Here is a 65,236-nt window from a genome sequence, read left to right on the forward strand (position 1 = left end):
ACACGAGAGCTCAGGGATTAGGCGGCCTCCTTGAAATTTCGAACATTTTGCGCCACTTTTGTGAGGCTTCTCAATCAGATGCTGCTCATCGAGCTCATCGTTTTCGTGTCAATTGGGATTTGCCAACTTCCATTTCACTTGCAACAACATTCAAACTCACGCGATTTGACTTAAAGTCTCGCTAAATGATATTTCAAATTTCTACCCAACATTTTGTGGCCGAGCTCTGGCCAAAAATTTGCATATTCAAACAAAAGTCCAGCTTTTTGTGCCAACTATACGGCAAAGCCTTCCGGCAGTCATTGAAATACATCGCAATTTCAATTTGCCATCATCATTTCAAAGTATTTTTTGAAGAGCTTTCGGTAATTTATGGGAAATTTAAGCAGTTTTTCTCATGAGAAAAATTATACTACACACCACTAAATATGGCATGGCAAATGGTGTATTTGCTTTGAATTATATCTCGTCAAGAGCTTGTGATATCATATTTCTCAGACTCTGTAAAGCACTGGATGAATCTCATGTTTCTCAAGTATATTATTTCACAATTCTCTATTTCTAGTAAATACAGTAGAAAATTTCATTGAGATTTCCTATTCTTTCACTCCAGCTTCTAAGGTCATGTTTTCTCTGCGAATTCGCCCACAATACAAGAAATCAAGCGAAATACATGAACACTTGTTGACAATTAGCGTGGTAATATTGACTTTTCACCGCAAGTGTGTGAACAAGGCAATAATGAGTGCTTCTGCTCAGCGAAATTTCCTGAAAATTGACCCACAATGGTGGGAGTTGAGAGGCAACTCAAGTGGGAACACGAGGAAGCACCGCGAAGCTGTCTTCCCACACTCATTAAGAGAATATCCATGAAGATTTCTCGCAGAATACTCACCATCCCTGAACTAATAGGATACTTTCGTGTCTGATGGTCTTTCCTAGTTGGGTGTGTGTGGGCAGAGTACAAAATTATCCCCAACACTAATTCTCCTGAGCTCCATGTGAAATTTCAAATGAATTGTGAAGAACATTATGAACGAATCGATGGATCTGCTGCGACAACAGAGTGCCTGGCCAGGGATTTTCAAAGTGCCGGCAGAATCGTTTGAATATTTTCCATGATGGGGAGATGAAGGCCTCTGAGTCCGGTGGAAGGGGACAGATAATGTGAAGAGTTTGTGTATCGTTTGAGGAGGAAAATTGCTCATAGACTCGGTCACAATCCACCCTGGGTATTGATGTTAATCACGTGTGTTTTCCACTCGATTAACTTCCATTCGGTGTCTTGTCCTGGGGACTCTCTCACACATTTCATCACCCATTCGATGCCGGTAATAGGCCGGTTGAGAGTTTATTAATAAACTCGAGAACAGCAAGCTTGGTTCTCTCATTAGTTCCGGCAACTCGAGCGCCGTCCGGGGTCGCGCAATTCTGCTGACCAGCAGCTCCCTTTCCCGCGAAATCCTCTTTAATGGCTCCTGTTGTGGGCGCATCGCCACCCCATGAAAATTGTCACCAGCAGCCAAATTGGCACACACTCTGTGGATTTTAGCCTCCGGTCAGCACACGCACGCCCGCCTAATTACTCACTGAAGCAGTTCATTGAGCTTCAATCACTCCTCCTGCCGACCCATCAAAAGGTCTCATGTATTTTCCCACTTCCGCCCGGAACTGTTTTCAAGTGTCTGACTAATTTAAACTCCACGCGACTGACACGGAGCGCCTTCTGCATTGGATTATGTCTCAATCTCATCCCGCTCACGTACCAAACTCCAAACGTCTCCAATAGATATTATTCTGGAGCAGAGAAAGACAGAGAAACTTTGGCATCAATTCCGGAATATAATTCTCAAGATGTGTGATGTGCAAATGCTTGAATTTCAATGGCAATCCTCCACTTTACACCCCCATTGGAGCACTCTCTTCTCAGTGTCACCAGCCCCACACCAGCACGACTGATTTCCAACATCCTTGTAATTCACGCAGCAATGTCACGCCATACGAATTCCTTGTCATTTGTTTTATATATGACACAATCCTTAAATACAGCGCGACATCGTCGAAGAAAGTCTAACAAGCTATAAATTAAAACAATTCACAGGGTGAGATTTTCATTGGAGGGCGAGAAAAAAGTTTTCTCTCGTCGACGCTGTGTGAAACATCACAGTTATGTAGATATTTAAGGGATGAAACACAACGCACAGTTTCTAATGTGACTTCAGTGTTAGGAAAATGCTGTGGAGGCCAAGAAATGCATATTTCAAAGTTATATATTTTATTAAATACACACGAGAATGTTTCAAAAAAAAACTCCACAACCATCCCACGCGCCCGAGGATTCCCCAAAGAAACACAATGATATGGGTTGAAAAAGTTGAAGAAAGGAAAGTAATTAATTGTGTTTAATGAAAATGAGACAAGAAAACACATCAGCGATTTGCTTTTTGGACACAACCAAAAACCTCGGGAGATAACACGCGCGCCAGAAGAATGAAGAAGGGAAAAAAACAATCACACAAATTTAAATTGAAAGCCCTATTCAACTTATCACAGCGGCGGATTTCGCGGAGAAGAATGTCCAAAAAGCGACGATGAGGAAAGTTTGACCAAAAAATACATTAAAAGTATTCGTAATTACAATGACATTTTCAATTTTTCATCCAGCCAGATTATATCAAACTTTTTGCCGGCCAACTTTTGTGCTTCGTCACAAAGTCCCTTGCGAGGTGGAATTTTTGCAGAAATGTATTGTGTATGTGTCCCACATTAAGTGGCTAAATATTTCATTATTTCCCATTCAATATTCATCACACTGGAGTTAAAACATGAGGGAGTGATAAAAGCTCGTAGTATTTGCTATCGAATCACCTTTGACATTATATTGTGAGTGAGTGCACATCACAAAAATGCGCATTATAGTCAGCGAGTAAATAGAATGATGGGAGTGATGTATTAAAATGTAGGTAGGATGGCTCTTCAGGGATTGCCGACATTGTCACCAGCACAAATACACAATTACTTGTGTGTGCGAAAATTTCAGTCCTTGTTAACTGGATAAAAACCATGTCACTCTGCCCCACGACTCTTCATAACGTAGAGAGTCAATAGCAGCTTGTGTAGCTTGATTAGCTGACATGAAGAACTTGCCAGAAACGCACTCAGAAAAAGAGAATGTAGCGCTAAATTATTGTGTATGTTCTGAAATAATGACATCGTCAGTCTCTGTGAATATTGTAATGAATTAAATAACATACAAATGTGTACAAATTGATGTTTTAATAATTGAAAATTGAAATTCTATATCTATCAACAAAACCACAATAGTGCGGTGCTAATACTAGAGCCGCAAATGCCATGATTTATATTTAATTAAATGATCTCAAAGTTTCCAGTGTTTACACTATTTGATTTTCCATTTACATATTTGCGGTTAGTTTAACACTACAAATTCATCGATTACCATTTTTTATGTCAGATAACATACAGAAAATCACCGAGGATTTTTCGCATCTTCATTTCGTTGAGTGTAGGCCAGAATTTCCATGGAAAATGATGTCAACTCACCAGAAATTCGGGAACGGGCCGTGAACAAGGCAGTCGCTGTGTTTGTCGCCACACTTTCCTGGTGACTCTCCGGAAGGATGTCGTCCGGGCCGTAGGTGGGAAAAGTGCCGGCAGGAGTGTGTTCAATTTTCTGCACTGCACTCCGCTGGCCGTGTAGTGATGTCCAGTGAATTGGAGTGCGATGGTAATTTCGAAGAGAAGCCATGGAAATGGTAAATGGGCCACCGTCGGTTTGGCCGTGTGGGTGAGAAAATGCACGCGATTCGGTTCAAAGGTAATCGGCCAGTGTGTTTCGCACTCAACACAAATGTGATACAAGAAGGTGAAGAGGTGACCGTGATTCGGTGCGGATCGTGTGAGGGCAACAAACACAGCGTCTCTCGCATCAGACACAATCCATGCCAACACTCTCGAATCAATGACCATCGAGTCCCACACCCCGCCCCGGCCGGAGCTTTCTTCGTCACACATTTCCACCCCTGAGGCGTTCACCGTGCCATTGACATCATCCGAAATCCATTGTTCAGACACATGTCCCTTCTGCGCTGTGTGCCTCAGACCACGCACCCCAGCGGATGTCGAAACACGATTCTCTGCCCACCCGGGCCCCACCTCATTAGCCATGCTCGGGTTGGGTGTGACGTAAGGAGAATCAGAGTTCGCCTCAGGTACACGGAGACACTTCCTCTCCGTGTCACTTCCACACCAATAAATCTCCTCCACCACTTCTTCGGCATCCTCCTCAATCCTCAGCTCCTCCTCCACCTCCTCCTCGACCCGCTGCTGGCGCATCAGGGGATACCGCTTGCGTGACCCCTTGGGAGACTCACAGTCGCGTCTCACGCGACACGTGCAGAAGCTCCCGGCGAGCGGGAGCTTGATCAGCGACACCACAGACTCCTGTCCCTTCCCATCCACCCCGGCGTGCACGTGATCGTGGCGCCTCGCCGGAGGATCCCTGTCGAAGGAGATGAGCTGCACTTTGCGGTGGAACTCCAGCCACACCGAAACAGTGGTGTCCCCCACGAAATCAATGACACTGCAGCACACAACACGTTGATCTTCATGTGATCTTCGGCACAGCACTTGGCGCTTGCACACAACCAAATGCGGTATTCGATGAAATTTGTAGATCTTGTGGTACGCCACATATCGCCTGCGCACTGGAACAGGTGGACACGCGATCGCCACATCGCGATCACACATTTTCACGTCGTGATCGTGAGCACCTTATCACACGAGATATGCGCGCGCGGTCAGACCGATGCGGCGGTCATCAGCCAAATATCGCCACGAGATCGCACTCAATGCCAGCGAGAGACAATAAGTTCGCGCGTGAACAGCTCAAGGTAGCCAATTTCACCTGCAGTAGCCGTCATCTCAGCCACATGAATTACAACTACTATCGATCGCGAGTGCCTGGGCCCCGCGAAGCTATCTCTTCTCTCACTCTTTCCCCAGCGTCTCAGCGGCGGCCTCCTACCTCGCGATAAACACTATGGGATGGTGTAATAAACTTGAAATACGCGATTTTCTGTCTTGTACATAATTGCACATAATGAATGTGTAACTCACTCTCGTGATGTTTTGTGTTAACAGGCGAATTAATTCATAGGGCTGATCAGAGAGTCTGTGTGCGTGTGCAGCGGGCGAAGGTGTGACAATTTTCGCGCCAAAAGTCAACACAACACACACGTGATAAAACGTGATTTTGTACATTCTTCCTACGCGCCACAGATATTATTCATGCGCCGCCACCCCACAGTCTTGATGTCCTACTGTGTCCCATGGCAGGTGGGATTTTATAGGCTCAGGTGGGTCATAATTAACGTGTACATTTTAGGATGATGTATGGAAATATTGCCGGGCAAATATTCACATTGTTTTCCGCCCTCACACCCACCGCGCAAGGTTGTGTGTGAAAGACACAGCAGAGGCAATGGTGAGACCTGCGGTGTTTGTGGAAAATTGTGATTGTTTTCAGGCTAATTTTTACGATCTTGATTATAATAAGACAGATAGAAATTATTCAACACCATATTGCTTTTCTTTAGTTAAACTTACTATTGTGACAACACAATTATTCATTCAATTCACTAAATAGTCATCGGAAAAGGTTTTCGAATGTTTACAATACTTGTGACTTCTTCAGCTGAAGCAAATGTGAAAATTCATTAACAGTTCCAATGAAATTCCTCACAGGTATTTACTCAATTTTCTGCCACAAAAAAATCAGTGTATACTCAACCCTAATGAGTTGAATAGCGAGTGAGAGAGAAAGAAAGAAAAAAGTCATTCATGCATGAATTGATTTTTTTTTCTAATTATTAAGCGATCCACTTAGCTAATTACTTATTACCAATAATTGTACACTGTGGCCAGTCGTGAAAGAGAACGGTCATAATAAAATTCGTGCCTTTCGCATTTTTTCTCACCGCAATGAAATTGCGATGAAACTGAGAGCTTCAATTAAAATTCACATCAACTTTGTGCGATTTAATTGATCGTGCGATTAAAGTTTTCTAATCTGATTGTCGGGGAGATGCATCAGCTGAATTATGTGACATCCAATGCCAAATTGTATTTTCCCACAAACTTCTTCGCTAAAAATGAAAAGAATTTCAACTGTGCGGTAAACATGAAATTGTATTTTGGCAAGTAATTAAATTACACCTCTTGAATCAATATAGAGAGATGTTGAGGAAAAAACGTGTTGATGTACTTCGGCCAGAAGGTGCTTTTTTGCCGGCATCCTATATACACCTCGCGCATGTTTGTACGATGGTTCCAATCAACAGACGATCTCATTGTTGACCTGAAGCCCAAGGCAATTGAGGTACTTTTGGCTGTGTCCACGACATGGCTATACGAAAACCTCCCCCGCCACTGCGCCTCATGTACAATCCACAGTTTATATTTGCCGACAAATTAACATTTGTATGTACACGCACCGCCTATAAACAGTCAATCAACATGTTTCTCCGCGCAGAGACACACAGTGTTAAAACAGCAAATTCACTTACTAATCTTCACCATATATCCACACGTCTTGTCAAATGTATAATGAATAGCACATTCTCCCCAGAGATCCGAGACATTCTCAAACCTCTGCCAATTATATTTTGCCAAGCAGCACAATCCTGAGCTTTGTATGTTCTCGCGAAGGAAATTTAAGAGTGACTTGCACTTTCCCACACTGCACGTCAGATCTGCAGACACGATGAGTCGCCGAGAGCGAGCAGAATACCTTGTTTATGAACTTGATGACTCAATAAGTCCTTTCCTGGGAAAAGCATAAGATGAAGTTGTATATCTGAAAGAAAATTTAATCCTATCAATTATTAGCGATTCCATTCACGTGTTTAAACACAAAGTCCCTTATTTTCCATTAATCTTAGATGTGGTTCGAAAGAATATGATACTTAAAAAAGCACTGAAAGCTCTCTATGGCATTAAATTCTTGCATATAACAACTAATTGTTTGTTCTCTTTCGAGCTCCTTTCAACGGCACTCATTCAGAAACAAGTTTTTGTCTCACGATTTCAGTGAAAATCCCAATTACCACTGCTAATGAGACTTCTTTCTAAAATGCTTCGCATAAATTGTCTTTCTCAGAAAGGTTTTCTCCAGAAGATCCTCTCTGACTTTGGTATCATCGTGAATGTTCATTTTCAGATTGAGAATCACTGATTGTGAAACTATGAAAGACTTTGTGTCTCAGAAATTTATGCAAATGAAAATAATTGTACAAAAATGGTGCACTTGTTGGTATAAATAATACATTAAACATTAAAGTGAGAGACGAAAGACATATTTCACTTCCAATTTCGTCTCCTCTATCATGTCATGTTTAGGAGACCAAAAGAGCAAATGAAAGATAAACGACATACTCTCTATGCGACTATTAAATTATAATGTGTTGTGGAATGAATAGTGTAGTTTGTAATGGATATTGTGAGTTACAAAATTGCTCTTCTAGCATATTAAGCACATATACATAGCACTTTAGCACCGCGATAAATGCGAAATATTCAAAGAATGGGCTTGTGAATGAAATTTTATTAGGCGTGCGAAGAAAAGAAGTGTGTGTATTATTTCTTCAAATATCTCTCAATCTTTCGCCCAAAAGCATGCTCCGCCACAGCTGGAAAATTCGTCAGAGAAAGCATTTTATTCCACCCAATAGGAGTTGGAAGTGGAAATCGAGAATGATGGACAGAAAAGTGTGTGAGATGGTGGGAAAGGTTTGATACTTTCTCTATTTATATTTTATACGGTTATGATCCAATTGCCGGAAAATAGAAATAAATGAAAATTCAATACGATTTCCCTTTTATTGTCAAAATAGGGATCAAACATTTTGCCACAGTTCACTCTCGTAGTGACAGCATAAGGGAAATTCACACCATTTTCGACATCCGGGGAAAGGAACCCTTTATGGATATGAAACGGAATGCTCAATGGGACTCTCGAAATAGATTCCTCGACTATTTTTTCTAGACACCCTTTCGCTCCCAATTTTATTGTGTGTTTTTCTGCTGGATTTCCTCAAAACCCACACTCTGTAATCAACTGAGAAAGTCAATTTCGCCACAAGAGACAAGAAAAGGTGAAAAGAAATCACATCGACATGGAAATATTCAACTTATCAGAGTTATCGCATTTAATTACACAAAGAGAATAACAATTTCTATTTTTGAAGAATTTTCTGTTAAATTAAGCACACAATTTGTAACGTATTTGTACTCCGTGAGACAAAAAGCTTCTCCATACTCGAAATAATGAAAGCTTCGGCACACAAAAGCGTAAAGTCAAACAATTAAGACTTTCACCGTGTTAAACTGAAAAGTGTGACAATATTCTGCTTCTGCACAATAGTAAATCAAATTGTCAGGATTTTCCACAATATAATTATTCGCTGAGCGCATTATCATTTATCATTATTTCTGTGACAAAGTGAATTGCTCTGCATTTGTATGTTTCCCAAATAGCGCACTTTCCGTACTTTTCAACCCACCCACATTCATTACGACCTCCCTGGCAGATTGTGTACTTATTTTGCTCAAACACACATGAATTGTTGTTTGTGACACGGAAAAACACACTCTCATTAGTGCTAAATTACTCGTTACATAAATTTTTCGGGTGCAAGGAAAAAGAATCGAGTGAACTTTATATGGTGGAAATATGCAAATTACTCTACAGCGCTCTTTCCCGTTGGCTTTTCAGCAATTCAGAGATGGATTGGACAAAATATTTTAATAACTAAAATACTTCAAAAAGCTCCAGTGACCAACTTTGGCTATTTCATCGTTAGTTCCTAACTTTTCCACATTTTTTATTTCTGTGGAAAATGAAACTCATCGGGCTTCAATGGGCACCTGCGCCAACTCCTACACTGCTCGTGGCATTCAACACATCATTGAGACACTATATAAAATTCACAAGTTGCAGTCATAAATGTCATTATCATTTAGGTTGCATTTCCGAGTTGGACTGCCGAATTATTACACGGCAGACGAAGGGAGAATTTATTGCGGAAAGGAGTGCAATAATTATAAATTGTTACACACGTGTGTTGCTCCGTTGTTTAACTTTAACTGAAAGTTTCATGAGACGTGAATAACCACTCACGGAATAGCTTGTGATAGTTTAATTTCACATAATTGGTGAAGTTCTCACGGGGAAGCGACAACCAATTTCTGGGTGGAGAAGTTTTCCTCCTCACTTCAGCTGCCATTTGCCAAAATAATAATTGCACAATTAGTCCTGGAATGTCAGCAGTGGGAAAATTGCATTGTCACATGTTGACGATTTTCATCATAATTCTGATGGCAAATGACATTCTTCCATTGTCACATAATTTGAACCGCATCATGAGTGACAGAGGTGAATAAATTAATGTGTGTTATTAGTATATCCAGAGTGTCGAAGAATTACGGATTTGCTTCACCTGAAGTGAACACTTCAATTGTCCTTCTTGAATCTACCACCATATCCCTAATAGCGCCATTTGCCACCCTAATTGCAGAACTCGACGGCGAGAGTCATCAGCTGAGGGCTGGTCGTTCGAAACGGTGTATCGTGGTTCAAAAGCAATCTCACCTTCCTCACCGGACCAATTCACACGATTACGATGATGAGGAGGACGACGGTGATTCATCGTTTGGTAATTAAATTGATGGTGTCGAAGGGCTCAATTGCAGATGAAGTCTCGCACTATCTCACCCATTTCTTTGTGTCACTGAATTGGCATACAAAAACTTTTCAATTTATTCCGGGAATTCAATTTTGCACTGCACTTCATTCAATCTCTGTGTGAGGCGTTTAATAAACGCGAGAGATCTCTTCACCTGCCCTACATTTGCCATCGCGACACGTTGGCAATCATTTCGCATAACTTGAGGGATTATCGCACTCATCATAGCTTTAACTTAAGTGCACAGCTTTTCAAAACAAGCACATTCTGAGAATTCTTCTCCTTTCACTCATTTTCTCCTGGGAATTCTTCTAGTTTTCAGATAAATTAATTGCGAATTCTTCGCTCTCTTCAGAAAATTATCGACGACAAATGAAGCGCCCACGGAAGATGAGTAAGAATTCTGGACAGAGGAGTAATAACACCGAAAACAAAAGATTCCACATCGAAAGACCGGAGATGCCCTAATTATTTATCCTTCATCATTTGTTGTATTTTACTACAGAGAATGTTTTAGACAAATAAAATACTTATGATATCTCACACTATAAATGTTGTAAATTTAATATTTTCCCCTGTCATTTCGATATCGTGACTTCAATTGACTATTAAAATTAAAACAAAGAATCGTGACTTATAACAAAGAAATGTCGAGTTAAATAAAATGCATGTTTTTCAAAGATTCCCAGGCAAATTAGTTTAAAAATGGATTCGAAGGTGTTAACATCATTTCTTGTGGTTTTCTTCGTTCTTGTGGATTGCAAATTGCAACGGTGTGAATATGAAGTACTTGGAAGGAAAGCAAGAATTGAAAACTTTAAATTCCTTAATATTTCAGGATCAGAATCGAGAAATCTCAAACAGTGCGAACCTACAAAGAAGTGAATGAAGTGAGCAGCAGAGCTGGTTTTGAGAATTCCACTGTGTCACTCACGAGCTTCCAAGATGTAAGAAAACCATCAAAGTATTGTCAAACAGCGCATTTAGAAAGGCTTTTCATACACTTTCAGCTGCAATATTATGGCAGAATTTCTATCGGAACTCCTCCTCAGAATTTCACTGTAGTCTTCGATACAGGATCGGCGAATCTTTGGATACCATCGATTAGATGCAACACGTCGCATCTGCCTTGCAGTAAGAATATTCATTACATCGGTTTTGTTCATAGAATTGGGAAAGAATTTCCTTCTATAAATTTGCAGTGATTCACAACAAATACGATTCGTCTAAATCATCTACTTACACGGCCAATGGAACCTCATTTTCTATTCGGTACGGCGATGGCAGTGTGGATGGCTTCCTGTCCCAGGACGATCTCACAGTGAGTTCAGGCATTTTCTCCATTTAAACTGACTCTTCAATGATTCCAAACACCTTTCAGATCGGCGATTTGGTGATCCGCGATCAAGTATTTGCCGAAGGTGTCGAAATGCCTGGTGATGCTTTCACTTTCACCAGATTCGATGGTGTTCTTGGGCTGGCCTATGAATCTCTGGCAGTGCGAGGAGTCACTCCGCCCTTCTACAATATGTACAAACAAGGACTAATCGACAATTATGTGTTCTCCTTCTACATCAATCCCAACTCAGACGCCACGGAGGCTGGTCAGGTGATATTTGGCGGATCAGATCCGGAGCTTTACAGGGGCAACTTCACCTATCTTCCCGTCATCGAGATGTTCCACTGGCAATTCCACATGGATGCTGTTCTCGTGGGCAGCCAAGCGTTCTGCGAAGGAGGCTGCGAAGCTGTTGCAGACACAGGAACCAGTCTCATTGGTGGACCATCAGCAGAAATTGCACGCATTCACACACTTCTCGGCGCCGAACTGAATCGATTTGGGGAATTTGAGGTCAATTGCAGTAGTCTTCCTAATTTGCCCAGCCTTCGCTTCATCCTCGCTGGTCAGACATTTGAAGTGCAAGCCAGGGATTACTTTGCCGAGGTCAGAATATCAGCGACATCAACCATTTGCATATCTGGTTTAATGGGAGCCGACATTCCACCGCCAACTGGGCCTATTTGGATTCTCGGTGATGTATTTATCAGACAATTTTACACAGAATTCGATCTGGGAAACAATCGTGTCGGATTTGCAGAAGCCATTTAACACATGTCTTTTACGACTCTATTGGTTTCTATGTGCTTCTCAAGTAAATGTTTAGCTCAATTTGTGGGACAATAAAGAATGCATTTCACGAACACTGAATACGAATAATGCTTTTCTTCCTATTCAAATGCCAGACCGGCCAAATTGACGATGGAGATTGTGCAAGTTTCCGCAGTGAGTCTCAGTTTCCTTGGTCAATGTCAAGATCAGGAGCACATTTACGTAACTCTCAGTGTGATAAATCTCCCACATTTGTTTGTCAGTCGACAATCTGTAAACATCAGATTGGTGAAAATAAAAATGAACTAAAATTTGGCAAATAAAATGCACAAAGTAATCATATTTGTGAAAAGTGTATTTTGTGTATTCGAAATTTTAACAAATATGTCTCAAACCACTATTAAATCCTTTCCAAGTCATCAGTGATTTTTTATGTAAAAATATATCTCAAAATTCGATTTCATTAAAAAGAATTTACACTCAGAATCTCCATTCGTTACATTTCTCTCTGCATGGCGGTTTGACAGTGAAATTTGAACTTCGCTGCCGCTCCAGTGGCGCTCATCAGAGGGCGCAGTGAGAAAAATCATCTGTGATGATTTGACAATTTGCGTTCTGAGCGGTATTGTTGTGCGTGTTTCAGATAGAATATTCGCCATAAATAAAGCAAGTACCAAGTGAATAAGTCGCAAAATGGTATCAAAGGCAGTGACTGTGCTTCTTGCACTCTGTCTCACGGCCGTGAGTGGGAAATTATTGCGGTAAGTTGCGAAAACACCCTCATACAAAATGCATCGCAAAATCCCTGCATTCCTCGCACATTTAATTGAATTACGACGCTTTTCACGCACAGCGACGCTGTACGAGGGAGAAAGACTTTCTCCCCGACCACAGAGTGTCTGTGGTGGTAAAGAATATATAAATAAACGGCCCATAAGTGGGATTAGTCATCCACAAACAGCGCAACGATAACAAAAAAAGAACATGGCGATTTGGGGGTTTTTTATCAAAGCAAATTATCATAATTTCATTCCCTCTTTCCAGGATTCCTCTGCACAAGGAGGAAACTGTGAGGAGTCACTTCACTTCAGTGGGAACTGAGGTGCGGCAAGTGACCATCAAAGCCAACACCGGAGGCCCAGCGCCTGAGCCTTTGTCGAACTATATGGATGTGAGAATTCTTCCAGAAACTCTCAATGAGGAAAGAAAGAAAATATGAATGATTTTTCATCCTTTGCAGGCTCAGTACTTCGGAGCGATTTCCCTTGGAACTCCGCCGCAGAGCTTCAAGGTTGTCTTCGACACAGGATCATCAAATCTTTGGGTGCCTTCGAAGAAGTGTCGCATTACAAACATCGCTTGCAGTGAGTGTCTTTCAATTCTCTTTATATTCGCTTCTTCTCGTGATAAGAAAGCAATGTTTTCAATATCATGTGATTGGCTCGTCGTTTGTTGACCTATAAGAGTTATTTTTCCATCCCGCCAATCAAAGAGATTTGTGGGAAATTATTTAATTAACGACCACGGTCAAGCCGAAATCCCTGCATGATTCAGAGGCTTTTCAATGTTCTTGCGGTTGAATGTTTGTCAACTCGTCACTCTTTGGCCAATTTGTGCCAATTGAATGGCAATTTGTGACTCATTCTCTGGTTAATGCATTTTTTTCGTCCACCCTAATGAGATGTTATGACCTCTGTCGCTTATCAGCTGAACAGAAACTGACTGGAGAATATCTTCTCAATTAAATAATTGCCTTTGCAGTGCTTCACAACAAGTACGACTCCACAAAGTCCTCCACTTACGCCCAAAATGGAACTGCATTTGACATCCGATATGGCTCAGGAAGCTTGTCTGGCTTCCTCTCCGAGGACACACTCAATGTGAGTGCATTGAAGTACTTCTCTGGGTGAAAGGGTCAACAATTTGTCTGATTTTTTGCAGATTGGCGGCATTGACATCCAGAAGCAGACGTTCGCCGAGGCCGTGAGCGAGCCTGGATTGGTTTTCGTGGCTGCGAAGTTTGACGGAATCCTGGGATTGGCCTACAAATCCATCTCCGTGGATGGCGTCGTGCCGCCGTTCTACAACATGTACAATCAGGGTCTGCTTGACCAGCCCATCTTCTCCTTCTACCTCAATCGCGACCCCAAAGCCGCCGAAGGCGGTGAGATCATCTTCGGTGGCTCCGATCCGAAGCACTACAAGGGCGACTTCACGTACGTGCCGCTGGACAAGAAGACCTACTGGCAGATCACAATGGACGGCCTGACGGTGAATGACAAGAAGTTCTGCCAGGGTGGATGCAAGGCCATTGCGGACACCGGCACCAGTCTCATCGCCGGCCCCACGGCCGAGATCTCTGAACTGAACAGACTGCTGGGCGCCACTCCCATCCTCAATGGCCAATACATGGTGAACTGCGAGAGCATTCCCAATCTGCCCAAGCTGCAGTTCATTCTCGGTGGCAAGGCGTTCGAGCTGGAGGGCAAAGACTACGTGCTGCGAATTGCACAGATGGGCAAGACTATTTGCCTCTCGGGTTTCATGGGCATCGACATCCCGCCGCCAAATGGTCCACTCTGGATCCTCGGGGATGTCTTCATCGGGAGATACTACACAGAGTTCGACATGGGCAACGACCGTGTTGGCTTCGCAGAGGCTGTGTAAGAACCACACAAGATCAAATAAATATAAATAGAGAGATTCTCACAGAACAAAGACACAAGTGTCGAGCGTGTGCCTAGATTGTGGTCAATAAATTGCTGAAAAACCATGCTTTATATTTACAATCAGATCTCCATTTACCAGAGAGACAAGGAATGTTAAGTAGGTACGTAAAATTTGCAGGAGAAGCCTGAAAGGCACTATTCTAGCTAGTCATGGATAAAATCTGGAATCCTCAAGAGAGTATCAGAGTGTTCGATTAGGCACTCCCGGCACCGTTGCTGCTCAGCGCCATCCGCTGCATCTGCCGGATCACCGTGGCCGCGTGGTAGGCCTGCTTCCAGCGTGACTTGGCGAAGTTCTTCTTCAGTTGCTCAGCCACAGTGTCGTGGATGTTCCTGCTGCTGGCCGTGTTGCCGGAGATCCAGGGATGCGCCAGCGCCTGCTTGCACGTGTAGCGCTTCTCCACGTCCACACACATGAGATGCCTGATGAACTCCTTCGCGCTCTCGCCAATCTCATCCCAGTACGGCGACTCGAACTCAAAGTCGCCCTTGAGGATCTGCGCGAACAGATTGGCGTCGTTCTCGTCGTAGAAGGGTGGATAGCCACATAGGAGGATGTAGCTAATCACCCCAATGCTCCACAGGTCGACCGGCTTGCCGTAGGGCTTCTGCGCCAGCACCTCGGGCGCCACGTAGCCGGGCGTCCCGCACGCGGTCACCATCACGCCGGACTCCTCCAGCTTCGACAGTCCAAAGTCACTGATCATGATTTTGCTGTCGTCAGCAGGCGAGTGGTAGAGCAAATTCTCGGGCTTCAGGTCGCGATGCACCACGCCCTGCTCGTGCATGTACTGCACCGCCTCCAGGACCTGCTTGATGAGCCCCGAGGCGTCCTTCTCCGTGTAGCTGCCCTTCTCCACGATCCTGTCGAACAACTCACCGCCCGTCACGAGCTCCATCACGAGGTAGACTTTCACCTTGTCCTCGTATGTCTCCAGCAGCTGCACGATGTTGGGATGCGTGAGCCCGCTGCCCTGATTGGCACTGAAGCGCCTCAGCACCCTGATCTCATTCTCCAGCGAGTCCTCCTTGCCCTTGAGCTCCTTCTTGTCGATGATCTTCACGGCCACCAGTCGACCCGACCCGTCGCGCGCCTCCGCCACACGCACCTCAGAGAAGGCTCCCTTGCCCAGGAGCTCCTTGAGCACGTACTTATCTTCGATGGAGGGCACCTTCTCGTTGGCATCTCGGGTGCACTTGTTGGTTTTCTTACTGAACAGCGGCATGCTGTGCTCATTCCTCACGCGACGTCCCTGGAGAGTTCACTAACGCGCACGCGATCACGCAGATCAGGGGCTTGTGATCACCGTGATAAGGACACTTTTGACCGCAGAAAGTCATTCAGCAGCCACAGCAGCACACCAGAGGGCGCTCATGAGGTGTTAGTACTAAAATTAATATTTTTTGAAAAGAAACTGCTCTGGAGTTTTCCGTTTTCCGTGTGGAAAACTCAAGCTTCAAATTCAAGCAGAAAAACACGCAGACGTAATATCTTACCTCTTATTTATTTGAATTTATACTCTCTTAATGATTTTATTCTCCTTGGTAGAAAACAAATTAGGATTTCCCGAAACCGCCCATTAGATTACTTAAGCCGCCGGCTGCGCCTTGCTGGAGCTGTCGCATCATGCTCTGCAATCTGAAAGAGACCAGCAACGCTTAGTGTCCTGTGTAATCCTTGCGCCTCGGGCGCTTCCTTACCCTGACATGCCGCCCATCTGCTGCAGCATCCGCGGATCGATCATCTTCGCCATCTGTTGATTGAGTTTGGCCATTTGCGTGGGATTTACGTTCTTTGCCATGTCGCCGCCCTTGAAGAGTCCCTTGATGCCGCCCATCTTCTTCACCACCGCCGCGAACTTCGTGTACTGCGCTATCAGCTCCTTCACCTCGCGCTCCGTCACGCCCGAGCCCTGAGCCACGCGCACCACGCGCGTGTGCTGCTTGCTGAACAGCTTGGCGCCGTCCCGATTGTCCAGCTCGCCGTCTGACATGCTGTCCATCATGGTCATGAGACGCTTTATCCTCGCCATGGACTCCTGCTCGCCACCCTTTGTCATGAAGTCCTGCGAGAAGCCCGGAATCATGCCCATGATCTGCGAAAAGGGGCCCATCTTCATGATGTTCTGGAACTGCTCGTACATGTCGCGGATCGTGAACTGGCCATGCTTGATCTTCTCCAGCAGCTCCTCATTGTCGTCCAGCTTCAACTCGTTCACCTTATCAATCAGACCCTCAATGTCGCCCATGCCGAGAAGTTTGCTGACGAAAGGCTTCGTCTTGAAGGGCTCCAGATCATCGATGTGCTCTCCTGTGCCGATAAAGATGATGGGACTGTTTGTAGCAGCGACACTGGAAGACCAAGGAAGCATTAAAGCTACTGTATGAGTTCCGAAACACGAGTTGGCAACTGAATGAAAACCATTAACTTCAATTGCCAATCACGATCTCAATGTCGCCAATACTCACGCAGAAAGCGCTCCTCCTCCTTTGGCGTGTCCATCCAACTTTGTGATGATCACGGATCCGATGTCGACTTTCTCCTTGAACGCCCTGGCTTGAGCCTCGCAAGCCTGTCCAATTGTGGCGTCCATCACGAAGATAATGTTGTCCGGTTGCTGAAAAAACACACCAAATCATCTCACTCCAGAGCCCAGGAAAGGAGACAAGGAGAAACTCACAATGGCCGTGGCGACTGCCAACATCTCCTCGAAGAGAGACTCCTCCTGCTTGTGTCGACCGCTCGTGTCCACGATGATCATCTCGAAGCCCTCCTTCTTGAACATCTCCACGCCGTCCTGCGCAATCACCACGGGATCCACTTCGGTGTAGCTGCCGTAGAAGGGGATGCGCGCCTTCGTGGCGTTCTGCTTGATCTGATCGTAGGCACCAGCACGGAAGGTATCGGCGCACACGAGGCAGGACTTCCAGTTCTTCTTCTGGTAGTGATAGGCCAGCTTCGTGCAGGTTGTGGTCTTCCCCGAGCCCTGCAAGCCCACAAACATGATGATGTTGGGGCGCGCCTTCACGGGCTGGTAGGGCTTCACGCCCGGATCCACCAGCTTCACGAGTTCCTTGAACACAGCGGACTGGATCATGCGCCTCTTGTTCAGTCCTCCTGCCATCTCGTCGAAGTCAATCACCGCGCGAACGTTCTCGCGCAGCTTCTTCACCAGCATTATGTTGACATCTGCCTCCAGGAGAGCCGCGCATATCTCCTTGAGCATCGAGTTCAGCACCTGGTGAGCGCGGAAAAGTGAGAGGTGGCCCACGAAAGTGAATACGTGGAGTCTGGCAAGGAGTCAAACTCACCTCCTCATTGATCACCGTCGCCTTGCTCAGCGACTGCAGCGCCGAGGTGATCTTCCGTCCCAAGTCTGCTAATACCATCCTGCTGCGTCACTAAGAAAGCCACATTCACGGGGAAAACAGGAGGAAAATATGGAGAGATTTTCACTGTCTGCAAAACATGCTCTATTTTGACACGAGAACTGCGTTGAGCCAAAACTCACGGCCGGAGGCGGCGGAATTTATCGCAAAAAACCACAATTGTGTTGACGCTTTTGCAAAATTGTCACGGCAAAATGTTCTTTGAGAGCAATTTGAATGAATTTCACATAAATTGATGCCTTTTCTCAGCAATTTCCAATGTAATTTTTGATTTTTCTAAATATCTCTGCGCACGACTCACAACTTTATCGTCCAAAGCGCCCCCTGCGCACCAGAAGCCGAAGCGTTGAATGTCAGTCTGACTGTGCCGTGCTGGAATTTTCAGTCCCCCAATTTCCCTTCTGCAGATGTTTCCCAGGTACACTGGCCAGGTAAATCCCCACCCAATCGATGCTGTAAGACGTCTTTCTCCCAGTTTTAGTTGACGTAACGCAGGAAGCTCCAGCGTGAACAGCTGTACGGATGAAAATGTGGCGATAGCATGAACGCCAGCTTCCGGACACGCAAAAAATCGCTAGGAAGTGTCCAGCGAGGACGCCAATGAGCCAGCCTGATTGCCATCTGCTCCTGCCTCAAGCCAGTGACCACACGGACGATAAGATGTACATTCGTGACTGGAGAAAAGCCCTCCGCACGCCGCCTTCGTACAAAGTGGGCAATCGCACTCTTCGCCTCCGCACGCACTTCACGTGGCTCCTCGTGGCTCTCGCGTGTCTCGTGCTGGTCCTGCTGTACGTGGGACCAGTGTCCAAGTACCAGGATACCGCGCCGAGTGTCAACTGGGCGGCCGCGCCCAGTCTCAATCCCACATACAACTTCACATATCCACTCAGTGCGCCGATCATCGCCAACGGGCTGCAGACGTATCGCATCGGGATCATCGCCGACCTGGACACGGAGTCCAAGAGTAAGACTGAGAGGAACGTGTGGCGGAGTTACCTCAAGAAGGGCTACCTCGCCTTCCATCCCACGAAGGAGACAGTCGTTGTGTCCTGGGACAAGGCAGAAGACACGGAGCTGGCCAGCAGCTATGCCCTGAAAGGTAAACGCCACATCTCCTGGCCACCCAAAGCTACGTGTCCCAATAAGAATGCCCGGAATTAACAATTGGCACACAGATAAGAAACTATATGTCGCTTTCCTTCCGACAACAGCCATCCATAAAATTCTTCCAAAGATAGTTCATTCCATTCTTTCAGATTACACAGATGTTTTTCTGTTTACACGCTTTTCACTCTTCAATCCCACACTATAATACAGTCAGCTGTTCAATAGAGAAAATGAGGAGAAAAGAAACAACCTCATCGTCTACACTCTTTCCTGTAACATCATTGAAATTTAATATTTTCACCGAGCTTCTGTTGAATTCTCACAGTGAAATGCGATGATACAGCGCCTGTTGTGGGAATTACGCGCTCTCAAGATTGCAATTAATTGCTAGAGGGAGTGGAAATTTATTAATTTTTTTCTCTTCTTCCTCACTTTCAGATCGCGGAATGGAATTGTCGGAGTTGGTGACGTTCAATGGTAAATTGCTGTCGTTCGATGATCGAACGGGGCTCATTTACGAGATAATCAATGGACGCGTGGCGCAGCCGTGGCTCCTGCTGATGGATGGCGATGGGCAGACAACGAAGGGCTTCAAGGCGGAGTGGGCGACCGTGAAGGATCACGTGCTGTACGTGGGCTCTATGGGGAAGGAGTGGACGACGCCCGAGGGGGATTTCGTCAACAACAACCCCATGTTTGTGAAGGTGGTGTCGCCGAACGGTGAGGTGCGCCACCTCAATTGGGTGAGCACGTTCAAGGCGATTCGCTCGGCGATGGACATCTCGTGGCCGGGCTACATGATCCACGAGTCGGGCATGTGGAGCCAATTGCAGCGCCGCTGGTACTTCCTGCCGCGTCGCTGCTCACGTGAGCCGTACAACGAGACGAAGGACGAGTTCATGGGGTGCAACGTGCTGATTGAGTGCGGCGAACACTTCAAGACGGTCCGCGTGACGCCAATTGGGGACACGCCGAAGCCCACGCACGGCTTCTCGTCCTTCAAATTCATTCCTGGCACGGATGATCGCGTGATCGTGGCGCTGCGCACGGAGGAACTCAAGGGAAAGACGTCGACATTCATCACGGCGTTCAGCGTGAGTGGGAAAGTGTTGCTGCCGGAGGAGAGAATTCCAACGGACTACAAGTTTGAGGGAATTGAATTTATCTGAGCATGTGATGATGATGGTGAGTGAAAGAACATTTCCTGTTTAGTGTGAATTTACCAACCCCAGTTGAGTGGCGAAAGAGAGGGTGAGAAGAAAAAGTTGATAAACTAGTATTCAGTATTTGCGCTGAGAGTGGCGAACTTTTGTGGTGTAAATAATTTGAGAGGGTGGAAAAAAAAAGTGCGCGTGGTTTACCAAAATGCTGTTCATGAGGGCAGACCTTCAGCTGAATAAAATATTCTCAATTGCAATCTCAGACTTGTTTGTGTTTTTCCGTGAAGGATGTCAGAGTCAGAAGTGGAAAAACTCTGGCTCGAGTGAGTGAAATTAATGTTGTGATACGAAAAGTTACAAAATGCATTTCAATTTCACGCTAACATAACAAAGTAGTAAATTGCTTATAGACTAATATTTTTTTTATGTCTACACACGATTTTATCTCACTATTGGATCCTTTTTATTGATCAGAGTATAAAAAACACAATTTCCCCCCAAGGAAACGCCATCAATTGTGTGCTGCTGTGAAAATTTTATAAGTTCACACATAAACATCCCAATGCAATGCAGCTCAACACTTGAGGAAAATCAATACACAAACGTCTCCACAGGCTTTTCTTCTTGGATATTTGTCTATCTTTCCACCACCGCGAGCGATGCATCGATCGGTGTGGGCCAAAAAGGAGAATTTGATGACGCTGCACAGTCGGAGGGAATTAATTGGGTTTTAATGTGTGCGGATGATTTTGAATTGCGTGGGTGAACGGATCGAAAAAAAATCTCCCCTCCCACTCTTCTGGGTTTTCTTTGCCCGTAAATCTCGGTTGGGAAACGGATTTAGAAGACAACCTCACACCCACTCGCGCTGAGAGATGTTCTCAAATGTTTTGAATGCTTCTGTGTTTCTGGAAAATGGAGAGGAAAAGTGCGCCGAAAGGAGATTGAAAGGTGTGTGGAAATTTCATGTGGCGCGAAATCCATGAGAGCGCCCACCCAAAATAGCACGGAGTGTGAGTGAGAGAGCGTGATGTAACGCGTGGAGAGCAGAGGTGGACAATTGACGACACGCCGACGTTGTTTACCTCAAATCAACAGGAAACATGTGCGAAAATCATGGTGATATTTTGGCAGTTTCAAGACAAGTTTCAAGATCACGATTTGGTGTTCTGAATTTAAGTGGAAAACCTTGAAATCAAAAAGGTTTTCTGTCCATTATTTGATTAATTCTTCCAAAAATTAAACTATTCACTTTACTTTGCAAATTATTTTTGAGTATTAAAGAAGGTTTTCAGTGAAAATTGAAGGTAAATTCTAGAATAAGTGAGAAAAATTTGACCGTTTTTCATGTTTCAGTAAATAAAAGAACGTTTTTCAGACAGAGTGAGAAAAATGACTAAAGGATAAATTACTTTTCCGATCAGAACTTTGCTATTCTCTTCGAAAACTTTTCTTATAAAAGTCCAATCATTTTCCAATTGGACCGAGAAACACATTTTGGCACACAAAGTGTAGACAATTGCGCCGAGAGTTCCCATCTCTAGCGAGAGAGAGACGAGAGCAATTGATTTAAAAATCAATACCTCGGCTCTTCGTGGTATAATTCCACTTCATTCGCTGAACTTGTGTCACGGCGAGCAGCTCGCAAGTCGCGTGGTTGTCCCGGAAGAGTGTCTCAGCATCCCAGAAAGACTGTATTTTTTGTGCTGGCTGCGAAGCATGCCCGGCTGCGGAAGGTAGTGAGGCGGAGCAATGAGCGACAGACGAGACGATGGCCAGGAGGAGGGCGACTGGGAGTACGCCAAGGAGGGAATCGCGCTGTGGCTGAACAACAAGCCCGACGAGGCGGAGCAGCATCTGCACAGGCGAACGGACAATCTGCAGACCATGATTGCCTACACGTTCATCAACTGCATGGTGAGTCATTGGGAAACCTTGGACAGAGTGGAGGAGTGACTGAGAGTGGCTTTTTTGTGTCCGGCAGAACGCTGTGATCTCATTTGAGATGGAGAAGATCGAGCGGGCTCAGCAGGTGTTGCAGAGCGTTGAGCAACGGTGCGGAGGCAATCAGAACGGATGGTTTCAGTCCGTGAAGTCTATCTTCTTCGGCTCCAGCGACGCGCCAAAGTCGCTGGCGCTGCGCCTGGAGACGCAGATCATCTTGGCGGACACGCAACTCTGCTCGGCGATACTCACGTTCCTCACGCAGGATCTCAGTGGCTACATGAAGGGCATCTGGCTGCTGAAGAAGGCCTGGAATGAGTACCAGCAGACGCACACGGAGCTCGTGAGTCTGTATGGGCGTCTGAAAGCGCGCAGGAGCACTGAGAATGCCGTGGCCAGGCGGCCCAAGTACGGAATTGTGCAGAGCGTGAGTGAGTATCTGCTGGGCAACGCCTTGTCGGCACGCTTCTTCGAACGGCCAGCCGCCAAGATGCCGCGGAGCAAATCCACAGGACACAATCTCTCCACAGCTGCTCCGGTTGGCGCCCAGAATCCGTCCAACAATAGTATTAGCATGAGAACTAGTCAATCCGCCGAGTTCACGGCGGCTAATCCTCTGCCGGACATCGATGTGGCCACAGTGGAGCGCCTCATGGGCGCCGTGAACTTTGGCTATGGCCTCTTTCAGCTCAGTGTCTCCCTCCTGCCGCCCAACATTCTCCGCATGATCAGCTTCCTGGGCTTCGAGGGCAATCGCAACACAGGCCGCTCGTGTCTGGAATACTCGCGCTCCACGGACGACATCCGAGCGCCACTAGCCACACTGGCGCTCCTCTGGTACCTCACCATAGGCACCCAAATCTTCGCGTCCACAGATCTGAGCACCAGGGACGCTTCTCGGGACGCCGCAGCCATCCTGGCGCAGACAGACGAGCAGTACGGCTCCTCGTCGCTGCACCTGTTCTTCAAGGGACGCGTGGCGCGCATGAGGAGCGAGATCGACAGCGCTCTCGAGTACTTCCAGCAGGCGTATCGCGTGGCAGCCCAGTCGGAGATGCGCCTGCTGTGCCTGCACGAGGTGGGCTGGTGCCACTTGATCCGGCTGGAGTACGACGACGCCATGGAGGCCTTCCACTGTCTCGGGCACGCCACGCAGTTCTCCAAGAGCTTCTTCATCTATCTCGTGGCCATTTGCCAGGGCGCCAGCGGCAAATTCGATGACCTGCCCATCCTCAGGACTGAGCTACAGCATCATCTGCAGGCGACCACGGCCAAGGAGACGGAGATTCAGCGCTTCCTCTCCGGTCGCCACAGTCGAATGCCCGAGGAGAGCGACGAAGCCACCTTCTGGCGCTACCTCATCTTCGAGATGCTCTTCCTGTGGAACACTCTGGAGATCTGCAGTCCTGCCGTGCTGGACGCCATCGCGGACGACTGTGCCAAGCCGCAGGGGACAATAACAGAGCCTATTCCGGGCGTTGCGAAGCTGATCCTCGGCACGTGCCACGAGCTGCGCGGACGACCGTCGGACGCCATCCAGGCGTACCGCGAGTGCATCGAGATTCGCCGGGAAGTGTCCACGGAATTCCTCCACATTCCCGCCTTCGCCCATGTGCGCCTCGCGCTGCTGCTTCTGGCTCACGGCGGCTCGCAGGAGCGCGAGGAGGCACGGAATCTGCTCAGGAATGCCCAACAGTTCAAGGGCTACGACTTCGAGTGTCGCCTGAGTGTGCGGATCAACGCGGCTCTGAAGCAGGTCGGAGCTTGATCGGCAGCCGTTCTGATCTGCGCGGGATGATCAGTTGTGGTTTCTTCGTTGTGAACTTACACGTGGAAATTGGCCAGAAATGCAGGACAGACAGATATTTAACACAGTGATATTATTATGAATTTCTAGTCATCCAGAAGCTGCAGAGTTGAATTCCAATGTTTTAGAGAAAGTGCGTTAGTTCTAGGTTTTAAAGATCTGTTAAGTTTGCTCCAATGATTTCTTATGGTTTCAAGAGAAGGAAAAGGGACCAAAAATGTATTTAAACAATTGTAAGTTTCCCTGTAACTGAGAACGTGTTAATTACCGAATTACTTTGAGCTGAACGCAGTTTTATATCAGTTCCTAATTGTTTTGTACAGATATTTTTGTGTACTTAGAAAATCACTAGTTTAATAGAGCGGAATAGAAGAAGAGTCGAATTTCAGGGCCAATTTCCACGAAAACTCGTTGTCTTTACTTAATGCACTTGAATTAATTGTTTAACGTTTAACATTTATTATTGACTTTTGGAGTCAACAAAAATATATCTATTTTCACTAAATTCTTTACGATGCTGTATGTATATTTTCACCATTGTAACACTGTTTTAGACTCAACACTTACACGTTTTAAAATACTTTAGGAACTTATGTACTTATAATAATCCTATGAAGTGAAGAAGATGAAAACCTGAGTTGACTTTTTTCTTGATTGTTAGATAGAAAAATAATTCACGAAGGCTAATTTGAGAAACAAACCTTATGAGTAATAAATACATAGATAAATACACGACTTTTTGCCCAAATTTGTTTTATTTTATTTAAAAGTCTTCTTTAATAACTCATTAATTATACGCATAATTATCTAATTTCTTTGCTAAATAATTACGTATTAATTCGTTAAAATTCAAAATCAGTAAAACTCTCCAATCCGTTTAACGATCTTAACACATGTTGACTTTTATAGAATAGCGCCCAACTTTTTCCACAGCCAACTTCACTCTGCTGCTCGCCATCACATTCTCGACGGAGTTTGACACGAGTGCACGTCCCGAGAGGTAAAAGTAGCTGAGAAAAGGATGTTTTCCGCGATAAATAGCGCGGTGCGCGTCGCCACCAAGCGCGAAACTGGCAAATTCATCTCCGGACTCGTGCAGTTCAGTAAGTATTGGCCTGATTGCGGTGATTTTGAGGCTATACTCGCGCCCGGCATTACGTAACGCGAGGGTGGGTGAAAAAAGCGAGCCACCGCCTCGGGGGCGCCACCAGCGTGCGCCCGGGATGGCCAGGGGGGTTCTGGGGAGTGGCCTGCTGGGTGTTGTGGCGTGAAAGGGACTTTTCCGCAGGTGAAATGAGAGGTTTCAGTTATGCAACCATGTGAACTTGTCCCGTTTCAGATCGCCAGTATGCGGCCAAGACGGCTGCCAAGGCTGGCACCACAAACGGACGCGTGGTGGCCGTAATTGGTGCCGTGGTGGACGTGCAGTTCGACGAGAACCTGCCCCCCATCCTCAACGCCCTTGAGGTGGAGGGACGCAAGCCCAGGCTGGTGCTGGAGGTGGCGCAGCACTTGGGAGAGAACACCGTGCGCACCATCGCCATGGACGGCACGGAAGGTCTGGTGCGTGGCCACAAAGTGCTGGACACCGGCTCCCCCATCAAGATCCCCGTGGGCGCCGAGACCCTGGGCCGCATCATCAACGTCATTGGCGAGCCCATCGACGAGCGCGGTCCCATCGACACCACCAAGTTCGCGCCCATTCACGCCGAGGCTCCCGAGTTCGTGGAGATGAGCGTGGAGCAAGAGATCCTGGTGACGGGCATCAAGGTGGTGGATCTGCTCGCCCCGTACGCCAAGGGAGGCAAGATTGGCCTGTTCGGCGGCGCCGGTGTGGGCAAAACTGTGCTCATCATGGAGCTGATCAACAACGTGGCCAAGGCTCACGGTGGTTACTCCGTGTTCGCCGGCGTGGGCGAGAGGACGCGCGAGGGCAACGATCTCTACAACGAGATGATCGAATCCGGTGTGATTTCCCTCAAGGACAAGACATCCAAGGTAGAGACTCCATTTCAACATTCCCTTTGCGTTGCTCTAATTCTGCGCTCTCTTCTTTCCAGGTGGCTCTTGTGTACGGTCAGATGAACGAGCCCCCAGGCGCTCGTGCCCGTGTCGCTCTGACAGGACTCACTGTAGCCGAATACTTCCGTGACCAGGAGGGTCAGGACGTGCTGTTGTTCATTGACAACATTTTCCGTTTCACTCAAGCCGGTTCCGAGGTGTCCGCTCTGCTGGGTCGTATCCCATCTGCCGTGGGCTACCAACCAACCCTGGCCACTGACATGGGTAGCATGCAGGAGCGCATCACCACCACCAAGAAGGGCTCCATCACGTCCGTGCAGGCCATCTACGTGCCCGCTGACGACTTGACTGATCCCGCTCCGGCCACCACCTTCGCTCACTTGGACGCCACCACTGTGCTGTCGCGAGCCATCGCCGAGCTGGGCATCTACCCGGCCGTGGATCCCCTGGACAGCACCAGCCGTATCATGGATCCCAACATCATTGGCCTGGAGCACTACAACATCGCTCGTGGCGTACAGAAGATCCTGCAGGACTACAAATCGCTGCAGGACATCATCGCCATCCTGGGTATGGATGAGTTGAGTGAGGAGGACAAGCTGACTGTGGCGCGCGCTAGGAAGATTCAGCGCTTCCTGTCGCAGCCCTTCCAGGTGGCCGAAGTGTTCACTGGCCACGCCGGCAAGCTGGTGCCCCTCGAGGAGACCATCAAGGGCTTCAGCAAGATCCTGGGCGGCGATTACGATCACCTGCCCGAGGTGGCCTTCTACATGGTGGGCCCCATTGAGGAGGTTGTGGCCAAGGCGGAGCGCCTCGCCAAGGAGGCCGCCTAAGGAGGACACGGCACGACGACCCGGCCACACTCTGACGCCTCCCACGGAGTCTGACCCCGTCGCCGCACAGCCTATAGTCCCGGAATGTCACTTTTTATTTCGATAATATTCTCAATAAAGTAGTTTACTGGAACCACGAGAGGCGTTTGAAATTGAATTCAATGTGATTTTCCTTTGAATCTTCTCTATATTTCCACTCTCTCTTGACACGGAACACATTTTAAATGATCTTAGCGTTAAAATATAGACAATCCTTTGATATCTAGTCGTGGCAAGTGGTGTTCTTAGAAGAAATCCTGTCAGCAAAGCAAAATCCTCACTGTCATTATTATTATTCCTTTAATACAATATAAGGGAAAGATGAAAGTCCACGAAATTAACTTATACACGTTAAAATAAAAGCCCACCGCCAGTCGCTTCAACTCTTTTTGCGCTTCCGATTCTTCCTGTAGCCCTTCCCATACCAGCCGGCCTGGATTTTTGGCTCGCGCGTCTCGCCGTCGAGCTTTGGGCGCTTCTCCTCGCGCCCACTCGCCTCGTCGGACACACTGTTCTCCTCCTCGACGGAAGACGTCTTCGCCGGGCCCTCCTCCTCCGACTCCTCCTCGTCCGTGTAGTCGCAGCACTCGCAGACGATCACCTTGCCATTGCGCCTGGCCGTGACTTGGAACTCGGGCTTCCACGCCGTGTAAAATTGGCACGCCAGCTCGCCGTAGTTGTCAAAGCAGAACTCGCACTCCGCATTTGTGGCGCCCTTGATTTGGAATATTGGGATGAAGATCGATCCCCAGAGATCCATGTCCGATGGCGGAGGATTGATAATACTGTGCAGACCCGAGTAGGCGTAGTTCGTGTCATACCAATACGGCAGTGAGCCCTCGATGGCCTTGTAGTAGTTCAGGAGGTCCTTGTAGTACTCTTCGGGGGATTTCTCTGCAAAAGGAGACACAAAACACACACACGATATTACGAACTGACCTAGCAAAATAATCAAATCCGCCGCGTGAAGCAATTTCTGCCCCCAAACAACACTCTCTTGGCTTATCTAATCATTTTCCCCTAATATTCACTCCTTATCTCTGTGCAAATTGCGCAACACTGTAAAGTGATAATTCTGCAATTCTCTCGTGTCAACTCACCAACTTCCTGCGATGCTTGCTCTGCACTGTCAACGGACGCATTCTCGCCAATTGGAAAGTGAAATCTCCTCTCTGACTTCAGGTGGAAATTGCGCAAATTCCGCAGAGCGTTGCTAAACTGTATTTTGGCCACATTCAGCAGTTGCTCTCCAAAGAGTTCCGTGCTGCTTCTATCACAGGCTGTCGCGTCACCGCCACTCGCGTGCTGCGCGAGCATTTCCGGCAATTGGGAGATCACCACAGGACTCGACTGTGTTGCTTCAGGAGATCGATGTGTGATGTTTGACTCATTCGGACTCTCCGGCTTGCAGCTCAAGTCCAGCGGAGTGTTGGACAAACTGGACTCTTCAGGAGGATCAACTGTCTCACAGACGCGCTCCTCCTTCTCAGTCTCTGGGCTTTCATCTCTTGGTTCACCTGAGTTTTCATCTAAACTACTTTCCTTACACCTAGAAGTCTTATCGTATTCTACGCTATTTACTGCTTCGTCGTCTCCCTTCGGAGACTCTTTCTCTTTCTCCTCCTCCTCATCGGCAATCTCATCCTTAATCTCACTGGTCTCCCGTGGAACTGACGCACTGGATTCGGGTTTAACGTCCTCCTCCACTTTCACATCACTGGGTTCCACTTTCACCACCACTTCTTCCGGCCTGTCGGACAGGTTGCTTGAGTGTCTATCACTGGAGAGATCCAAGGCGTTCTGGGAGTCATCCCACGACGCCTCCAGAGGCTTCTCCTCTCCCTCCTCGGCGCCCTCCAGCTCATTCTGTGACTTGAGCATCGGTTGACTCACCGTGTGCAACTCCAGCGGATTCAGGAGGCTGGCGTGCGTGAAGATGGGATCTTTCAGTCTCTTGTACTCCGGCACGGCAATGTTCAAGTGCTTCATCACAAGCTGCATCACCGCGTCGCACTTTCCGTTGATCTTCAGCGCCGCCACATTGTCTTTGGGTGTCCACTGCAGGTTCACGATGTACAGCTTCGGTCGCTTCTTCGCCGGCCGATCCATCGCCCAAAGCCACGAGTACTTCTTCAGTACCTTGAGACTGGAGCCCAGGCACAGGATCACATCGGCCTTCTCCGACTGCGCGCACGCTCCCGCCCAGTTCAGCGGCCACCGCAGGCAGCCGCGCTCCCCGAAGTGCACAATCGTGTCCACCAGCGGCTTCCCGCACGTGTGGCAGCGCCTCATGGTCTTGTGGTTGTACCGCGCCGTGAGTTCGGTGGTGTCAAAGAGACGCCAGTACTCCAAATTAGGCTTGCAGTGCTTGCACGCCTCGATGTACATGTTCCCGTGCACCTCGGACAGGGAATTCCTGGGCAGGCCACTCCGCAGGTGCAATCCATCGCAGTTCTGCGACACTACGAAGCGCAGCATCTTCCTCCGGTGCAGCTCATAGAGCGCCATGTGGGTGAAAGTGGGCTCCGCCAGTGACAAGTCGTGCTTCCCAATGTCTTTGCCTTGCGCCAGCAGCGTCCAAATCCCATTGCTGCCGCGATAGTCAGGAATCCTCGCCGACGTGCTGATCCCTGCGCCTGTGTAGCAAATGAGGTGGCGCGCCCGCGTAATGGCCTCGGCCAGCCTCTTCGCCTTCGTCTCAATCACATCCGGCGGATCTTCCTTCTCCTGGATGCGCTCCTTGTACAGCTGCACCTTCTCGCGCCTCTGCGAGATCTCCTTCACCGCCTCCTTGCATGACTCCAGCAATCGCGTCTCCTCCGCCGTGCGCAGCGTCTCACACTTCTGCAGGATCTTGGACACCTGCCGAAATGTCGCGAAGAGAGAGAGAGAGAAAGGTAAATAAAGCCCCCCAACATAACCTCACAAAGCACATCAGCTCACCTTCCGGAGTGAGTCCCTCTTCTTCTTCTTCTCGCACTCCTCCTGCGGCTGGGCCGCCTTCCGCCGCGTGGGATAGTTGTCCTGCACGTACGGTTTTCCTTCGAATTTCCCCATTTTCCGCAGTCAACCAGATTCCTTCCACCATTGCACTCTTGGCCACGGAAAGCTCCCCTCTCGACCCGAAAGCACCCAACTGCACGCCTCAGTGCACTTCCGCTGGGGAATTCAGGCACTTATCCTGCTCACGGCCATCGACACACCGACTATTTCACCGTTCTACGCCGTTTTCCGATTAATTATTTGGGAAATTTACGAGTTTTTGTCACCTTCCTGGCTGCGCTTTTGTTTGTGTGCGTGTGTGGCCGCTTTTTTGACAATCCCACGGCACCCCAGTAAAACACACCCAGGGTCATTGTCCGTGGGACAGTCTGACTGTCCAGTTTGCTGTTGAGACGCAGAGTCAGATTAATCTACAGAGACCCCAGCATTGCTACGCCACTGCGTGAGCCATTGAACTTATGAATGAAAATATCATAAAGCCGTAAATCGCGCAAAGCAAATTAGTCGTGGCCGTGCTTTCCCATAAAACTGTGGAGTGTCCACTCGAGAAAATTCATGGCAATCAACCAGGAAAGCGTCTCTAATCTCTCACAAGTCCAGAAAGGTTTCTTCTTATCGCGCTGAACATTTCCTTGGCTATATATTCGCTATATTCAAATGCAGAAAAAGTCGCTGAAAGGCCTCAGTCGTGTTTCGTCATCTCTCGCGTCAAGATGTATCTCAAGAAAGTTGTTGTTCTCCTGCTCACAGTGCTTCCAGCTTTCGGGAGTGTTCTAGACAATCGCGTGGATGACTGGGATGGATGTGCCCTGTCGCCAGCATTGCTCAAGGAGATCAGAGGATACGCTCCAGTCGTGGGGAAGATCATACAGAACATCGTGACAGAGGACTTCAAGGGCGAAACTTGGAGGAGTCTCAGTGAGTTCGTGGACAGATTTGGGCCACGAATGTCGGGCAGTCAGAGCCTGGAGGATGCCATCGACTACATGGTGGAGGAGATGAGCAAGGCCGGTCTGGATGCCTACACAGAAGAGGCCACAGTGACACACTGGAAGAGAGGATTCGAGAGTGCCACAATGTTGTTGCCGAGAAAGGCTAATATCCCAATTCTGGGCCTGGGCAGTTCCGTGGGCACCATGCGGGGTGGCATAATGGGAGAAGTCGTGGCTGTGGAGTCCTTCGATGAGTTCGAGACAATCCCCGAAGAGACTGTCAAAGGCAAGATTGTGCTCTTCGCCCCGAAGTGGGAATCCTACGGAAAGACAGTCAAGTACCGAAGTCTTGGGGCTTCTGTGGCGTCAAAGAAGGGCGCTGCAGCCGCTCTGGTGCGTTCGATCACGCCCTTATCACTGGGAACACTGCACACAGGCGATCAGGATTACCAGGAAGGCGTGAGGAAGATCCCAGTGGCCAGTGTCACAGTGGAAGACGCCACGAGGATGCTGAGGATGTACAGGAGAAATGAAACCATCAGAATTCATCTGGAGATGAATGACGAGGATCTCGGAGAAGTCAAATCTCGCAACACCATCGGCGAATTGAAAGGAAGGGAGAAGAACAACCCAGTGGTGGTGGTTTCTGGCCACCTGGACAGCTGGGATGTGGGCGTGGGAGCCATGGATGACGGAGGCGGAGCCTTCATCGCCTGGCACGCAGTCAAGTTCCTGAAAGCCATGGGATTGCAGCCCAGGCGCACAATAAGAGCCATTCTGTGGACTGGCGAAGAGCAGGGATACTTGGGAGCGAAATCCTACCGCGCCAACCACAGTCAGACTGAAAAGGAGGAGTTCAACTTCTTCATCGAGTCCGACACCGGCACCTTCACGCCAACTGGGATGGATTTCAGCGGCAACAAGGATGCCGAGTGCATCTTCCGTGAGGTTCTACAGCTCCTGGAGCCCCTCAATGCCACCCAATTCGCTACGCCAGTCGACGGCGGCCCGGATATCTCAGTGTGGACAAACAGGGGATTCCCCGGAGCCTCGCTGCTGAACAAGGACGAGAAGTATTTCTGGTATCATCACTCCAGCGCTGACTCGATGCTGGTGGAGGATCCAGACGCCCTGGACAAGTGCACAGCCGTCTTCGCGGCGGTGAGTTACGTGATTGCCGACCTGGGTATTGACATGCCAAAAGATGTTACTTCCTTGTAATTTATTTCGCGCGCTTCTTCGTCTTCCCATTAAACTTCTTCCGAGGCACATTTTGTTTCACTTTAAGCTGATTCTTCTTGATTTTCCGCCGCACAATCTGCTTCAGTTGGTGTCGTTTCTCCTGGAACTGGTCGCCTTCGGTGGCAGCGAGAGCCTGGAAGAAGCTCAGGCCTTCTTGGAGTCTAGCATCTCCTGTCTGAATGAAGAAACTCTCCCTAAAAATGCCTCTCTTGTTCTTCTTCCCGCCAGTTTTGCTCTTGGCGGAATCAATGGGAACTTTCTTTGTCTTCTTGGGATCCTTCTCATCATCCGACGAGTCATACTTGAAGCGCTTTCCCGCACTAGTCTTCCCAGGCAGTGTTGTGTTGGCGTAAGATTCTCTCTGGTCAGCTTCGCGGTCATCTTCATCTCTCCCGAGCATCTTCAGCAAACTGAATCCTCCGCTGTCGGCGTTGAATGACTGTTCGATGCCATTCGTGTTGATTTTGTAGAACTTTTCTGAAGACACCTGAGCCGGAACTTCTTCCCTCCTCAAGAGATCCTTCTTCTGCGGCAAATCTTCATCTTCAGGCTTTCTGATGTACTTCTCATGGTCCTTCTTCGTGGGATCGTACCTCAGCATGGTTTGGAAGGTTTTCTTGGGCTTTGACGAGGTCAGCGAATGTCCAACAACTCCTTCCAAGATCTCCAGTTGCCTCTTCCTCTCATCATCAACCTCTTCCACCGCTTTCTCTGCGTTTTCTTCACATTCTGCCTCGTCGCGGAAGTCATCAGTGAGAGCGAAACGCTTATCGCCCTGGAATTTCGCCTGGAGATTCAATAGTTTCTGCCCAGACGATCCCTGGAATTGCTGTCTGACGGAAAAATCCACATCTTCGTCTTCATCGTCGTCATCCAGCAGCTTCATCGGTTTTATCGTCTCCTCGCTGTCGCCAAACACAATTTTTCTTCCATTCTCAGCCTTCTGGCCACTCGTCAGAGCTGCTTTTATCGCGAATTTTTGCTGATTGTAGGTATTCTTCTTTCTACTGAGAGATTCCAGGCGTTTCTGCTCAGATATCATCGCCCTGGGATCTCTCTCTGTCGGCTCAGCACCGGAATTCTCTCCTCCGTTGCCCACAAACATCGGATCTCCGATAATTTTCAGCTTCCCATTGACCATTCTCGCTCCTTGGCCTCGCTTCTTCACCAGGAATGACTCCTCATCGTGTTCAGGCACATCATTTTTCTTCATTTCACCCGCGAAGGCATTCTTCCGGATGACAAACTCATCGGATTCTTCCTGCTTCTCCGCCTTTCTCGGGAGTTTCTTTTCCGCCTCCTCACTGGCAGCTTCTTCACGCTCCCGCTTCAGCTTCTCAAGGAAACTCTCTTTGGCCACGGACACTGTGAGGTAGTGTCCATGAAAGGCAATCTCACGGAACTCCTGGATACACTGTTGCACCATCGTGCTGGCCATTTCAATGGTCACGAAGGCGAACTTGCTGGACGAATTGTTGGCATTCTGCTTCTCTTTGATGTCCACCGACGAGACCTTCCCGTACGCACCGAATTCCTGGGAGAGCTCCTCCTCTGTCGTCTTCGGAGGTAAGTTTCCCACGAAGAGTCTCGTCATTTTGGCACAATTTTATCTGTTTGCACGAGAAATGCTTCGGAAAACAAAACCGCGTGCACGCTTACTTCACTGATTGACCGATAATACTTTACGCGTACTCAAATTAACATCAAATCAGCCGTAAAGTAATAAAGAGATATCGAAATACTGTAACAAAATACTTAACAGGTAATCAATGGAAAGAAATAAAAGTAACTATCGCTGCTATTGCGACATTAGTTGTATATTTTAATGGGTTTTGATTTGATAAAATTATCATGCGACACAATAAAATCAAGAACTTGCAGATGCAGAACAAGATATTTTACTCGCGTCTAAATTTCATGCAACATGTAATTTATTCCGTGTAGTAAATCAGCTGACCGCTGGCGAACGGCGGCGAATGCCTGACATGCAAGTGACGTGGATCCTCTGCAGCCGTGTGTAAACAAATAAAGTGATAAAACTTTGCGGAGGATTTTAGGACGCAAAAGAGGGCAGTCGGCGGCCAAGAGAGATGAACAGCATGGGATGGGCCATACTCTTCAAGATGGGATGCCTCTGCTCGCGCGAGAGCATCGTCATTAACGGCTCAAAGTACACAGTCTTGGAGCAAATTGCTCAAGGGTGAGTTTCTCTCTGGAGGATTGCCACAGCAGCTCTACCACAAAATCGATAATCTCACGGCTCTCTTGCAGGGGTTTTAGCATCATTGACCTCGTGGAGAACTCCACGACGAAGACCAAGTACGCCCTGAAGCGTATGACATGCCACAGTGTTGAGGATCAGCAGATAGCTCTGCGTGAGATTCAGATCAGCGCCTCAATCAATCACAGAAATATCATCAGCGTCGTTGATTACATGATTGACGGTATGAACACTTCCGGTGGTGCGTGAGCAGGCGCTCAAGGTCTCTCTTGCTTGCAGGCACTGCTGATATCGTGATAAACACAACCAGTCAAGTTTACATGGTGCTGCCGTACTACAAGAACGGCTCCCTGCATGATCAACTGAACCACCGAGCGCGCTCCAGGGATTTCATGAATGAGACTCAGGCGTTGCACATCTTTTTGGGTGTCTGCGAGGGCCTGAAAGCACTGCACGAAGCGAAACCCGATCCGATTGCTCACAGAGATTTGAAGACAGCGAATATTTGTCTGTCTGACACGATGGAGCCCGTGCTGGTGGATTTGGGTTCCGCCACGGAGGCCAGAGTGCAGATTTGTGGGCAGCAGGACGCCCAGAAGCTGCAAGATCTGGCGGAGGAGCGCTGCTCAATTGTCTATCGGGCGCCAGAACTGTTCAACGTCCAGAGTTACTGCATGATTGACGAGCGCACGGACATCTGGAGCCTGGGATGCGTTCTGTACAGTATTTGCTTCTTCAAGTGCCCCTTCGACGCTGTGTACGAGAAGGGTGACAGCGTGGCACTGGCCGTGCTGAGTGGGAACATCGTCTTTCCAGAGGACTCGCCGTATTCCCAGGACATGCACGACCTCATCGTCTTTATGCTGCGCCTCAATCCCATGGAGCGCCCCTTCATCTACAGTGTGATAGAGCGGGCGAATGATATCATCGCCAAGTCAGAGAGTCGCCTCTGATGTCCGCTCAGTGGTGCAATTGTAAAGATCGTCCTCTAAACCCAGAGAGAATTATATAAAGAAATTTTTGCTACATACCAATCGACTACATGAGATCGCACAGATATCGGCTCACGCTGAAGCCCACCATTTCGCCAATGCGCATGATGACGCTCACTTGCAGGCCGCAGACGAACCGCGCCGAGCCCTCCAGGAGGTTCTTGTCCGTCGTGGTGCGCGTGAAGAAGCCCAGCTCCACGAGGGTGGAGATCTGCGCCAGGAGATCGCACGTGAGGCACACCTTCTGGTCGATAATGGCGTGGAAGATGGCCAGCAGGCGATCCACAGAGAAGGTGGCCGGTCCCTGCAGCAGCATCGTCTTCTCAGACACCTTTGCCTTCGCATTGACACTCTTCAGGCGCTTCTTCTGCTTTCCGTGGTCCTTCACGAACAGCCGCTTGTCCTCCTTGGCGGGATTGTGGCTGGCCAAGTAACCCGCAATCAAGAGATACTTGGCGTAGAAGGGAAGCTCCACGATTTGGATGAAGTCTTTCATCTCACGTTTCTGAGAAATGAAGAAAAATGAGTAAATCATCTCTAAACAACGCTTCAAGAATTTGCATACTTCTGAGTTTTCAATTGAAGTCGCGTTGAGCCTTGTGTAGAGCGTCTTAAGGGAATCCTTGAGTGTGCTTGAGATGTTTCTCCACAGCATATTCACATTCCCAGCCGCGGAAGGATCGTGAAACACAGGCTCGCAGTACTTGTCGAAGCACTCCTCAGCCACCATTCTCAGCTGAATGAGATTCCTGCACACGCGGTAGAACATGTGCAGGAAGGCGTTCAAGTAGTTCCTGTAGAAGTTCATGTCGAACGATGAAATGATTTCGAGTCGACGGAGGAATTCTTCCTTGGAGATTTCTGGCTCGTTGCGCATCTTCTCCTTGAGGGCGTTTTGCATTCGCGTGAATTCCTTCAGGAGGATCGTCTCAGTCTGCTCCTTGCTGTACTGTGACACTCTGATGCGGATGATGGTGGGCAGGCCAGTCTTTGGGAGGAGCTTTTCGAAGGGAATCTGCCCCACAAAGATGCAACAAACATTGATTCCAGTCAGTTCTCTCAAGCGTACAAACGATGGCAGGATATTCATGTCCATGTCTCGCAGCTTCTCTGCATTCTTCAAGACAATTATCAGGGAATCATCAGCGAATTCTCGCCTGAGTTCCGAGATGAAGCTACGCATGTTTTCACACTTCACTCGAGGCGTGAAGGAGTTTTCGTAGCTTAATTCGTGGCAGCACAAGGAGTCGAAGATGTCCTCGAAGAGGAGCTTCGAACTGTAGCACTCCAGGCAATCGACGATGGCATAGCGAATGTTCTTGAGGTAGCGCAAGAGGGTGGAGATGATCACAGTCTTTCCTGAGCACGGCGGCCCGCAGATGTAGATTGCTTCCGGCAGGATTTCATCACTGTAACCCAGCAAATCGTACAGATTCTCCACCAGATCCTCTCTACAAGGATACTGACTGGTGATTTTTGGCAATAAACGCTTATACTGCATGGTAAACTGGTCAGGAGAATTGATCCACACTCAATCACAAAAGGCTCTGTTTTGGTTATGTTCATCCTTCCCGCGCAATTTCTTGTTTACCAACATGACAGCTGACGGCGAAATTTTTTGCTAGGAGAAAAACGTGTTTTGCTTGTTTGGCTGCCGCGAAAGTGCCTAAATCTCGTGTAAGATGTCCACAAATGTTCAAATTCGTCTCGCCAGGGATCGAGTGGACAGCGAACTGCTGTCCAGTGATAAAACACCGCGTCTGTACACACCGGGAGAAGTGATAACGGCTCAACATGGATATATGAGGTTAGATTTCCCTCTGGAAGTCTTCTGTCCAGGAAAACATTCTGATTCTCGGGTTTCTTGCAGAGGACATGGAACGTACATGGAGGGAGATGACATCAAAGCCTCCGTAGCGGGTGTGATGGAGAAGGTGAACAAGTTAATCTGCATAAAACCACTGAAAAGCCGGTATGTCGGAGAGATTGGCGATGTGGTTGTGGCGAGAGTCACTGAAGTCCAGCAGAAGCGCTGGAAAGTGGACACAAATTCGCGTCTAGACTCTGTACTGCTCCTCTCCTCAGTCAATCTTCCCGGAGGTGAGAATCTCTGGTAATGCTGTGCAGGAAAATAGACTGTAAACATGGATTTTTCAGGGGAACTTCGACGACGAGGAGTGGAAGATGAGCAGATGATGAGAAATTATCTGAAGGAGGGAGATCTGATATCAGCCGAAGTGCAGAACATTTTCCAGGATGGCAGCCTCTCCCTTCACACCAGGAGTCTCAAGTATGGAAAGCTCTCTCAAGGCGTTCTAGTTAAAGTATTTCCATCGCTGGTGAAGCGCTGCAAGACGCACTTCCACAATCTTCCCTGCGGAGCCACTGTGATCCTCGGAAACAACGGATTCATTTGGATATCGCCCAACACCGGCACAGAGGGCGAGGATGACGGAGGCTTCAACCAGAACCTGCAGGAATCCGTGACAAAGAGCGACCGGGAAGTCATTGCGCGACTAAAGAACGTCATTGGATCTCTGGCGGCGTCCAAGCTCATGTTGTACGACACCAGCATCCAGTATGCCTTCGAGGCCTCCCTTAAGTATGAAGTTCATGAGCTCCTGAACCAGGAGGCGATGTTCGATGTGGCATTCCTCACGCAGCATCGCCTGAAGCTCCACGAAGACTGACCTCATTCGCGCTTTGGTGACCGTTCCGGAGGTGAATTGAGCACACACACAAGCAAAGTACTGTTAAAGTGGAGTAGTAAACAATTGTCTTATCGCGTTTTTTACGCGTTAATAAGACCCGCTATAAGACGATTTTTGTATCTGCCGGGCATCCGGAGCCGCCAGCAAGGTCAGATTAATTGCTGCGAAGACCTCTCTCTACAGTGATATTGATTTGTTTTTGACAAGGAGCAGTTGGTGCATGAGAAAATAAGCCGAACGGGCGATAAGGCGAGCATTCGAGTGCATTTGCGGAATCAGTACGGCTGCTGAAGTCTGTGGGGATAGTGAAAATGGTGACGGTGGTGGAATCTTTTGAGAATCTCCTGCGCACGGCGCAGGATGTGTTTGTGAGGCAGTTTAAGGGATCTCCTGACGTTACTGCATGTGCTCCAGGACGCGTGAATCTAATTGGAGAGCACATTGACTACAACGATGGCTTCGTTCTGCCGATGGTGAGTGTTGTTTGCCAGTGAAACTGCTGGGAATAATTGCAAACTGCCCTGCAGGCTCTACCGATGGTTACGTTGATTGTGGGCGCGAAAAATGGCACGGATTCCCAGGTGAACCTCGTGACGTGCTGCGAGGGCGTGGATGAGCCACGCCGGTGTTCTTTCGACAGTCGCCACGTGGCCAAAGGAACTCCCCAGTGGGCGAATTATGTCAAGGGAGTCTGCCATCACTTCCCTCATCCCATTCCTGGCTTCAATGCGGTCATCGTGAGCAATGTGCCCGTGGGCGGTGGCCTCTCGAGCAGTGCAGCCCTGGAAGTGGCCACGATTGCCTTCCTGGAGGGCCTGACGGGCCACAAGATTGCATCCGAGGCGGACAAGGCGATTACGTGTCAGAAGGCGGAGCACAGCTTCGCCGGAATGCCGTGTGGCATCATGGATCAATTGATATCTGTCATGGGACAGGAGAAACATGCCCTGCTTATTGACTGCCAGTGAGTATTCAGGAGAGTGAAATTCCAAGACGTGCATAAATTAGCGTCTGCTCGTTGGCAGGAATGTCTCAGCGCGCCAGATTCCCCTGATAAGCGACGAGCTGGTCTTCCTCATTTGCAATTCCAATGTTAAGCATGAATTGTCCTCGAGTGAGTATCCAACCAGACGAAGGCAATGCACAGAAGCGCTGGCCGCCATGGGACTGTCCAGCTATCGAGATGCCACAGTGTCTGAGCATCTCAGTGGTGAGTGGCCTCAGTGGAGTGTGTGTGTGATTGTACGCAGAGTTGCAATTCTCCTTGTCTGTTTCAGCCGTGAAGGATCCCATTCTGCTCAAGAGAGCCCGTCATGTCATTACAGAGATCCAGCGCACTTGTGAGGCAGCCGAAGCACTCTCCCGGCAGGATTTCCCCATGATGGGTCGTCTCATGACAGAGTCCCATAAGTCTCTGCAGCGGGACTTCGAGGTGTCCTGTCGCGAGTTGGATCTGCTCGTTGAGGCTGCCGTGGCGTGTGAGGGTGTTTTGGGGTCTCGCATGACTGGAGGGGGATTTGGTGGCTGCACGGTGACACTCGCGAGAAAATCCCACGTCCAGAAGGTGATTGATCACATTGCCGAAGTCTATTGCACTTCTGGAGGCACTCCGACTTTCTACATTGCCACCCCGAGTGCAGGCGCTCGCTTGATTTCATCGTGAGAGGAGCAGTGACTCGATTCCCTGATCGAATTACATTCCATCCATTCCACATGGAAACGTGTAAGAATCGTAAATCAGTTTCACATTAAATTCAGTGGGAATTTAAATTTCAGTGCGTGTCGTTTGGAGGGTAATTTGAGAAATTGATTCAAGTGCAGCGATTGTCAGAAGAATGGTATAAGGAAGATTAATCGAATGGTATTCAATTTCCTCCTCTTTTACCCCTTCATTGCACATGCAAACAGTAAAACTCCAACTGCATTGACTGTAAAAAGCATCAGGGAGTTTTTTCTATATAACTATTTATGAGAAGCGGAAACAAAATGGGAGAAGATGAAATTCAATGAGACCTTTTCTCAGCAAATAACGATTTGAGAGGATGGGGAGCAAAAGACATTTCTCATTTTTATTCGAACAGTGAGAGATAATTTTCATCGATATTCACCTCCGCTACACCTCACTTTTGGGGCACTGTAATCAGTGTTCGGGAAAATGCGACGAAATCACAAAATCATTCTTGTGATAAATTTCATCTCCCATTTTCCTGTGGTCCGCATTTTATCATCACCATTCCAATTCAGATGGTTAACGCTGAATTTCACCATCACAATAGCGGAGAAATACAATTTCCGATAATATTTTTTCACTGAAAAACCCTGGGAAAGAAGAAGGGAGAGTCATTTTGAGGGTGAAGTACAATAAAGACTAGAATTAGAGGTCATTTCCTCGGACATTTCTATTTTCTATTAAAAACACAACATCAGATTAAAGTATTACGTATAAAGATTTATAATTGGAAAGTGCCGTAAATCAGTGAGTTCTTATCAAATGTGTTGTTTACACTCACAATTGCTAATCTTATGCAATGCTTAGTCTATCAGTGCATTAATTGAAGCAGAAACTCCAAACAAACTATATTTACTCACTCATAAGATGTCTTTAAAGACATTCATTCAAATTCTGACTGTGTATCACTTCCCTTCAGCATGCTTCGCCCCTTGCTGAGCAATAATAATTCAAAATTATGCGCCGAGGACGAGAAGAGGAGATTAAATTAATTTTCTATTCTATCTTTTTATGCTCGAGTAATTTTTACATGGCTCCAATCGCGATTGTACAAATTACTTCTAAATGATTTCCCTCGTGGGAAAACATTCTCAGTTTATGGTGAAATGTCTGTCCTCATTTTTCCTGGTGTGCCGCCGGCGGGACACAAGAGAGATGGGGGTGAATCTCTTGATCTGGACGAAGAAGAAGAAGAGGAATTGGGGACAAACAGTGGCTCAAATAGTGTGTGATCGATTTTGATTGTCGGTACAATTTTGAGCGAGCGCGAAAGAAAAAAAGAACACACGAGGAAAATGGGGTGATTTCTGGAAATTTTAGGGAAGCAATTCATGAGATGATCCCTTGTGTGGGATTCCACCGAATCACCATTTTAACGATGTGGAAATTTGATGGTCACATGAACATTTTTCTCCCAGAATATGGACAATGCTGAGATAAATTTCACATTTTACGTTGTGGTTTTGGGCTCCTGACAAAATCGTCCTCCTCATTGAATTTCTTCATTCACCCATCATCTCTTGTCGTTCTCCCTTTTGTCCTTTTTGTGGCTGAGATGTCGTCAGGAACAGAGACAGTTGAGGAGCTTTTTGGAGGAATGGATGATGAAATAGCATTTATATTCCAGTGCAATAACAATAAACTGGAGAAATTTGGAAATCTCCGTGCACTGTGAATGAGAAATGCTGAAGGGGTTGTGAAACTGAGAGGAATTTCCTGTGGTGAACACAAAATACGTCGAATTTGAGGTCAATTTGAGCTGTACAAATTGGCCAGATGTTTTCCAGAAAGGCGGAGAGAAAAAAGGGAAAAAGTGTGGGTGTGATTGAACGGCGAAGCACTCGCAAAAGACGAGATGTCGAAGGGTCTCATTGTTAGTCTAATGAATTATGGTAATTTTATTATCTGATTGTCATAGACACCGCACGATTGAGCAGAAAGAAGAGGAGCTTTTGAGGAACGATTTTGGAGAAAAAACAAACAATTAGAATTTCCCTCTTTCTTCTCTACCTATGAATCTTGATTAATTGAAAACTTTGTGCTCACTAATTAGGACTTTCATTGAACCCTATCCGAAAAATCACAGTCTTCTTAGCTCAAATTTATTTATCTTAACTCCCCCTATGAACTTTTCGCCTACTTTCCAACCTTGTTTCACTGTTTCCACACCAACACCAATTCTTCATGCTTTTCATGTTTACTTCTCGCTGTAGAACCGGTAGAACCTAATTAAAAGTTCACTCCTTCTCAAGTAGTTTCTCATATTCAATTACGAGAACCAGTTTACGAGCCGTCTTTTGGCAGCAAAGAAAAATATCTCACTTGCGAACTGTAGTTGGTGTGGAATTTCCAAAACTTTGGGTATGAACAGAACAAACAGGAAGATGTGCAAATGCAAGCAAAAGTGCTCCGCAGTGTCTAAAGAAGCTTTAGTATTGTCTAAGTGCTAACTAGAAATTATGCAAATTATTATTGACAAAAGAGGTTCACAGCGAAGCACAAGAGATAGTGTTAATTTCCTCTCCAGTTTCTATTCAAGAGCTATTCAAGTATTTATAGTGTTCCTTGTGAATATTCGCGTGCGGCTTCTATCAAGTCAAGTTTCTAGTGTCTGAGAGAGTGATAAGAAATTTGGAATTTATGTCTGCAGAAACTTTACGCTTTTAAGAAACTATTTTGCATATTTGGATAATTGTCATCGAGCGAGATATTCTTCAACAGGTGTTCCGCATTAAAGTTCAGTAAACTTTTCTTGATGATTCTCAGGAGCCCGAGAAATGTCTTTCTCCAAATTTGGCTCATTCACCACACTTTCGTTCATTGTTGCGCTGCAAAGTGGAAACCACTCACATAGAGTGTGAATTATTAACAATTTCACGACCATCAACAATTCTGCCAAGTGTGATTGGCAGCCATCGAAACAACCAATTAATCTAAAAGCTCCGAATGATTGCAAAAAGCACGAAACGTACAGCGTAAATTTATAATAAGACCAAACTGACAAGTTGGGACTTACAAAGGGATCTGCAGAGGAGAAGTGACTGTGGAACTCTTAACATGATTTTTTTTTGGTAATGCGAAAGGGAGGCTTTCACCTTCCGTCCGACAATGGAAGTCAGCAAACGATGGCGAAAAAATATGGAATGCGAAGGAGACGAGAACTTCACAATTGCTGAAGCTCTTTTTCACCTCGCCCTTCGGATGCCGGGGAGACGAAACGTGACAATGTGTGACACACACAAAGTGCTCTTTGCCCGACGCTCGCCGCCCACATTCTGTGGCTCACCCCGGAAAAGCCCCATTCCAGATCATGGCGGAATGTGATGCGGGAGGAACACGTACGACACCTACTCCAATAATTAAAGAGCTCTTTCCTTTGCGTGTCGCTCTAGCCACTTCGCCTCGTCCCACCCACACTGGAGCTCTCCTCCTTTCGTGCGGCGAGTCCAGACCGTCGCAGGAGTCGTCGAGAGGTAGGTCAAACCGCGAAGAAGTTGTTAATGTTGCCAAGAAATACCAAGAAAAGTTACATTTTCAAGAACTCTCGAGGAATTTAATTACTCGATGGTTTTCACTGAAGGAATCTTTCAAATAACACCGATTATTTGAAAAGAGTTCTCTTCCTGTGCACACAACTTCTCAATGAACCATCTTGATAATGTCATACAGACTATATGGAATAACTGCATTGCAAAAGCCAAGAGAGATTTGTGCTTTCATTTCTTCAGTTGAACGAACAACAAAGAACAAGCTTTCAAGACTGGACAAAATATCTCATTTTCTCTCCAAATGATTATCCTTCCATTGTGGAATTTCGCATTGAATTGTTCCAGACAGCCAAGAAGAAGAAGATGGAAAATGAGTCAGGAAATTGAAACGATTTCAATCTTCATCCCCAATTAACAAATTAATCTCTCTGCAATAATTGCGCAGATTAATCAATTTTCCGACTGGTTTGGGGGACGGATTTCCACGGGCGCCCACTTGATTCTTCATGCGCGAAAAACACTCAAGAGATTACTGGAGAAAAGTCCCACTCTCCCTGAGTCTGAAGAAAAATACAAGCAAGCCAAGGGATGGCAGGGAAATACGATCACAAATGTACCGGAAACTTTTCCTTTCGCCCCTGAAAATCTCGCAACATTTTTGACGATGTCACAGAAGTGAGAAGGGATTGATGTGCTAAAATTTTCTCAGAATCACTCAAGAAGATTCTCTAAAGGCAGATGGGAGCTTTTCTGAACTTTTAATTCACAGATTGAGAAGGGATGTTGGATATTTTGTGGAAATTTCACTGAAGCGTGAGAAAATTTCATGAAAACTTGTCCCACAATTCAGTTAAGAGGATAACCCATACATGAACGGGTAATTGGACATTTTCTCTTCTCTGGGTAATCCTCAATTGTAATTTCATGTTGAGCATTTATAATTTATGTACATTTTGTACAACCTTGGGTGTAGAAATGCCTCAAGTCCACTTCATACTTTATTTAATCACGGGGAAATGCAGGGTTTCCTCATCAATCGATCAAATTGTGTGATTTCCTTTCCCGGAATTCACTTTAATTAGCCGGAAACGCGCGGCGCTGGCTTCCCGTCCGCTCTCCGCCCATTTGTGTATTTTCTCAGAGGGTGGATTTCACCCACATTAATTCTGGCCGACGCTCTCTCAGATGATGGTCACGATATTTACACGCTAACAGTGAGAAATAATGATTAATGAGCTCGGATGATATTCAAAGGCTTCCCTGACCATCGCCAATGGCACTTTTTCACCCCTCAAACCCAGGGGCGCTCCATCAATTATTTTGGCGCCTACGCGTGTCCCACGCCCGGCGATTGGATCCGGATTGAATGTCGATTCGCATCATTTTTCTTTTGTACCGCTCCGCCACCCCCGCTTCGCATTCCGAGGGATGCGAGTGGGAATTGCCACTCGATTGGAGGGCAAGAAGTCGACTTTGGGGCAAGTGAGCGTCAGCCCTTGATCCCCCTTTCGCGAGCTACTCAGCCTTCCCAAAGGGACTCCCGGCGCGTCGCAGGAAAGATGAAGAAACAACGGCAGACTCCCACCCAATAATGATTAATCGATTTCCCTGCACGTTTCTTGTGAGCTATTGACCCGAATTCGTTTATTGCTAAATTGCTTATCGATTTGGCGAAATCACATTCTTTTACACTCTGCGTCTTCCGGGAGTCTCCGCGCACCCCATCATTCACTTTCGCGCCACCGAGTGCGAGATAAAAATCCCCGAGCTTCGACTCTCTCAAATTTTATTGGAAACAATTTGGGTTAATGATACAACTAGGTGCGCTCGAGGCGAACGTGTGAACTGAATCGGCTTTACAGGAATCTCAGAAATCTCGTGGGGAGCGAAATTTTCACTGCGGAAAAATTTGGTTTAATCTATAATCGTAAAAATTTGATCCATTCATCTGCTATGAAACAAAAAAACACCTAAAAATACCTTCGTGACTCTGGAGATACAATAAAATCAACAGCGAAAGAAGACTCTTTTTGACAAAAAAAATCACCAAGACAAAAATTCTGTTTTAAATCCTGATCCGAATATAGAAATAGAAAATACTTCTGCGAATTATTATTTTCACCATAAATGATTGAAGGTCTGTCTCAAGTGATTCTCAAAGTTGAGATGAAATGCTATGTGAAATGCAATAAAGTTGTGTGGGATAAATTTTCCAGCTCCTCTCGAGGAAATATTAAATTTTGATGATTGAGTCTTTTTATTTGCCTAACTTGATAAAAGCAAGAAAGCGCAGAAACCATCAATTCTGGGAAATTGCTCTCTTCTGCGAACTGATTTGACCATTGCAGATTATTTATTGAGCAATTCTGCGTCGTCTTGACATCGCAAAGATGTATTATGAGACAGCAAACTTCGACATTACTGCGAAATGCGATTGATACTGATGTGAAATATTTCAGAGTTATGAATGCTCGTGAATATGTTTGAGCACTGAGTGAAAGGAATTCTCTTTTCCATTCCTAAATGCCTGAATGTTTGTAGATAAATTATGTTTACACTTTAATCACAAATAGTAACACACCAAATTATTCAGCCGGTTTATCACCAATGAGCGCTAGTGCTTTTCGGTGTTATAACTAAAAATCCAAAATATTCGTGAGCATGGAAAATCGTGTGCAGGGATTGAATGATCAGCGAATCAAGTATAAATGCAGCCACGATAAATAATACAGTATTGCAATATAAATTTGCATTAATTACTTTGGCATGAGGATCGTTAATTCAGTACTACACATTTTGGGATGATTTACAGCTTTGCATAATTATGTGGATGTGGTTAATAATCATCAGAAATGTCCGCAATTAGTGCATGAGAGTTGCTGGCAAATTGAAATTCACGAGACAAGGCACTGTAACTTGTGTCTGCTATTCCAGTAAATAATGCACACTAAATGCCAATGGCCACTAATGGGGCTTATCGCATTGCAATCCACGCCCTCGCGCCTTTGCAGTGCCCACGGAAGAGTAGCTTAATTTGTATGTAATGCATAATTTATTTCAATTAAACATAAAAACTGCTCAATTTGTACATTTTCACACAAGCTGACAATTGAACAATTCATCAAATTGTGTTCTTTTTTTTGCCAGCCTCCACGCAAACAACACTGTGTTTTTGTCCTTCTCGTCCTCCACACAAATTTTGCGGCTGTGCAAATGGGTGGACAACGTCTCCTCTGCACGCAGAGAGTGTCTTTCAAATGGCACGAGAAGAAAAATTTACTGCGGAGGAATATTGGCCGAAAAGGCGGCAAATGAAAGTGATAAATTACAGGCAATGTCACTTGCTGGTGGTACGATATTTAAATTCTTGCCCTCTTCGGCAAGGGACAAATTGAAAAAAAAAGCGAATCTCTCCTTTCTTGGGGCCGAAGTGTGGAGAGAGAGAAAGAAGCAAGAGCCAATTTCAGAGATAAGATGTGAATGGTTTAAAATGGGCCGATCCTGGCGGTACTGCAATACCAGGCCAACCCGCGGCAAAGGTGGAGCAAGCCCCTAGCACTTCGCCAAATTCCAAAAATCAATTTAACAACATTGTCCCTCTATGAGGGATCTATTAGGTGTTAAACTAATAAGAACAGATACTACACTTTGATCTTAGCCGTTAGGCCGAGAAGCGATAACGACTCCGGCGCTCGGCAAACGTTATGAGATTGTGGTGAATGTGGTGTGTGCATGAAGTATACATTCAAGTAGAAATATTGAGTTATATTGTTTTTAAAATGCCATAAATTCACTGTTTTTCCCCGCCATTTGTGCTAATAATTACAAAGAATATTATACTGTTTATGCGCCAAAGCTTTATTAATTAAAACTGTTGAATTTACATCTCTTCTGAAGGCGAAAAGCAGTGAAAAGAGCCACTTTGCCGCACTGTGAGCTCTTCAGCAGTGCGAATGGCGCGAAAAATGGATTGCGCCCAAGGAAAATTGTTCCTATACCGTGTATTCCAGCAATAAATTATGTATCTCGAGTATTGTGTGCATCAACACACTGGGACGGGGGTGGAATTTAATAACCAAACTAGATTATGAATTTGTAATGAGTTCATTTCCATAACCCGACATGGTGCACGGCGGCAAGTGAGACTGAAAACACATCTCTTTGCAGCCTCCCACGCGCCAAAGTGCGGGGCGCACAGGAGATGCTATAAATTTTGTTTAACACAATCTGCTGTGTTGTCATTGTTTCTCCTCCGGATCCCAGCTCTCAATCTCTCCCGTCCGCGCACGAGGGAGTGGGCAGGAATTCAGGGGGAGGGAAGCCTTCCGACTGAGTGATCCGCTTGTCAGCCGATGGTGTCAGGGAATTTGTTGGTATGACACCCAAAAATACCCGTGGCAGCTGAAATGCATAGTGGAAAAAGGGCGACAGCGGAGTTTTCGGTTGACTTCAAAAATAGCACTGCGCGTGAACTGGCGTGTTTGGAATTTTCTGGCTCAATTCACAAAAAACTGTTCTGGAGCATGATGGAAAAGTGCAAAGAAGAGTGAGAAAAGCAGTGCATGGAAATCGCTCAGATGCTCACAGCGCATTCTACTTGTGTGTATACAATTAAACTTTCGCTGTGCCGCAGGCCAAATCAAATGGGGATTCAATAGGGAAAATAAAGTTTGCCAAAGTTAGATATTCATTGTTTCATTTGCACTTGACACTGCAAGGAGAATCGTGAGCGATGGCGAGAAGTTCAGGAACTGTATTTTCCTCAAGCACCTCATTAATCACATGTTCAGACGCTCTCCGAGTGTGCTGGAGATGCAAAACCTTGACGCTGTGGCCTTCCTGAAGAGATGACAAATACAATCTGCTCCTGTCGCGGCATTGCACAATTGGCCATAAATCTCCTCGCCAGATAGACCGCGCCATTCGCCTTTAATTAAATCACAAACCCAGATATATGCGGAATGTCGATTCTGGAAGATGATGACATGACACAGAAAATAAATGGGCGGCCAGAGGAACACACGGAAGTTCAGTTCCAATTTGCTCTCCGCTTGCTTGTCGATGTAATTTTCCCAGAGGCGCGCGCGTGAATGGCTGAACACTCGGGTGACGGGGGGAAAAGTTGAGAGAAAAATGAGTGGAGATGCTGGAAAAGTCTCCACGTTTTGTGTTCATTTCAGATTAACCTGATTGAAATTAATGGCACTGGTGCACGAGGGAGTCTCGAGAAAATTATGCCTCTTTTTTCTCCCAGCTCTCATGGCAATGAATGTCTCTCTGGTCGACCCGAGTCAGGCCGCAGAGAAGGCAAAAAGCGGGGGGCTCGAAATCAATTAAGACGCACAGAACACAGTCATAAATCACGATCTGCGGAGCGCCTTTCCAAAAATATCATCTCAATGAAATATTCTAAGCAGAACTCGGAGACGCACTCAGGAATTCTCAACGGAGAAGAGCCCGGGAAATGATTCAGCGAATGGGGGATGTTTTCACTTATTCCCTTATCATCCCTCCTGCCAGAAGCTCTGCCCCTTAGTGATGAGACTGCAAATGGAAAATCTCCTATCTCACTCCTGAATTGCTCCCGAAATGAGCATCGCCTTCCAGCGCTCCACCGACATTTCCACACAGCACACGGTTTTCCTCTCGTCCAATTGAATGGGAGTTAATTAGAAAAATTCAATACGTTGCAAGATATTTGCCCTAAAGTAACAATGTTGGTTGCAAGAGGCAAGAAAGTAATAGCATTTCTTGGGCAAAGCCAACAGTTTGCATTGAAGTCACGAAACCGGGAGAATCCTCGGCAAATGGGAAAATCAGAAAATGCATTTTCCCCCCAAGTTCCATGAGAAAATATGGCATGAGGGAAATGTTAAATTTCACTGGTATTCTGCGAAATAATAAATTCTTATATGCATTTGTGTTTTCTTTTCCAGTTCAAATATGCAATTTTCTCTTCGCCATGCATGTGCGAGTGCAGAAAATTATTTATGGTTTTTGTCAGTAGGAAAACAGAAATTCTATATTTTCTCCAATACTATCGCGACAGTAATTAATTATTGTTCTAAGTTTCACTGTAGAAAACTTGTTTGCGGATATTAACTTTTCCCTCGTTGTAAGTTTTGCTTTGCTATTTCGTGGAAATGGAAAAGAGATGATGTTGTGTAAACTATTACATGTTTTGTTATAAATTGTAGTCATGGAGTTACAGTTTCATCTCTGTAAATCAACGAATCCTTTGTGTTGACAGATCCAGAGAGAGAGTGGTTTCACAACTTGTATTAAATTCCATCAGAAAATGTCCATTTCCAGGGCGTTGACATGAAAATGTTCCATTGTCTGCTAACTTTTGCTGAAGTCCGCTCGAGAGGTGTGATTAGAGACGGAGAGCTCTTGAAATGGAAACTCTGTGGCGAGTGAGTGGGAAAATCTTGGATGAGAACCAAACCTCAAACTTGACCCTGACATGTGTGTTGTGGATTGAATCAATTTGGCCAGGGAGACGTGCGATGCGGGTGTGAGAAATTTCCATTACAACACCTCCTCGCCTGGCCCAACAATGAGCCGAGAGATAATGGGAATCTGATAAAATATTCACATTTAGTATTGCCGCTCTCATCTCACACCGCCATCGCATGAATGTTTCAGATGTTTGAATTTTCCATTCTATATCACTTCCTCTCGAGTACACTTGAGCACCCCAAATTCCCATTTGCATCCCCATTGCGCGCTCCCCAGTCGGGCCGCCAATTCAATCAATGATGTGAAAAATGCTCCCAACATTGGGTGATAAATTTCAGTGGCGGCTGAGTTGTGAGCGCGAATTTGCGAATGACCGATAAATTCGTTGTCTTGCCGAATAGATCACGGGGAATTTTCACGCTGAATGCAAATCCGTCGGCGGAGATTGTGGTCTACGGAATATTGTACGCTTATTGTGGTGAAATTTGCCGACCAGACGTGTGTGGAAAGTCCATTATATGCACGAAGGCTACCATATTCTCGGATAATCCGTCAGATTGTGGCGAGTTGTAACATGAAATCACGGAAGTGGTCAGAACTTTGAATAAGAGGCTTCACCCCAGGAAAATGTGTGTGTGTTCCTGTACGAGTTAATTAACTTTGAATCCCCCAAGATTTTCATTTGTAGTGTACTGTGTTTATATACTAATTCAGCCAAGCCACAATATGATCAAGATAAACTCAAACTTTCACATTGATTAATTTTCAGCATTATGAACGTGGCTTGTAAGATGATTTTAATTAAAGGAAGTGAAAAGTAAAATTTCCCCCGTGGAAGCCATAGAAAACTTTTCACTCTTCTTGTTCTGGTTAAAATGCGTATAGAAAAATTTCCTAGGGGCTCGTGTTAAAGCGAAAAATATGAGCTGTGGATTTTCTTTAGTAAACTTTTCTACATTGTGACGTCGTCACTTTTTCCGTGGAATGAGAGTTGTTATCCAATGTACAATTTTCTCACGTGCGCTTGCAAAGCGAACAACGTCTGTTCTAGGAAATATTAAACAATAAAACTTGTTACTTTATACAAATGTGAGAGACTTTGTATTTTCACTATTTCCGTTTAAAAATGAGAAACAGTTTTATTTCATATAAAAAAATCACAATTATTCGTGTCATTCGTGTCTATTTAATAAGTTTATTTATATTAACATATTCATTAAAAAGAACTTGTATTATGTCTCGTAATCTTCATAAAATCTCTTTAATTAATTATTTACCTTGTGACCTATAAATAAATTAAAGGCTTCACGAGAATATTTCTGTCTGGTGTTCAGGAAAAGTTGTTCAATTACAATATCGCTGCATTGGTACAATTTCCTTCTCTAGACATTCAACTTTACCCACAATTTACCTTTCTGCATACAGAAATACTTTTATAACTCTCAAACCTTAAGAGCACATTCCTTTGTAAATATTTTTCCCCATTTTCCCTACCATTAGGCACGTCTCATTTAGCAAATGACAAACCATTGATGGACATTCTCATGTACTAACAACGTACCTTGAAATTTTCTTGGTATAAATTGAGTGAAAAGTACTCCAAAAGAGCGGATGATGAATTAACGACGAATAATATGGTGGAGTATGTGGAGGACAGGAGGCATTTTTGGCCACGAGTGAAGCCATGGAACGAGGACTCGTGGAGGGAAATGAGGGCTTTTCATGCTGAGTTGGAAGCAAATTAGCTGAGGGTCTCTTCGACAATCTCTATTCGTGCAATAATTTTCACTCAGGACACGTGAGTTGGGTGGAAATTGGCAAATTTGACAGTGGTTGAGTGCCTAGGTCGCTGTATAAAGTTTTTATTGCTCCAAAGCAGGCAATCTGAAAAATTATGTCGCTCTGCCCCACCCCTTGGCCACCCCTCGCGAAGAGGAAATATTAAAAATTTCCGCCCCGCTGGAATTTTATATGCGTCACCGTGAAACTGTGACGAATACGCACCCACATGAGACTCTTCTGGGCCCCCTGTCGACAGTAGAAGTATGAATATTCCATGGCCCCCATGTTCAGCTCTTGTATATTGATGGCATCAATTATTTTTTCCTACAGTAGCCCAAACATCCATCTGCTTCCGGCTTGGCGGGAAACTGTCTGAGGAATTAAGTGCGAAAAGCACACACTCCACACAGGATTAAATGTATCTCCCAAGAAGTATGTCGGCTGTGTCTTTGGCTTCTGGATTTATCTACAGAGTCAAGCCGTAAATGATGAGACAACTTGCTTGTAGAAAGAGCATCTAGACTTATGGTATGAGTTGAATTGTAAATATGTCACAGAATTTCAAACTGAATATTGTTATGTATACATAAAACTATGTGCATATATGTAGAAAAGAAGGTGTTGCGTATTTCCGGTGTCATTCTGTCTCGGGGTGTGTAAAAAAGGGAAGCAAGTGAGTGATGTTAGTGTAAGAAATGCGACAGATTCTCCCTCACCCATTCTTTCCACCTCACACACATGATGGAGATTCAAAGACAAACACTCCACGCAGAAGACCATCAAGAAGTTCCTGTCTGCTGTGCATCGCCCATAAAAAATACCGCCCATCTTCAGTGCGGCAGTGTTATTCCTCTCTGTAATGAAAATCCACCGCAGGAAAGCTGTGCGAACAGAAGAAAGTTGACGAGTGGGGAGCCAGAGATTTTTATCCTGTCTGGAAGGAATTTGAGATCGCTTGTAGGGAAAATCTGATCGAGAGTGATTGATTATGGGATTTATTTTCGACTTTATCTTCCATTGTGAGAGATTGTGTGCAGTGTCGGGAAAAGCCATGGCAGAAACACCAGACAAATTGTAAATCTCATCCAGCAGACACCCAATTTAAATCCCACCTCGTGTGTGGAATTAAATCCCCAAGCACAGCGAACTGTATTGATTGAAAATCCATGGGAATTATGCAGAAAGTGTGACGGCGGTCAGGGCAGATGCTTCCTCGTCTGACCACTTGAGTATCCTTTCACGAGGAGATTGTCTGTACAAGATGTTACACGATCAAATGCATTCAACAATAACACAATTCCGTCAGGAGCAGGTGGAGAGACCGAGGGAGAGGCGAAGAAATGCACCCTCGAGCATCCGATGGAAGGTGCATCAACAGGTTTAACCGCACAAAACAGTGCATTTAGCCACAGAAGCTGGGAGTTGGCACGAAAGCACCCTGGGACATGTCTCTCTCCTTCGAACCACTTCTTTGAAGATGTTCGTCTACATGAGTTAAGGGAATAAAGACTGTATAATCTACCACAGGAGGATGAAAATTCAAGCAATGCATCATGCAGATACACAAACAAGGTAGAGTATTTTAGTAGTACTTTCAGTTCAAAGTTTGCACAACCAGAACTCCACCAGATAATCTTATCACTTGTAGATTTTTTCCCCATAGCAAAAATATCGCATTCAGCTTCTATGCAATCACTTAATTCATCCGCAAAAGACTTCCAACCTTCTAAAGGTTCAAAAGAAAATTAGTTGATATCGTCTGGTCATGAGTATCTGACGACGAAGTATTCGTTACATTATGCATGTTCTCTTAAATCTGCGGAAATTTTCCAGGAACAGTACAAAGTTCAGCCACTCTTCAACTCCTTTGCAGAAGCATTAATAATTTTATATTATACAGCACATAAACATAAATTAATTAACTTGTACTACATTCCCAGTCCTCCCAGGAGATACGAATATTTGTGTATGAAATGGAGTATCTATACCGCGGATGTAGTGTACAGCATAATCCTTGGGATAACAGAGTCCTTTCGCCGGAGACAAAATGTGGAGTGGGTCCCGCAAAGCTGAATGAGAATACGCGAGGCGGAAATTCTACAAATTGAATGATGGCGCGGGTGGAAATTGTGGAAAATATAATTCAATTAATTTATTCATTTGCTGCCACATTAGTGAGAATTTATAACTTTTCAGAATACTAAATACACGAGATTTCATTGACAAACAAATCCCAGACAGTATTAATTAACGCGATTCGGGACGCTCTTGCGCAATAACAGCTGGAAAATCGCTATCCATTTTGTCTGCGGATTCGAAAATATCTGCGTAATGATACTTTGTTGTGAGTGAACGGAAATCATTTCTGTGATTGATAGAAATACTCTAGCAAAAAAAACTATCTCCTCAGAAGATAAATGTATGTTATGTCTTTTCATGGCTACGCTTTTCAGGGATACAATTGTCTTCGACAGGTAAAGAATGGCAATGAATGAATTCCATTTAAGTACATTGCCAAGATGCTCATTATTTAAACTCACGGAGATATTTTTAAAGGTTTCTTCAGCAAGGAAAATGGTGAAGTTCACAAAATGCTTGTACATTTTGCGTGGAATAAGACTTAAAAAAAAACTTTAAAATACTTTCATGAGAATAATCACAATCGCGAGGCAAAGACTGAATGCAATATATAAAGAAAAATCCCTGCACATTGACGAGAAATACACAATGCAACTCTTTAAAATATAATACGCCAAAGGGTTGCAAAGTTGTAAGATGGGGAGAAGCGATAGAAAATCTGTATTCACCCTCTGAGAAATTCCACACGGAGCTTCTGCAGCTGCAAAACCAGGAAGCTTGGGGAGGAAAATGAATTTTTTACATGTGATGTCTCAGTAATTTCTCTCATTTTGCGCTTCTCTCTCGGGCCTTGTACACCCGGTTGTTGTATCAAAGACGCAACATTTTTATCTACAAACACACTTCTATTTCCACAGTTTTCACACCAGGATATTTTACAATTGAAATGCCGATCAAATTCACTCTTCTCCTCATTTTCATCAGAACTTAACGCGTCGCATGATTTCCTGTTTCCCCAGTGAATCGTGAAGAACGGAAATATTTTCTCCTTGCACGTCGTCGTTATGTGTGCTATTCAGCGATGTAGCATGCAACAACTTGATGAAAATTGCGAGGATACACTTTACGAGATATGAGTCGTCATTGTGTGCTTTTGCACTGACGCTAGCGCATGGAATATACATATGCGCTGGGATGAACAAAAGTTTTTCACCTCTTCTCTGCCAAAGGAAGAGCGCTTGGGAAATACAACTCCGCCAATTTGATTAGATTTTCCATTGCAGTGCAAATTACCTGCAAGTTTAGACGAGGAAAACACACTTTTTCGCTCTTGCATGAATTGTCTCCATACTTTACCGTTGCTCTTTTCTCAGTCTCAACTTCCAGTGAATACTTTATGCTTTCGCGTGTTCCCTTCACTCTGATGTTGAACTTGGAAGAAAGCAAATTTTATAGAATTTTTCACTAATCCATCTCTTCCCTTCAACCGTGAAACTGTTCAGTCTGCAACAATATTCTTCATCTAGCAAATATTTAGAGAATCAATTATAAATAACGTGCTTGCAATGTGCAAGGAATTCCCTAAGAAAGTCGTAATGAACAAAGACTAATTGTTTATTTTCATGTTCAGTCTCGCAATATTAATAAATTGTTTTCTTTCTCAGGCACTGAGTAAATAAGTCAGATGGAAAGACGGGGTGAAAATACAATTTCCGTGAAAGCACTAAAATTTAGGGTTGAAACTTTAAGTAAAATGATCATGGAAGTTCATGTTTTCGACGTTGCATTGAAAAGCATTGCTTGCTTGCTGTGTCATTTTCAGTGTTGAAAAGGGACAAAACCGCATGCAGGAAATTGAATACGGTCAAAAGGGGCATAAATTGAAAATATTTTACATTCTCTATTAAGTGTTTCACGCGAGGAATACCGCATTGTGCATAAAGTTTACTTTTCAATTTTCCGCCGAGATTGCCCATTGTTTGCGCGAGATAGACATGTGAAAACTGCTCTCAACCGCATTGAAAAGATTTTTAATTACACCAAATTTAGGAACAATTCTGCATTTTGCCTGCCAGTTATTCAACGCGCCATAAAAATAAATAACATTTTCAGTGGCAACTTTTTTCCCTTTTACATCCTTCCGTCCGCCTCATTAAACAAGCTGCAAAATATTATGTTCAAATAAAAAAAAGAGCAAACCAAAATGTACATATTAACAGTCTGTTTAAATAACACCATCAGAAGCGCGAAATGGCAGAGCTTCAGTGAAACTTTCAATTAAGACCATCACCTGGGCTTTTGATACTGAGAAAAATCGCCCCACAGGAAATTCCTCAGTTTATTTATCATGAATTTTCACTTTTTTTCGGACCATCCCATTCAAATACAGAGTTAATTAGAGCCTTCATTTGCCCATATTCACGTGTGAGCTTCTCTCAGTCACGTACTTTTTCGCTCAGATACTTTTTATGCTTCACAAGCTCGTTTACACAAAAATATCCCAGAGGCTGATGAGTAACTGAAGAACAGTGCAGTGGGAAAAAAATTAGCATAAAAGCTTCTCACATTTACGTGGATATTTTTTCGGGTGCGGATTCGAAAGAATAAAAAAAACTACACACGCTGCGGTAGAGTCATAATTCTTAGAGAGAAAAACCTTTTCAGTGTAAGTTAGCAAAAGTTATACATGAATTTCCGCATGTCAGGTAAATCATCCGCGAAATTCCTGAATTTTTACATCTCATCGCAATTAGTCTTATTCGTGAATTGTATTTTTAACGAGATTTCACGATCTGTGGAGTGAAATAAAATATATAAAGCAAAGTTTATGAACATGTTAACGCAATTTATTTTCCATTTAGTCGCCAAGTGCACGAGTGGAAATTCAGCATTTGAAATGCATATAAATTTCCCTCGTGTACCGAGTCGCAATTACACCTCTCCCATTCTTCTGCCACGTGATAAATTAGTGTATCTGTGGATTCTTCATGAGAATTAATCTCTGCTATGGGTCAAGTACCATTAGTTGTAGGGATTTTAGAGAACGGGGAATGGCACTAAATTCACTCTTGGAACATTTCCATCTCTTCTCCTTGTGGAGATTCCTTCTAAATAAGATACATAATTTAGGCTGTGCAAGCAGCGAACATGCGGAGAAAATGCCGAAAATGTGGATGCGGTGAGAATAGCTGAGGTAATTGGTTGGGAAACAAAGGGAAATCTTCGAGAAATTCCTGGAGAATTCAATAAAAGCCGATAGTCATATGGGAAGATTCCACACACTTTGTCGCCTAATTGCCAAGTTTGGTGAAAGAAATATGAGGCATAAAAGGGTTGTGCCTGGGAAAAGTTATCACCGGAGTGTAATGCAATTTCTTATCTTGCTGTGTCTGTGACACAGAAATAGGCACGAGATAGTGACAGAAGACTGAATTAGCACAATTGTCTTGTTACACACTCATTCATGTTTTATTCAATTTGTGTGTATACGAAGAAAACTTGCCTAACTAACTGAATAAGGCACAACGTGAAGGCAATTTTAGTAAAATAATTAGACACAACAACCTGAAAAGGAGCAACTTTTAATCATATCAGGTGACAATAAAACTTTTTTTGCTGTGAGTGCTTCAAATGCCTGGACTTTTCTGCAATTTCCCCAGCATGCATAAAGTACGGTGAAGCATAGTTCGTCCCCTTAATCTGCAAACCCATAATTCTGATGGCTTTCTGTGATGCCTTTGCTCCTGAACGTGGTAAATTCTCGTGAAACTAAAATGCACATCACGTGAATTTTCAATGCGGGTACCATATAATGCTCATGTCCTCATAATCTCATCATTCAATTTCGCGGTGATTTCGTGCTTCGCTCCCCGCAGCTTTCGCCCGACAAATTGCTAATTATATCGGTGACAGGTGGATATCGACGGCATGAGGCAAAGCACCACAATTTCGCATATTTCGCCTTAATTGAAGCTGACGAGACTAATTGTGCACTGAAACGCGAACATGTGAAGCTTCCTCGGTGAGCTGGATTTCAGACAGAAAGATGCTTGATGGTGCTTTTATCACATATTCTGTGTGATGGTCAAAGCTCCGGTTCTAGCGTGATTTATTGCAATTATAAGAAAAGTTAATAAAGTACTTTTATTCTCTTTAGTCTTCATATAGAACACATTCATCTACTTAGTGAGGATATGCGCAAATGTGTCACGCTTTTCCCCTTTGAGTTTCACATCCAGAACCCAGAAATTCATCATAATGAATTTATGCAAAGAGTGCGCTCATCGCTAACGACAATTTCATTGCATCGCCTTAGTTTCTCCACAGCAACTAAATTGAAATCAAACTGGGAAAATGCAGCATCTGATGAAAATTGTACATCTTTTTCCGTCAGCATAATGAATTATTAAATGCTCTTGAGCCATATCGGAGGATAGAGAGTGTTTTTGCATTTTATGAGCATAATAGAGTTTCCATGCTACTTCATCTGACAGCGGAAAACCATCGACGTCTCTGATAAATCATATCTATGGATATTCTCCAACCACAACAATCTCCAATACTCGGGGCTAAATAATGTTGTGCAAACTAAATATAGGAAGAAAATGCATAGCACAAGTTTTAATAGTCCACTGGAATGAGATTAAAGGGATCCCTATTGCGGAAAGCTTCATCCTGGTTAAATTTTATAACTAATAATAAATGTAAGAAGACCAACATGGTGATAAATTAAATGAACTCTGCAAATTCTTGCTGGAATTTCACGCAAAGTTTCCTCGTAAAAGTGTTGGAATTTAAACCGGATGTCCAATAAAATATATAACCTGGTGAGATTGAAAGTTCTCCTTGCTGTCGGAGGACTATTTATGGTATTATGGGTGAGTGATGTCGGTTGATACAACAGAGAAGTGAAGAGACTGCAGCTTGAGTTAAATCAAATAAAATAACACAGTTCTCCAGGTAAACATCAATTTACTGACTCAAATGCATTGATAGAGTCACGCACTCCCGCTTGCAATATGCCGTCTTTCGCACCAAATCAATTTCCTAATCTCCCATCTTGAGAACCTGCAACTCAAATAAACGGTAAAGTTTACTTGATTGTACACAGCGTTCATTTGCCGATCCCTGGATGATGCACCTTTTGAGGTGAAATTGCATTGGCAGCCTGTAAATTGGCGAGGATGTGTAAAACAGAGAGGTGGAATGTGTGCAAAATCACTTAATCGTCTGACTTATTCATCTCGGGGCTCTTCTCAAATTGCCACAAATTTGGTGTTTTACGTCAGTGGAAAATTGCACGGACTCCGGCACTGCCCTTTCGGTGCACAAATTGGTACTTTACGTGTGCATTTGATAAGATCATCATCAAGAATTGTGTGTGTTGTGCAGTTAATACACTCCACCTAAATGCATGCAGAGTCTCGGCAATGGAGTCACGTATTGTCTAATGAAGCCATGGATGCAGCATGCCCCCAATTCTGCCCCCGTGTGTCCCAGGTGAACCCTATCAGTTGGCAGTGGTGCCAGGCGTGCCCCTGGAAAGCCATAAAAGTGTGTTCAATTGAAGATGATGGCAAATAGTCGGTATAATATGTGTCACAAGGGAAGGAAACTCCCACTCTAGCAGCCACATACTCCACCGTTTGCGAGACATAAAGTGATTTTCATGCGGTGGTTTTCCGCCGTGTTTTGCGGAGGAGGATGCGCGAGGCGTGAGCAATTTGAAAAGCTCTTTAAGACACCACTTCCCGGTATCGTGGAGAGGAAAATGTAGAGCGTCGTAAATTTTTTACGCTTCTCAATTCAACGATGAGACGATACTTTGCCGCGACTCTTCGCGAGTTAGAAACCTCGACAAAAAAGCTCAGTTGCGAGAGACAACTATGATTTTGAAAGAAAAATAACAAAGCACTGTAGTGTTCAAAGGTAAAAACCATGCTAAATGGAGATGTTTAACAAAATTTTCTACATGTTATTCGTCGAAAAATATTTGAACATTTCCATGTTATGTTTAATTAATTGCACGTTGATTAAATTACTTTTCGATGCTTTGGGCAACAAACCCACATTTAGAGAGGAATGTGAATAGAATACTCTCTTCGTTCCATCTTGATTTCCCAGTTCAATTTGCCTGACATCATGAATCTGCCCTGAAGAGAATCGCGCGTGCTTCCATCCGCGAAGAACACACCGTTTAACCGGATCTTAGACAATTTTCCTCCGCTCACACGTGTGTGTTTTTCCATAAAATTTATAAACGTATCACGCAGCTCTAATTTCACCTCTGGTCTCATCATCCAGCGTCGGGAGTGCGCAGAGGTTGCCGTAGGTGGTGATTGTATGCAAAGGAGGGCCATTTCGCAAGTGAGACAGCGGGGAAAAATAATGGGTGTTATCGCAAAATGGTTATTTCATTCATTTCGCAGCTCTCTCTCTCCTTCTTTCTTAGTTTCAAATTAAATGTCGAGTATAAAATACTTTGTTTAAATTTAAATTTGAAACATTCACCCACAGCATGGATCCAAAGTGACTCAACCCCGTCGCTGGAGAATTCATTTCGTCGGGATGGCTCAAGGTGAAAAACTTTCACCCAACGTGCACCTTTCTCTCCAAATTAATTCAACGTGATTCCCCAGCACTTTGCTCCCATTTTACAATCATCACCGAGCCCGGCGAGAGCTCATTCCGCCAACCAAGGACCCAGCCCGAGATAGGAGTTGAGTGTGAACAGACATAACGCATCACATGGGATCCTCAGACTCCCTTGGCAATCGAACAACGTGATAATGGGCATGAATCTCTGGGAATTCACACCGGCGTGAATGGGAAGATAACAGCACCGAAACGAAGCACTGCCACTTGATATGGTTTCTGTTACAGGCAATTTGATAAATCCCACTTTTACACTGACACCATCACCCCAGCCGCACAAAATATATAAAATCCAGTCTGACGCTCTATCAAATTCGCGTTTATGTCCTCTGCAGAGCATATATGCGATATGTGAAAAAATTATATGCGCGAGATATCCTCGCCAGGAGACAGTATTTAAGCGCACAGCAGCCTGAAAAATGACTCTTTTCCGTGAAAGTGCAAATGTTTATTTGCGATGAACAATTTAATTTAATAATTTAATTTTATTGCCACAAAATATGACATTCGCTTAAACGGCAAAAGTGTCCTTTTACGACCAATTAAAACTTCTTTTCACTTGGCTTGTAAATTGAGAAACTCTCATGAACGGCGCTTAAGATTAATTTATCAGACATTTGGCTCTTAGGGCAATGAATATCTCACAGGTTATCTGGGGTCGCTGATCTGACCTCATATAAAGAGGATGTTGAACAAAATCCATAAAAGTTTTAAGGCAAATTCCATGTCTTCCCATGGTGAGATTTCATCGGTGTGATGGAGCACTTTATGGCGTCATATCTAATGAAAAGCGTGCTTAAAGCGAACGAACTTGGATTAGACAATGGCAAAACTCAAGTGCATTTCCTCTTGATATGGCTGGATATGGATATGGATCTTGGCTCTCTTGGTTTCTGTTTGTAGCAATTTCTTTGGATATCAAAAATGATTAAAGGGAAAAAGTTGTGATTTAATTTTCTCGCCCAACCAAAGGGAAGCATTGAAGATAAATCTCCGGACCCTTTGAATAAATTCTTATATTTATTTTTAATGAGGGATGGATTTCTGTTGGGACAACTGTGCAAGAACTCTTCCGGAACTTTGATACTCACACTCAATTTATAATCCAGTAAGGACGGCATTATATTCCTCTCGCTCTCCAGGATTAAAGGGATTTCACGGTACACATAGCAAAGTACAGGAACTTTTTGTCTGACGTGGGGAAAAAATTAGATGCTGTAAAATGGTTGTATGCCATGCAAAAGGGACGAAAGATAAGGGAAACACAGTGTCTTTTTGTGGCTGCCTTCTGCTCCTTTTCGCCATATCCCATCAGAATCGACGCAAGGAGTAAAGTAAAAATAGCACGTCTGAGTGTGTCTGAAGCCGGAGCGTCTTTGGAAAATATTTATGCAAGTTATTCGGAATGGTGTAAAAACGTCTCGTTCAGTATTTTACTATAACATTATATCCCATGTGTGAAATAGCTGAGAGTCTGAGTGTGTGTGAAAAGTTTACGATTGCTCTGCGATTTGTAATGCTCCGAGGAGAGCAAACATATTTACTTTAATACTCACCGGTGGAGAATCTCTGCATCCAGAGGCTCCACTTTGAAAGTGTATTCAACCAGAGAATGCTGTGAGCTTACACACCCCCGCCAGCCGTCGTGTCGGGCTTCTTGCCACACTTTATTTGGTCCTGGTGCGCCACTCAAGTCTCGAGGATCTCTTGCCAGAGATGACGATGAGCATCTTATGCAAATCAAAACGAGGGAATTTTCTCACATTCACGCTCAGGATTTTTCAATATGATTCTCTTTCATATGCGCTTACACAAATACGGGGTAATATAAGTGTTAAGATATACATGATACACTCGGGGGATTGTGTCTGGAGCGTGTGATGGTTATGCTTTTAAGCAACATCAAAAGCCAAGGTGATGGCGCACTACACTACAGATTTTACAGTAGCGCCATAAATAACAGCAGCGAACCTCTCCAAAACTACCTCAATTCTCCTACCCTCAATCAGAGCTCCGAGCCCACAGTGTGATATTAAAAGTCACTCAGGGTGAAATGCACGTAAAGTGTTATGAAGGGGAAATTTCATTTCACATTGCGAAAGACATCTCACAACTTGTTGTGTATAATTAAAATGTCATTAGACTGTTCATCAGTGTGGCATAAATTAAACCATTAATGCCTGATCCGCCGCTCAGCAAGAGACACACAGCGATTTGTCTTATGCCCTTTTCCGGGTGTGTCGCCGTGACGACATGCAAAATAATTAATGGCAAAGTTACACACAAAAAATAACCCAATCTTACGATGGAGACAACAGTGGAGAGATAATTTGAAATTACCACCAAAAAAGAAACACCGAGAGGAGTCACTAATGAAGCTTCCTTTTCTGGCTGATGCCCCACAATTTCTTTCCATATTCGACGCCAGAATGGAATGCACGAGTGCGGAGGAGTGAGGAAATCAGTCTATTTCGCGCCGTTTTACTATGGATTTTGAGAGATTTTCATCGTGGCAACTGTGGTGATAAATTGCACATCATTTGTAGTCAAGAACGCAACTCAATTTCTTATTCCAATTCAGTTGAACAAGGAATATGTATTTACAGAATTCACGGAGATTTGTGCAGTGCTTCCGCAGCGACGTTTTTGCCAGCAGCTCTTTGGGATTTCACAAGAAATACTCCATGAAATGTTATGCTCTTGGTGTGCAACTGAGAAGACTTCTCGTGAAACGATAAAAGGAGACGAAAAAAACGAGTCGTAATAAGATATTTGGTTGATCTTCCGAATTAATAAAATTCGCCTCTAAAATATTCACATGATACTTAGCTATGTCAACCTTTCTCACAAATTAGGCTTAAGTATTTCTCTTGAGGGTGACTCGTGTGCAAATAATTGAGAACATGGCAAGGAGATGAGCCGCAACTCTGCAGCCTGGCATATACTTTTCCACTTGAGCGATAAATTGGTTGGGAGGCAAAAATTCTGCATACTAATGAAACTTGAAGGGCCGTCGACATGCTCAACGGTGCTACATTGAGCGACATGATTGGAGGCTGCCGTGAGCTTCCATCATATTGCTGTGAAGATCTCGAGGGGTAATAAAATATTGAATAGACTGCAGTCTCGGTGCTGCGTCATGATGAAAAGCTCTACACGAATTCCAATATGTATGGTGCTAAGAAGCTCCGTAAAAGCTCAATGTTTGGTGGGGCCTGGGAAGAAAAAAGTTATGCAAGACGAGTTGTGGGCAATTTGTATGCTTGAGGTGGAGTTGCACAAAATAAATTCCCCTGATGTTTCTCTCTGGCTGAGCTTTCTGGGTCAAACGCTTCAATGACTCGGGTGATATTGTGTGAAAATAGACCCTCTAATGGAAATGATCCTACATAAAACACTCCAGTTCCCACTCAAATTATCCCAATTAGGCACCCTTCGAGGCGCTGCTGGCTTTCACACTCTGCGTCTCACCCTCAATTTCTCGTTCGTTTTGTGTGATTTTTATGAATAAAAAATATTTCATGCATAATTAACCTCTGATTGAACTTTTATTGCGATCCCTCGGTCTCCTATCCATCTATAAACTTTTCCCTCGTAAACACCAAATTACCCCGTCTGATGGATTTCCGTTCTCTGATGGCACATATTCATAATTCAAACAGTGACAGCGCGCCAAAGACGCCAGTTCCAGCATTTTTCCATTGTTATCATTCACATCTTGAGTCGCCAATGATCACTGGTCAATTATATTAAATTACATTTGCATATCGATGAGCATGAGAGTGGATATCGTAAATTTTTCATGGGATTCGCTCGCAAAATTGTGCTCTACTTTGGAATACTTTTTCATTTCCTCCAGCAATTTACACTGAAGATACGATTTAGTGCGAAAATCTTGAGAGAAAAAATAATAAAACCATATTTTCCCAATTATTCATTCAATTTTTAACTTCCTTCGTGTGGACTTTAAAAATTATGTCCTGTCGTCAAAGCGGAGAAAGTTTTCAATGAAAAACTTCTACGCGGAGAATTGCCATAAATTTCATTCGTGTGTATTTATAATGCTTAAATATATGGGCGGAAACTTTTCCTTATGGCAATTGAAGGGATTATTCTTATTTGTGACAGCACAAATGGCCAAGACTTAATCTGGGACATTTTCAATCATTTTATATTGAAGAAACTTTACACTTTATTATTCCCAATCAATATCATTATTGCAAGTGATGGTGAAAGTCCTTCAAACTTGCCAGACTAATAACCGCTACAAGTTTAAACGAACGGATCCTGCCAAGGCGGAAATTGAAATCGGACAAATAAACATGATGTTTGTGTGGAGCCGGAAGGTGTTTCATCCAGAAAGGCTGGATGATAAGTTAATTGGAGTGCGTATCCAAGTCTACGTGACACTTGATGGAGGTTTTGCTCCCTGCACTGCAAATCCAATTAAGTGAGCAGACTCTTTCGGAAATTGACCAAGAGCAAAACGAAACACTTTCAGTCTCTCACCACCCTGTACAGTAGGGTGTCGAAAACCGTGCCACATCAGCCTTTTTTCCACCAACGAGTAACTGACCAAGTGTACATGTTTCCCTAAAGTGTCCAGTGACTCAGACAACTGATATCAGCAAGAATTCGGACTGTGCGATTGAGAATTGCCAAGACGTCTTCCTTGGCCATCGTCGTGTCAATCGTATCCCTTGAGCGACATAAAATGCTCGAGCCAGTAAAATTTTTTATTTGTCCCCTCTCGCTAATATGGATTTATATCGTTTAATGGTTTATATCCGCAATTATATTTTTATATCCCAACAAGATGGACTTGTTTGCCCTCGTGGGGCATCACTTTGGAAGAGGCAACAGATTTCGATCCATTTTCCCCCATTTATTCATGGCCTCTCGTCACAAGTGGTCTCCACCCACCCCAAGAACCACCCCCACGTCTATCGCCATAAAGGTGATATGCACTGAGTGAGGAGTTTTCCTGATACAAAAACCTCAGCACATGATAGTAAACTTTCCTTCAGTGCGGG

At 45.1% G+C, this 65,236-nt stretch overlaps 15 protein-coding genes and 1 non-coding gene across 19 annotated transcripts; 10 read left to right on the forward strand and 6 right to left on the reverse strand.

Moving 5' to 3' along the window:
- Positions 1 to 5,298: 5,298 nt before the first annotated feature.
- On the forward strand, positions 5,299 to 12,201 carry LOC132263991 (lysosomal aspartic protease-like). 2 transcript variants are annotated; one of them, XM_059764032.1, is made up of 5 exons: positions 5,299 to 5,378; positions 10,603 to 10,711; positions 10,775 to 10,898; positions 10,967 to 11,085; positions 11,146 to 12,201. In XM_059764032.1, exons 1-5 carry the CDS (start codon positions 5,311 to 5,313, stop codon positions 11,872 to 11,874), a joined length of 1,149 nt encoding a protein of 382 aa, XP_059620015.1. In that variant the 5' UTR covers positions 5,299 to 5,310; the 3' UTR covers positions 11,875 to 12,201. The 2 variants fall into 2 exon arrangements, with proteins under 2 accessions (XP_059620015.1, XP_059620022.1); XM_059764039.1 differs by lacking the exon at positions 5,299 to 5,378 and adding an exon at positions 10,458 to 10,537.
- On the forward strand, positions 9,251 to 10,263 carry LOC132264006 (uncharacterized). Of its 2 annotated transcripts, none has more exons than XM_059764051.1 (3): positions 9,251 to 9,454; positions 9,597 to 9,734; positions 10,120 to 10,263. In XM_059764051.1, the coding sequence occupies exons 1-3, from the start codon at positions 9,340 to 9,342 to the stop codon at positions 10,230 to 10,232; spliced, it is 366 nt and encodes a 121-aa protein (XP_059620034.1). In that variant the 5' UTR covers positions 9,251 to 9,339; the 3' UTR covers positions 10,233 to 10,263. The 2 variants fall into 2 exon arrangements, with proteins under 2 accessions (XP_059620034.1, XP_059620043.1); XM_059764060.1 differs by having other exon boundaries at positions 9,597 to 9,719.
- A 263-nt stretch (positions 12,202 to 12,464) lies between the features above and the next one.
- LOC132264571 (lysosomal aspartic protease) lies at positions 12,465 to 14,647 on the forward strand. The gene is made up of 5 exons (XM_059764819.1): positions 12,465 to 12,635; positions 12,919 to 13,045; positions 13,115 to 13,238; positions 13,636 to 13,754; positions 13,816 to 14,647. The coding sequence occupies exons 1-5, from the start codon at positions 12,568 to 12,570 to the stop codon at positions 14,539 to 14,541; spliced, it is 1,164 nt and encodes a 387-aa protein (XP_059620802.1). The 5' UTR covers positions 12,465 to 12,567; the 3' UTR covers positions 14,542 to 14,647.
- LOC132264572 (calcium/calmodulin-dependent protein kinase type 1-like) lies at positions 14,634 to 15,981 on the reverse strand. The gene has a single exon (XM_059764820.1). The coding sequence runs from the start codon at positions 15,827 to 15,829 to the stop codon at positions 14,798 to 14,800; it is 1,032 nt and encodes a 343-aa protein (XP_059620803.1). The 5' UTR covers positions 15,830 to 15,981; the 3' UTR covers positions 14,634 to 14,797.
- Positions 15,982 to 16,103: 122 nt separating this feature from the next.
- Positions 16,104 to 18,103, reverse strand: LOC132265329 (signal recognition particle subunit SRP54). The gene is made up of 5 exons (XM_059765927.1): positions 17,916 to 18,103; positions 17,285 to 17,842; positions 17,073 to 17,221; positions 16,305 to 16,955; positions 16,104 to 16,242 (listed from the first exon to the last, which is right to left on the reverse strand). The coding sequence occupies exons 1-5, from the start codon at positions 17,991 to 17,993 to the stop codon at positions 16,161 to 16,163; spliced, it is 1,518 nt and encodes a 505-aa protein (XP_059621910.1). The 5' UTR covers positions 17,994 to 18,103; the 3' UTR covers positions 16,104 to 16,160.
- Positions 18,104 to 18,214: 111 nt separating this feature from the next.
- Positions 18,215 to 20,520, forward strand: LOC132265331 (soluble calcium-activated nucleotidase 1). Of its 2 annotated transcripts, none has more exons than XM_059765928.1 (3): positions 18,215 to 18,411; positions 18,469 to 19,095; positions 19,542 to 20,520. In XM_059765928.1, exons 2-3 carry the CDS (start codon positions 18,594 to 18,596, stop codon positions 20,270 to 20,272), a joined length of 1,233 nt encoding a protein of 410 aa, XP_059621911.1. In that variant the 5' UTR covers positions 18,215 to 18,411; positions 18,469 to 18,593; the 3' UTR covers positions 20,273 to 20,520. The 2 variants fall into 2 exon arrangements, with proteins under 2 accessions (XP_059621911.1, XP_059621912.1); XM_059765929.1 differs by having other exon boundaries at positions 18,475 to 19,095.
- Positions 20,521 to 21,531: 1,011 nt separating this feature from the next.
- LOC132265327 (tetratricopeptide repeat protein 39C-like) lies at positions 21,532 to 24,756 on the forward strand. Its single transcript, XM_059765925.1, has 2 exons — positions 21,532 to 22,180; positions 22,248 to 24,756. The coding sequence occupies exons 1-2, from the start codon at positions 22,016 to 22,018 to the stop codon at positions 23,973 to 23,975; spliced, it is 1,893 nt and encodes a 630-aa protein (XP_059621908.1). The 5' UTR covers positions 21,532 to 22,015; the 3' UTR covers positions 23,976 to 24,756.
- Positions 24,757 to 24,952: 196 nt separating this feature from the next.
- On the forward strand, positions 24,953 to 27,005 carry LOC132265328 (ATP synthase subunit beta, mitochondrial). Its single transcript, XM_059765926.1, has 3 exons — positions 24,953 to 25,117; positions 25,354 to 26,012; positions 26,075 to 27,005. The coding sequence occupies exons 1-3, from the start codon at positions 25,036 to 25,038 to the stop codon at positions 26,867 to 26,869; spliced, it is 1,536 nt and encodes a 511-aa protein (XP_059621909.1). The 5' UTR covers positions 24,953 to 25,035; the 3' UTR covers positions 26,870 to 27,005.
- A 38-nt stretch (positions 27,006 to 27,043) lies between these two features.
- LOC132264573 (NAD-dependent protein deacetylase Sirt7) lies at positions 27,044 to 30,226 on the reverse strand. Its single transcript, XM_059764821.1, has 3 exons — positions 29,852 to 30,226; positions 28,009 to 29,770; positions 27,044 to 27,802 (listed from the first exon to the last, which is right to left on the reverse strand). Exons 1-3 carry the CDS (start codon positions 29,963 to 29,965, stop codon positions 27,288 to 27,290), a joined length of 2,391 nt encoding a protein of 796 aa, XP_059620804.1. The 5' UTR covers positions 29,966 to 30,226; the 3' UTR covers positions 27,044 to 27,287.
- A 208-nt stretch (positions 30,227 to 30,434) lies between these two features.
- Positions 30,435 to 32,064, forward strand: LOC132264575 (carboxypeptidase Q-like). Its single transcript, XM_059764823.1, has one exon. The coding sequence runs from the start codon at positions 30,625 to 30,627 to the stop codon at positions 32,062 to 32,064; it is 1,440 nt and encodes a 479-aa protein (XP_059620806.1). The 5' UTR covers positions 30,435 to 30,624.
- Position 32,065: 1 nt separating this feature from the next.
- Positions 32,066 to 33,751, reverse strand: LOC132264574 (probable RNA-binding protein CG14230). Its single transcript, XM_059764822.1, has one exon. It carries the CDS (start codon positions 33,677 to 33,679, stop codon positions 32,066 to 32,068), a length of 1,614 nt encoding a protein of 537 aa, XP_059620805.1. The 5' UTR covers positions 33,680 to 33,751.
- A 243-nt stretch (positions 33,752 to 33,994) lies between these two features.
- Positions 33,995 to 35,365, forward strand: LOC132264546 (serine/threonine-protein kinase 16). The gene is made up of 3 exons (XM_059764791.1): positions 33,995 to 34,285; positions 34,357 to 34,529; positions 34,586 to 35,365. The coding sequence occupies exons 1-3, from the start codon at positions 34,176 to 34,178 to the stop codon at positions 35,257 to 35,259; spliced, it is 957 nt and encodes a 318-aa protein (XP_059620774.1). The 5' UTR covers positions 33,995 to 34,175; the 3' UTR covers positions 35,260 to 35,365.
- Positions 35,345 to 36,799, reverse strand: LOC132264917 (origin recognition complex subunit 5). The gene is made up of 2 exons (XM_059765256.1): positions 35,864 to 36,799; positions 35,345 to 35,803 (listed from the first exon to the last, which is right to left on the reverse strand). The coding sequence occupies exons 1-2, from the start codon at positions 36,797 to 36,799 to the stop codon at positions 35,345 to 35,347; spliced, it is 1,395 nt and encodes a 464-aa protein (XP_059621239.1).
- Positions 36,800 to 36,892: 93 nt separating this feature from the next.
- On the forward strand, positions 36,893 to 38,082 carry LOC132264920 (exosome complex component RRP4). Its single transcript, XM_059765258.1, has 3 exons — positions 36,893 to 37,105; positions 37,169 to 37,398; positions 37,456 to 38,082. The coding sequence occupies exons 1-3, from the start codon at positions 36,981 to 36,983 to the stop codon at positions 37,986 to 37,988; spliced, it is 888 nt and encodes a 295-aa protein (XP_059621241.1). The 5' UTR covers positions 36,893 to 36,980; the 3' UTR covers positions 37,989 to 38,082.
- Positions 38,083 to 38,205: 123 nt separating this feature from the next.
- Positions 38,206 to 39,875, forward strand: LOC132264919 (galactokinase-like). Its single transcript, XM_059765257.1, has 4 exons — positions 38,206 to 38,482; positions 38,537 to 38,973; positions 39,035 to 39,219; positions 39,287 to 39,875. Exons 1-4 carry the CDS (start codon positions 38,321 to 38,323, stop codon positions 39,670 to 39,672), a joined length of 1,170 nt encoding a protein of 389 aa, XP_059621240.1. The 5' UTR covers positions 38,206 to 38,320; the 3' UTR covers positions 39,673 to 39,875.
- A 6,836-nt stretch (positions 39,876 to 46,711) lies between these two features.
- LOC132265478 (U2 spliceosomal RNA) lies at positions 46,712 to 46,904 on the reverse strand. The gene has a single exon (XR_009468582.1). It is a non-coding gene; the product is annotated as a U2 spliceosomal RNA (small nuclear RNA).
- Positions 46,905 to 65,236: the final 18,332 nt, after the last annotated feature.

The sequence above is a fragment of the Phlebotomus argentipes genome, unplaced genomic scaffold (genome assembly GCF_947086385.1).
Source record: "Phlebotomus argentipes unplaced genomic scaffold, Phlebotomus argentipes genome assembly contig_2, whole genome shotgun sequence".
NCBI classification, from domain to species: Eukaryota; Metazoa; Arthropoda; class Insecta; order Diptera; family Psychodidae; genus Phlebotomus; species Phlebotomus argentipes.

Excerpts from the sequence above, each read along its gene's own strand:
- LOC132264546 (XM_059764791.1), top strand. The coding sequence starts at position 34,176 with ATGAACAGCATGGGATGGGCCATACTCTTCAAGATGGGATGCCTCTGC. Across the intron at positions 34,286-34,356 it reads TTGGAGCAAATTGCTCAAGG|GGGTTTTAGCATCATTGACC; the intron begins GTGAGTTTCTCT and ends GCTCTCTTGCAG. Across the intron at positions 34,530-34,585 it reads CGTTGATTACATGATTGACG|GCACTGCTGATATCGTGATA; the intron begins GTATGAACACTT and ends TCTTGCTTGCAG.
- LOC132265327 (XM_059765925.1), top strand. The coding sequence starts at position 22,016 with ATGAGCGACAGACGAGACGATGGCCAGGAGGAGGGCGACTGGGAGTAC. Across the intron at positions 22,181-22,247 it reads ACACGTTCATCAACTGCATG|AACGCTGTGATCTCATTTGA; the intron begins GTGAGTCATTGG and ends TGTGTCCGGCAG.
- LOC132264572 (XM_059764820.1), bottom strand. The coding sequence starts at position 15,829 with ATGCCGCTGTTCAGTAAGAAAACCAACAAGTGCACCCGAGATGCCAAC.
- LOC132263991 (XM_059764032.1), top strand. The coding sequence starts at position 5,311 with ATGCGCCGCCACCCCACAGTCTTGATGTCCTACTGTGTCCCATGGCAG. Across the intron at positions 10,899-10,966 it reads CACGTCGCATCTGCCTTGCA|TGATTCACAACAAATACGAT; the intron begins GTAAGAATATTC and ends ATAAATTTGCAG. Across the intron at positions 11,086-11,145 it reads TGTCCCAGGACGATCTCACA|ATCGGCGATTTGGTGATCCG; the intron begins GTGAGTTCAGGC and ends AACACCTTTCAG.
- LOC132264920 (XM_059765258.1), top strand. The coding sequence starts at position 36,981 with ATGTCCACAAATGTTCAAATTCGTCTCGCCAGGGATCGAGTGGACAGC. Across the intron at positions 37,106-37,168 it reads GCTCAACATGGATATATGAG|AGGACATGGAACGTACATGG; the intron begins GTTAGATTTCCC and ends GGTTTCTTGCAG. Across the intron at positions 37,399-37,455 it reads CTCAGTCAATCTTCCCGGAG|GGGAACTTCGACGACGAGGA; the intron begins GTGAGAATCTCT and ends TGGATTTTTCAG.
- LOC132265328 (XM_059765926.1), top strand. The coding sequence starts at position 25,036 with ATGTTTTCCGCGATAAATAGCGCGGTGCGCGTCGCCACCAAGCGCGAA. Across the intron at positions 25,118-25,353 it reads CTCCGGACTCGTGCAGTTCA|ATCGCCAGTATGCGGCCAAG; the intron begins GTAAGTATTGGC and ends GTCCCGTTTCAG. Across the intron at positions 26,013-26,074 it reads TCAAGGACAAGACATCCAAG|GTGGCTCTTGTGTACGGTCA; the intron begins GTAGAGACTCCA and ends TCTTCTTTCCAG.
- LOC132264006 (XM_059764051.1), top strand. The coding sequence starts at position 9,340 with ATGTCAGCAGTGGGAAAATTGCATTGTCACATGTTGACGATTTTCATC. Across the intron at positions 9,455-9,596 it reads CCGCATCATGAGTGACAGAG|AACTCGACGGCGAGAGTCAT; the intron begins GTGAATAAATTA and ends CCCTAATTGCAG. Across the intron at positions 9,735-10,119 it reads CGACGGTGATTCATCGTTTG|AAAATTATCGACGACAAATG; the intron begins GTAATTAAATTG and ends CGCTCTCTTCAG.
- LOC132264573 (XM_059764821.1), bottom strand. The coding sequence starts at position 29,965 with ATGGGGAAATTCGAAGGAAAACCGTACGTGCAGGACAACTATCCCACG. Across the intron at positions 29,771-29,851 it reads AGAGGGACTCACTCCGGAAG|GTGTCCAAGATCCTGCAGAA; the intron begins GTGAGCTGATGT and ends ACATTTCGGCAG. Across the intron at positions 27,803-28,008 it reads GCAAGCATCGCAGGAAGTTG|AGAAATCCCCCGAAGAGTAC; the intron begins GTGAGTTGACAC and ends CTCCTTTTGCAG.
- LOC132265331 (XM_059765928.1), top strand. The coding sequence starts at position 18,594 with ATGAGCCAGCCTGATTGCCATCTGCTCCTGCCTCAAGCCAGTGACCAC. Across the intron at positions 19,096-19,541 it reads CAGCAGCTATGCCCTGAAAG|ATCGCGGAATGGAATTGTCG; the intron begins GTAAACGCCACA and ends CCTCACTTTCAG.
- LOC132264919 (XM_059765257.1), top strand. The coding sequence starts at position 38,321 with ATGGTGACGGTGGTGGAATCTTTTGAGAATCTCCTGCGCACGGCGCAG. Across the intron at positions 38,974-39,034 it reads GCCCTGCTTATTGACTGCCA|GAATGTCTCAGCGCGCCAGA; the intron begins GTGAGTATTCAG and ends GCTCGTTGGCAG. Across the intron at positions 39,220-39,286 it reads AGTGTCTGAGCATCTCAGTG|CCGTGAAGGATCCCATTCTG; the intron begins GTGAGTGGCCTC and ends TGTCTGTTTCAG.
- LOC132265329 (XM_059765927.1), bottom strand. The coding sequence starts at position 17,993 with ATGGTATTAGCAGACTTGGGACGGAAGATCACCTCGGCGCTGCAGTCG. Across the intron at positions 17,843-17,915 it reads CGACGGTGATCAATGAGGAG|GTGCTGAACTCGATGCTCAA; the intron begins GTGAGTTTGACT and ends CGCGCTCACCAG. Across the intron at positions 16,956-17,072 it reads GGAGGAGGAGCGCTTTCTGC|TGTCGCTGCTACAAACAGTC; the intron begins GTGAGTATTGGC and ends TTGGTCTTCCAG.
- LOC132264571 (XM_059764819.1), top strand. The coding sequence starts at position 12,568 with ATGGTATCAAAGGCAGTGACTGTGCTTCTTGCACTCTGTCTCACGGCC. Across the intron at positions 12,636-12,918 it reads GTGAGTGGGAAATTATTGCG|GATTCCTCTGCACAAGGAGG; the intron begins GTAAGTTGCGAA and ends CCCTCTTTCCAG. Across the intron at positions 13,239-13,635 it reads CATTACAAACATCGCTTGCA|TGCTTCACAACAAGTACGAC; the intron begins GTGAGTGTCTTT and ends TTGCCTTTGCAG.
- LOC132264917 (XM_059765256.1), bottom strand. The coding sequence starts at position 36,799 with ATGCAGTATAAGCGTTTATTGCCAAAAATCACCAGTCAGTATCCTTGT. Across the intron at positions 35,804-35,863 it reads CTTCAATTGAAAACTCAGAA|AAACGTGAGATGAAAGACTT; the intron begins GTATGCAAATTC and ends TTCATTTCTCAG.
- LOC132264575 (XM_059764823.1), top strand. The coding sequence starts at position 30,625 with ATGTATCTCAAGAAAGTTGTTGTTCTCCTGCTCACAGTGCTTCCAGCT.
- LOC132264574 (XM_059764822.1), bottom strand. The coding sequence starts at position 33,679 with ATGACGAGACTCTTCGTGGGAAACTTACCTCCGAAGACGACAGAGGAG.